We start from the raw sequence: 72,089 nt of genomic DNA, 5'->3' as shown, positions 1-72,089 counted from the left end.
CACATGGTGCAAGTGGCCAATGGTGATTCAATGAGTTGCAATATGAAGTGTCAAAGTACAGAATTGGAGTTGTCCAAGAACTACTCTTGCAAAGTTGATCTTTTGGTGATTGAGTTGGGACCAATTGACATAGTACTTGGATGTGATTGGCTGTCCACTTTGAACTCTTTTACCATGAACTTACAGAAAAGTTTCATGAGTTTTGTGCATCATGGAAGGGTTATTACATTGAATGGAATGCAAGGGTCCAAGCTCTTCATGATCAATGCTACTCAAATGAAGAAAGAGTTCAAGAAAGAGGGCTATGTTTATGTACTACAGCTTTGCAAAGAGGAAGATAATAGCAAAAAGGATTGCATCGAAAATGTGGACATGGTTAAGCTACTCAAGGATTATGAAGATGTGTTTACCATGCCAAAATCAATGCCGCCAAAGAGGAGTGTTGATCATGCTATTGATTTGGAACCAAATGCCAAACCAATCAACAAGCCTCCCTATCGTTTGTCAAAGGTTGAAAAGGAAGAGGTGGCAAAGCAAGTCAAAGAACTCATTGACATGGGATGAGTTGAACCAAGTCAATCTCCTTTTGCTTCTCCGGTGCTACTTGTGAAGAAAAAGGATGGTACTTTTCGCATGTGCATTGATTAGCGTGATTTGAATAAGATCACCATCAAAAATCGATTTCCAATACCAAGGGTGGATGATCTTTTGGATGAGTTGAAGGGTGCCACATGCTTTTCAAAGATTGATTTGCGTTCCGGATACCATCAAATAAGGATGAAAAGTGGTGATGAGTTCAAAACAACATTTCGTACAGAAAGGGGTCTTTACCAATTCATGGTTATGCCGTTTGGATTATGCAATGCACCGGCAACTTTTCAAGCATTGATGAACAAAGTGCTTCAACCTTTCCTCTACAAGTTTGTATTGGTCTTTTTCGACGACATACTTATCTATAGCAAAGATGAGGAAGTGCATTTGAAGCACGTGAAAGAGGTTTTGGAGGTCTTGAGGCAAAACAAGTTGTATGTTAAGGAGACAAAATGTACTTTCATGGCACATGAGGTGGAATATTTGGGTCACATTGTGAGCAAGGATGGCATTTGTGTGGATCCAAAGAAAGTGGAATGTATTAGGAATTGGCCGGTTCCTTCAAACACTACTCAATTGAGGGGATTTTTGGGGTTATCTTCATTCTATAGGCGCTTTATTGCCCACTATGCAGAAATTGCAGCCCCCATGACGGATAAATTGAAGAAGGAAACCTTCTTTTGGGATGCCATTGCCAACAAAAGCTTTGAAGATATGAAGAAGATGCTCACATCAGCACCTATTTTGGTATGTCCAGACTTCACAAAACCTTTCACAATAAGGGCGGATGCAAGTGGAAGAGGGATTGGTGCGGTACTTTACCAAGACCATGGAGTCATTGCTTATGAAAGTAGAAAGCTGAATGACAAAGAAAGAGAACTCCATGTGTATGAGCAAGAGATGATTGCTATACTCCATGCTATCAAGAAATGGCACCATTACTTATATGGGAGTCATTTTTATGTGAGAAGTGATCATAGGGTGCTGAAGTATTTCCTCACACAACCCAATTTGTCTCCTAAGCAAAGAAGGTGGGTAGCAACACTACAAAACTATGATTTTGAAATCACGTACACAAAGGGCAAAGAAAATGTGGTTGCCGATTCCTTGTCTCGTATGTGGGCCTGCTCATTGTATGCTATTTCTGAGGTGCATAAAGATTGGATCATGGAGATACAAGAAGAGTACTTGTTTGATGAAGAAACCTCACAAATAGTGCAGAAATTACAGCAAGGTGTATGTGAAGAGTTACCCCATTATGAGCTGAAAAATGGTCTCCTCTACTACAAAGGAAAAGTCTACTTGGTTCCTACTTCATCATTTATCAAGAAGATCATGGAAGAGATGCATTGTACTCCTATGGCTGGTCATTTGGGTGTCTACAAAACCTTTGATGCAATAAGGAAAAGTTTCTTTTGGAAGGGGATGTGGAAGAGCATTCATGCTTATGTAAGTGGGTGTCGGTCATGTCAATTGAACAAGGATCCTACACATAAACCGGGAGGTTTGCTTCAGCCATTGCCCATTCCCGAAGGCAAATGGAGTCATATATCAATGGATTTCATTACTAACCTTCCGCGCACAAAGAAAGGGTGGGACAGCTTGTATGTTGTGGTGGATAGATTGACCAAAGTGGCCCATTTCATTCCTTCCAAGGTCACATATTCAGCCCAAAATGTTGCCAAGCAATTTGTTGATGGGGTTTTCAAGTTGCATGGTATGCCGTCACAAATTGTGAGTGATCGCGATGTCAAATTCATGAGCACCTTTTGGAGAACATTGTTTGAATATATGGGAACCAAGCTTACTCCAAGCACCGCCTATCATCCCGAAACCGATGGTCAAACAGAAAGAGTAAACAAATGGGTGGAAACATATCTACGCCACTATTGTCATGATACTCAAAGCACATGGGATGATTGGTTACCTTTGGCTGAGTTTGCTTACAACTCAACATATCATGTGAGCATTGGCATGTCACCCTTTGAGGCTTTATATGGTTACAAGGTCAATTTGCCTATGTTGGTGGGTACATATGAGACTTCTAACCATAATGCCAAGGAGGAAGCTGAAAGGATACAAGCTTTGTTGCAACAATGCAAAAGTAATTTGAAGGTTGCACAAGAGAAAATGAGACAATATGCCAATGTTCATCGAAGACCATTGGAATTCAAACTGGGAGATTGGGTTCTTTTGAGAATACCAAAGTCAAGATATGCGTCTTTGAAGGGAAGCACAAACACCAAACTAGCTCATCGCTATTATGGTCCTTATCAAGTGATACGAAGAGTTGGGGAGGTTGCATATCAACTCTTACTTCCATCTACAACAAAGATTCATGATGTGTTTCATGTCTCTCACTTGAAAGGATATGTGGGTATGATCGATCAAATGGTTGATGAGTTACCTCCAATGAATGAAGAGGGAATGATTGAATACATTCCAGAAGCTATCTTGGGTACAAGGAAAAAGGTACTTCGCACTCGTACCTTGGTGGAGTATCTTGTTCAATGGAAGGGTTTACCTAAGGAAGAAGCTTCATGGCAACCTATTTCAGCATTGGAGGGATATGAAGCATTGATAGAGCAATATGGGTTGGTGTAAATTCAGCCACATGGAACATTCTTCTCCGAATTTGGGGTATTCATTTGAGGTTTCGAGGACGAAACCATTGGGGAAGGGATGGTTTGTAAGAAAGCATTATGGGCCCAAGGCCATGGACAACTAGTAAGTAGGTGTGAACTCTTGAGTGGAGTATAAATACCAATGTAAATGGGATTATGGCTCATTCATGATAATGTTATCTGTTCCAAGAATCAATGGTGAGCTTCTCCCGTGAGATGCTAAGTGGTGACTCCTTCATGAGCCACTCCCTTGGTGAGGGACTAACCCACCCCTGTTACTTTCTTGCAATGGGATGAGTCCCTGTGATGATGTTTGTAACTGGAATGACGTTAATGACTTCAGCAAATCACTATGAGATTAGTGGATTGTGCTGATATGACTGATTGCTACTGTTAACACTTGACTGATTGCTACTGTTAACACTTGACCCAGTGGATCAAGTTAAGGGATGTCAAATTAAAAATCTATATAATTGAAAATTCCCATGAAGGAGTGTTCTGATGGAAATTTGTCAAATGGACCATTATTGTGTTAAAGATATGAATGATATTATCTGAAAGAATTGCTATCTGATGATGACTTCTATATAAGGGATCTTTTCCCAAGATTCTGTTGGGTTCACCAGACTATAAGTGTAAGATTCCTCCCCAGCCTCTCAAGATGTCCAGCATCTTCCCTTGTAATCAAATCCCTCTTCAGAAATATAAAAGATCTTGTTTCTACCAGTTTTGGCCTAGAGAGAGAAAATCTTCTAGAGTGGTAATTCAGTTTTTAAATATTTTTGGATAGAAAAATATCTCATCTTATTGAATAAGCTCCCCTGAAACAAAAGTTCAAAAAGATTTTCAGAAGGTGCATTAGAAATTAAGTATAATCTGTTCAAGAGGCATTATCCTGGGAAATCCCCCAAAAATGAGTAAATACTCACATAAGATGAAGAGTTGATTAAGGACAAGGTTAATAGTTAAAAAAGAGAGATATTCAGAAGTAACGATGCATTTTTGACACCTCAGTATGGGGGAATTCCCCTCATGAAGGAGGCACCTATTTCACATGCTTGAATGAGTTTTAAACTCCCAAATAATGAGATATTTTTATCTCTCCTCTCTCCTGTTTCAGCTAGATCCAAAAAGTGAGCAAAACTGATCCAAAAATGGTCAAAAATTGACCAAACTGATCTGGAAAATTCTAGAATCACTTGGCTTGGCTAGAAGCTCACTTTTCCTATAAATAGAAGCCTTCCCCTTTGTTGAAACTAAATAGTGTTTTGCACTGTTACCCTGCCTCTCCCAAGTGCCAAAAATTATGAATTTACTCATAAGTCATTAGTTTTTGACCTTCCCTCTTCTAAAAGATTGGTGGCCACTCTTGTTTCAAACAAGAGTAGAACCCTCAAACAATCAACAAGCCAAAGGAAAGCTCTCAAATTATCCATGTAAGTTGGATATTCTTCTCTTTTCTATTTCTTTTATGGTTTTTTATGATTTTTGTCTTCTCTAAATTGAATGGATGTTATGCCTCATTGAAAAAAGGCATTCCCCTCTCTTCTTTAGTAAATCCAACCATTCTTTATCCTAGATGATTGATTATTGGATAAAATCAAGTTTTTCATAATGTTCTCTTAAATAAGTAGAAAATGTTTACATTAGAATGACTTAAATACTCTTGGTGAACTTCTAATTAATTTTAGTGAGCTTAAAATTAAAAAATGGTCAGCCATACAAAGGAGGTTATGGCAATTTTTTTTGACAATTTATGAAATAAATTTCATCTTTTATTAATCAAAAAGAGTAATCCCAATTGTTAGAGTATTCTAAAAGTGTCATTTTCATTCATGCATAGATAGATGCATATTGATTAATTTTTATAAAAGAATGATTTTCAATAGAATTAAATTCTATGAAAGATACTTATTGATAATTTTTTTATTATGAAAGTGTTACTTTCTTCATTATGGATTTTTATGTATAAAAGTATATATATTTTGATTACAAAAGAGTTACTTTCATCATATTGATTTTTATGCATAAAAGTATGCATAAAAGAATATTTTTTATTATAAAAGTGTTTTTTATCATTATTAATTTCTATGCATAAAAGAATATTTTTTTTAATTATAAAAGTGTTACTTTTATCATTATTGATTTTTATGCATAAAAGTATGCATAAAAGAATATTCTTCTAATTATAAAAGTGTTACTTTTATCATTATTGATTTCTATGCATAAAAGTATGCATAAAGAATAATGTTTTATTATAAAAGTGTTGCTTTTATCATAAATGATTTTTATGCATAAACATATGCATAAAAGATATATTTTTTATATTAAAAGTGTGATTTTCATCATAAATGATTTTTATGCATAAAAGATATTTTTTTATAGTAAAAGTGTGATTTTCATCATAAATGATTTTTATGCATAAACATATGCATAAAAGATAAATTTTTATATTAAAAGTGCGATTTTCATCATAAATGATTTTTATGCATAAACATATGCATAAAAGAAATTCTTTTATATTAAAAGAGTGATTTTCATCATAAATGATTTATATGCATAAAAGAAATTCTTTCATGATAAAAGAGTGATTTTCAACATAAATGATTTTTATGAGGATAAAAGTGTGACTTTCATCAGAATTGGATTTTATGCATAATTAGATGTATATAGAATCTTTATAAATAAATAAGGGTTCTCCTTAATCCTCTATTTAATTTTTGTAAAAATTAAAAAAATAAATAAGTAGATAATCTGTGAGAAGAAATGCTACCGTTTCATATTCACTAAGATGGTAATGAGAAAATTCAATTAAACTATTAAAGTCGGAGATCAAGAGAAATGATTATTTTATTCCTCATAAGAAATTCATGTTTTAGAAATCTGTAAGCAAATATTCGTCGAACGAAATTTAGAAAAAGAGAAATTGAAATAGTACCTTTCGGAAAAGATAGTTTAGGAAGAACCTTTCCAGACCCAAACTCTAATTCCGACTATTGACCAAGACCTAATTCCTCCGTCAATTTCAATCAATGACGATGTGTCCAGTTCAGGAAAAATGTACCCAAATCTCCCATCGAATCTGAAACTAAGTTAAGACTTTTGATTTTGATCTGAGGATCAAGTTAACATAATTCGAGGAATTCTGTTTGGAATTCAGACCTGGATCTAGAAGTATTAGGATACAAATTTAAGATTATTCATGGTTTTCAAATAAAATCAAAATTGAAAACTTGCATAGAAACCTTGTTTTCTTAAAGGACTGTCTTACGCCAGAATGCTGGAGGGAGCATTTGGCATATATGTTTATCTAAGGAAAGTTTGGTTGCAACAGCTGGCGGGGAGTGTTCGAGGGACAGCTTACACGGCAAAAACCTGCCTAGGTCTTGACCAGCCCGGAAATGGTGTGCTTCCGGTACGATGGGCGAGGGCAAAGGCTTGGTGATATTCCTCGATTTTGCTCTCCTGCTTTAGCTCTAAGAATTCATTCATTTGGATTTCCAAAAATCCAGGGGGACAAAATCTCTTTCTCAAATAGGTTTTTAGGTCATTCTAGGACTGAGTATTTCTATCCAGACGGTTGGTGTCACAGTGGTTCCTCCATGCTACCCTGGCTGTTTCCACTATTTTCAGCCTGGCAAGAGCCATTTTGCTCCGCTCATTGTAGCCTGTGACGTCAAAATATTCTTCCATGGCTTCCACCCATTTCTCCACAGCCTCGCCTAGGTTCTCTCCTTCTCCTTTGAAGGGTCCTGGCTGAGTCCTATGAAGAGCCTTGCGAACATCAGGGTCAAGCTCGTCACCTTCAGAGAGAGGGTCTGGCTGACGGCCATGGTTTCCTCGTCTCATGATTCTGCCAAAAATTTATATATTATTAAAATTTTATTTTGATATCATCCACAAGATCCTAAGACTTAAGAGGTTCGGAAAACAATTTCTTAAACAAGATAATTATCTTATTAGAGATCTATGACATATGTCCGATAACAGATTTTTCTTTATCAGATCATCCGTAAACAATCACTTATACAACAGGGAATTTTTTTCTCCAGAAAACATTTCTATATTTATATAAAAGTTGCAATATATATATAGAGCAGCTCGGCTCCAGAATCACCACCTCAGTCGTAATCGCATAAAGAAGCAAAATTGTGAAGAAGACATACCATGGTACACACAATTCATTACACAAAGAGGTGCTCTAATTCTATTTATCGGGATAAAGCGGCTAAGAAGTCTAAAAAATTGGCATGAAGTTCTGAAGTTCCTTGGTGAATGATCACAGAGTAGAACGTGCTGAACAAGCCCTAGTCTTATCAGAATCATGGCCAAGGAAATATTTTGCCTGAGCCTCTGATGCTGACTGGTACTGATGTTAATACACCGTCCTCCACAGAACCACATATACTGACATCGCTCAAGAGGATCAGGAAAGTAAAGACTCTCAAAATGGCGAGCGAGTCTCACTCTGCTCATTTGGGTCGTAGCAGAGTTGATGAGGTGATCAAATGCAAAAGCTATCATGTCCTGACTCTAAGAGAGTCCAGGAATCCCAGATAGGTTCGGGGTGTCCATCTATAAATTTCCAATTCAATTTATAAGTTTCCAATTTTTGAAGTTCATTCACATAATATTAACAAGTGAAAAACATTTCTTTCCAAGTTTTCTATTAAAAATTTAGGCAATTTTTGCTCTGATACCAACTGTAAGATCCCTTTGCCCCTCCACACACCGGACTCCCAGTAGCTGACAGCGGAAGCATCCCCCTCATGCGTGGGGCAGGGTTTCTCACTCGGGGCCTCGCCCACGAATGTCCGAGCACGAGACTAGGCTGGTGGTCACTCCGAAAACCAAAACCGGGAAAATTTCCCATGCCCGGAAAGCGGGGACGATTCCACCTTTTTTGAATTTTCTTAAATTTTTCTAATGAGATCAATTCTAAACTATCCTTCACCTGAATAAAACACATAGAAGGAAACTATCACTGATATAATTTGACTGGAATCGGTAGAACCAAACAAGTACTCACCCACCCATAATTGAAATGCCTTTCTTAACTTTAGCTTTAGAATATAGATACGCACACACTCCTCTTTAAAACTTGAATAAATAAAAATAATCCATTGACAAAAGGCAGTTCTCATTCATTCATTTCCCCTAGATGCTTGCGTAAGCTAGTCTTAGAATAGAAATGAGGGAAACCTATGCAAGTTGAATTGGCCAATGGGAAGATTCTTTTCACTCACCATGAGACATATCTTATCCAGTTAAATCTAGATGGTAATGTAACCGACTGTCAGTTCAAAATCTTACCTCTGGGAGTTTTTGACAGGATCCTTGGAATGGATTGGCTCCACAAAAAACAAGCTGACATACACTGTCATAATGGAACCATTTCCTTCCATGACCTTCACGAGAACAAAGTTCAAGGAACTGGAGTTTTCGGATCCCCAGACCTTCAGTTAGAAAAAGCTTCTAGGTTTCTAAAAGGACTTAGAAAGAAGCAGCAAATTTATGTTGTCAAAATGAACCCAGTAGAGTCAAAGCTTAAGGCTAAAGAACCAGAATGGTTAAGTGAATTTGATGATCTATTCCCAGCAGAACTAACTGAAATGCCTCCAATTCGAAAAGTAGATCATGTGATTGAATTGACCCCCGGAGCTCAGCCAGTAGCCCTGCGCACGTACAAATTGCCAGTTCTTGAAGCCATTGAACTCAAGGAACAACTTAGACAGCTGTTAGAACAAGGGTTTGTAAGACCCAGTGTTTCACCTTGGGGTGCGCCAGCTCTCTTTCAGAAAAAGAAAGATGGAACGCTTAGACTCTGTGTGGACTACAAAGGTCTAAATCAGCTGACAATTAAGAATAAGTATCCTATCCCAAGAATTGATGAGCTTCTGGACAGGCTAAATGGAGCCCAGATCTTCACAAAGATAGATCTCAAATCCGGGTATTACCAAATCAGGATCAATGATCAAGATATACCGAAAACAGCCATCAATACTCGCTATGGGCATTATGAATTAACTGTCATGCCGTTCGGATTAACTAATGCCCCAGCTACATTTAATCGCCTAATGTAGGACATCCTCAGAGAATACTTGGATGATTTTGTTCTAGTTTTCTTTGATGACATTCTGATTTACTCAAAGAATGCAGCTGACCATGAGACTCATGTCCGAAAAGTTCTTGAGATTCTAAGGAAGCACCAACTCTTTGCCAAAAAGAGCAAATGCACTTTCTCTACCGACCATGTTGAATACTTGGGCTTTTTGGTATCCAAAGATGAAATTTCTCCAGATTTCGCAAAAGTCCAGGCAGTCATAGATTGGCCTGATTCAAAGACAGTGAAAGAAGTCAGAGGATTCTTGGGATTGACTGGTTGGTATAGAATTTTTATACCAAAGTATGCTCTCATAGGTTTCCCCCTGACTAACCTTCTCAAAAAGAATACCCCATTTCAGTGGTCTGCTAGGTGCCAGAGTGCTTTTGATAAGCTGAAGACCGCCTTGGTAACTAGTCCCATTCTGAAGCTACCAGATTTCTCTCTACCCTTTGAGGTAGTAACTGATGCAAGTGGTTTTGCCTTGGGAGGTGCACTCATGCAGGAAGGTCATGCAGTGGCCTATGAATCCCGAAAGCTCAGAACGCATGAGAGGAATTATGCTGTCCACGACCTGGAATTACTTTCAGTAGTCTGATGAGGGAACCAAGGATCAAATTATGAATGAAGCCCATGACAGCCTTATAGCAAGACATCTAGGTTTCATCAAAACCTACATGTCTGTAAAGAAAAGCTTCTTTTGGCATGGTCTGAAAAAGGATGTACTTAATCATGTACATCAATGTCTGACATGCCAGAAAGTCAAGGCTGAAAGAGTAAAAATGCCTCTTTCAGAAGAAGAAGGATTGAAGCCTTAGATTATGTATTAACTAAAGGAGACATAACTGATTAAAAAATAAACCGTGGATGATGACGATGCTGAGGAGATTTCAAATGCTACACGAGCATAGGAGCAAGAAAGTCTGCAAAAATGATGTTAAAGCATTGCCTGATATGTCTCTTAAAAAAAAAGCAACTTGACGAGTGAAGTAGACTGCCCTCTTCCCCAGACAGCCTGGAGGTGTGTGCTTCTCTAGCGTACATCCATTGGACATCCCCCAAATGAAGTGGGAATGTATCAGTATGGACTTTATTACTGGATTACCTTCAGTGCAATCAGGTTACAACTCCATTTTCGTGGTAGTTGACAGACTAACCAAAGTTACCCATCTGATCCCAGTAAAAGAAACCTACACTGCAGTGGATGTGGCCAGAGTGTTCCTCAAAGAAATCTTCAGATTGTATGGCCTACCCAGGAGAATAGTAAGTGATCGAGATCCCAAATTTACTTCAAGGTTCTCGACTGCATTTTTCGAAGCAGTGGGAACTTTCTTGGATCTCAGCACAGCTTATCACCCTGAGACCGATGGTCAAACTGAAAGGGTAAACCAAATAATCGAAGATATACTTCGGTCATGCTGTGGAGGCAGGGAACCCAAGAAGTGGCTAAGCTATCTACACCTAGTCGAGTTCGCCTACAATGCTTCTTATCACTAAAGTATCGGGATGAGCCCTTTTAAAGCTCTGTATGGACAAGATTGCTTAACTCCATTAACTTGGTCTGACCCATTGATTAGGGTCGAGATGTCTAGACAGATGTTTGATGACATGGAGCAGTAGACGCAGGCAATTCGTAAAGATATAAAAGCTGCCCAGGATAGACAAAAGCAATATGCAGATAAGAAGAGGACAGACAGAGAATTCAAAGAAGCAGATATGGTCTTCATTCGAGTATGGCCCAAAAGAAGTTCTTTATCTCTTGGGAAGTACAAGAAGTTATCCCCCAGATATTGTGGGCCATATCTGATTACAAAGAAAGTAGGTGACTTAGCCTACGAGCTTCTTCTACCTCCTCATCTCAAAGTTCATAATGTATTTTATGTAAGCCTTCTAAAGAAATATGTGCCAAGCCCAAATCATGTGCTTGATGATGAAATCCTAACCTCTTCAACCCAAGGGCAGATGGAACTCCAACCTGAAGAAATTCTTGATGTTTGAGAAAAGATTCTCAGGAACAGAATTCTCTGAGAATTATTGGTAAAATGAAAGTCTATCCTTTTGAAGATGCCACCTGGGAGAATGAAGCCGATCTGTTGTTGCGGGATTACCCCCAGTTTGCGAGATGAGGGCATCTCGCATTTTTCAAGTGGGAGAGAATGTAAGATTCCTCCCTAGCCTCTTAAGATGTCCAGCATCTTCCCCTGTAATCAAATCCCTCTTCAAAAATATAAAAGATCTTGTTTCTACCAGTTTTAGCCTAGAGAGAGAAAATCTTTTAGAGAGTGGTAATTCAATTTTTAAATATTTTTGGATAGAAAAATATCTCATCTTATTAAAATAAGTTTCCCTGAAACAGAAGTTCAAAAAGATTTTCAGAAGGTGCATTAGAAATTAAGTATAATCTGTTCAAGAGGCATTATCCTGGGAGTCAAGATTTTTTCAAAATTTTAAATTAAGGTTCCTATGGCCCAATAAGATTCATCCAAATCTAGGGAGGAGATAAATGAAGAAATAAAAGGAAAATCCCCCAAAAATGAGTAAATACTCACATAAGATGAAGAGTTGACTAAGGACAAGGTTAATAGTTAAAAAAGAGAGATATTTAGAAGTAATGATGCATTTTTGACACCTCAGTATGGGGGAATTTCCCTCATGAAGGAGGTGCCTATTTCACATGCTTGAATGAGTTTTAAACTCCCAAATAATGAGATATTTTTATCTCTCCTCTCTCCTGTTTCAGCTAGATCCAAAAAGTGAGCAAAACTGATCCAAAAATGGTCAAAAATTGACCAAACTGATCTGGAAAATTCTAGAATCACTTGGCTTGGTTAGAAGCTCACTTTTTCCTATAAATATAAGCCTTCCCCTTTCTTGAAACTAAATAGTGTTTTTCACTGTTACCCTGCCTCTTCCAAGTGCTAAAAACTATGAATTTTACTCATAATTCATTAGTTTTTGACCTTCCCTCTTCTAAAAGATTGGTGGCCACTCTTATTTCAAACAAGAGTAGAACCCTTAAACCATCAAGCCAAAGGAAAGCTCTCAAATTATCCATGTAAGTTGGATATTCTTCTCTTTTCTATTTCTTTTATGGTTTTTTTATGATTTTTGTCTTCTCTAAATTGAATGGATGTTATGCCTCATTGAAAAAAGGCATTCCCCTCTCTTCTTTAGTAAATCCAACCATTCTTTATCCTAGATGATTGATTATTGGATAAAATCAAGTTTTTCATAATGTTCTCTTAAATAAGTAGAAAATGTTTACATTAGAATGACTTAAATACTCTTGGTGAACTTCTAATTAATTTTAGTGAGCTAAAAATTGAAAAATGGTCAGCCATACAAAGGAGGTTATGGCAAAATTTTTTGACAATTTATGAAATAAATTTCATCTTTTATTAATCAAAAAGAGTAATCCCCATCGTTAGAGTATTCTAAAAGTGTCATTTTCATTCATGCATAGATAGATGCATATTGATTAATTTTTATAAAAGAATGATTTTCAATAGAATTAAATTCTATGAAAGATACTTATTGATAATTTTTTATTATGAAAGTGTTACTTTCTTCATTATGGATTTTTATGCATAAAAGTATATATTTTTTTATTACAAAAGAGTTACTTTCATCATATTGATTTTTATGCATAAAAGTATGCATAAAAGAATATTTTTTATTATAAAAGTGTTTTTTTATTGTTATTAATTTCTATGCATAAAAGTATGCATAAAAGAATATTTTTTTAATTATAAAAGTGTTACTTTTATCATTATTGATTTCTATGCATAGAATTATGCATAAAAGAATATTTTTTTAATTATAAAAGTGTTACTTTTATCATTATTTATTTCTATGCATAAAAGTATGCATAAAGAATATTTTTTTATTATAAACATATGCATAAAAGATATTTTTTAATTAAAAGTGTGATTTTCATCATAAATGATTTTTATGCATAAACATATGCATAAGAGATATTTTTTTATAGTAAAAGTGTGATTTTCATCATAAATGATTTTTATGCATAAACATATGCATAAGAGATATTTTTTATATTAAAAGTGTGATTTTCATCATAAATGATTTTTATGCATAAACATATGCATAAAATAAATTCTTTTATATTAAAAGAGCAATTTTCATCATAAATGATTTATATGCATAAAAGAAATTATTTCATGATAAAAGAGTGATTTTCAACATAAATGATATTTATGATGATAAAAGTGTGACTCTCATCAGAATTGGATTTTATGCATAATTAGATGCATATAGAATCTTTATAAATTAAATAAGGGTTTTCCTTAATCCTCTGTTTAATTTTTACAAAAATTGGAAAAATGAATAAGTAGATAATCTGTGAGAAGAAATGCTACCGTTTCATATTCACTAAGATGGTAATGAGAAAATTTAATTAAACTATCAAAGTCCGAGATCGAGATAAACGATTATTTTATTCCTCATCATAAGAAACTCATGTTTTAGAAATCTGTAAGCAAATATTCGTCGAACAAAATTTAGAAAAGGAGAAATTAAAATAGTATCTTTCGAGAAAGATAGTTTAGGAAGAACCTTTCCAGACCCAAACTCTGATTCAGACTATTGACCAAGACCTAATTCCTCCGTCAATTTTAATCAATGACGATGTGCCCAGTTCAGGAAAAATGTACTCAAATCCCCCACCAAATTTGAAACTAAGTTAAGACTTTTGATTTTGATCTGAGGATCAAGTTAACAGAATTCGAGGAATTTTGTTTGGAATTTAGACCTGGATCTAGAAGTATTGGGATACGGATTTAAGATTATTCATGGTTTTCAAACAAAATCAAAAGTGAAAACTTGCATAGAAACCCTGTTTTCTTAAAGGACTATCTTACGCCAGAATGCTGGAGGGAGCATTTGGGAAGTTTGGTTGCAACAGCTAGCGGGGAGTGTTCGAGGGACAGCTCACGTGGCAAAAACCTGTCCAGGTCTCGACCATTTACCTATTTTCAATTAATTTCAATTGCAAATTGAAAAGTTTTTTTTGAATTTTTGTTTCAGGGGAAACTATTTTAGACACTAGGAGGATTTTTATATCCAAAAATATCTGAAGAGAATTAAAAAAGGTGGAATCGTCCCCGCTTTCCGAGCATGGGAAATTTTCCCGGTTTCGATTTTCGGAGTGACCACCAGCCTAGTCTCGTGCCCGGACATTCGTGGGCGAGGTCCCGAGTGAGAAACCCTGCCCCACGCCGCATGAGGGGGCGGCTTCCGTTGTCAGCTACCGGGAGTCCCGGTGCGCGGAGGAGGCAGAGGGATCTTACAATAAGGAACCCCAAAATCAGTTGTATCTTAAGGGAGAGAGTTGTCCTCTAATTTTGCGAGATGAGGACATCTCGTGTTTTTTAAGTGGGGTAGGATGTAAGATTCCTACCTCCAGCTTTTGAGGTGTGCAGGTGTAATAACCTCCTGATCTTATAATTATTCCCCTCTCAGAAATAAAAGAAAGATCTTGTTTTACCCTATTTTGGCATGGAGAGAGAAAATGTCTAGAGGGAGGTATGAATTGAAGAATAAAAGAAAAATCCCCAAAAATGAGTAAATGCCCACATAAGATGAAGAGTTGACTGAGTATAAGGTTTATTAGTTAAAAATTAAGAGATATTTAGAGGAAATGATGCATTTTGACACCTCAGTGTGGGGATCTCCCCTCATGAAGGAGGCACCTATTTCACATGTGTGGAGGAGTTTTAAACTAAAAAATAATGAGATATTTTTATCTCTCTTGTTTCAACTAAATCCAAAAAGTAAGCTAAACTGACCAAAGAATGGTCAAAAATTGACCAAACTGATTTGGAAAATTCTAGAATCAGTTTGCTTAATTAGAGGCTCACTTTTTCCTATAAATAGAAGCCTCCCCCTTTGTAAAAGCTTAATGGTGTTTATGCACTGTTACTCTGCTCTTTTGTCCTGAGCCATTTACATTGAAATTTTTGATAATTCAATTATTTTTGGCCTAATCCTCTCCAAAGAGAATTGGTGGCCACTCTTGATTCAAACAAGAGTAGAACCCTCAATCCCTCAAGCCAAAGGAAAGCTTACAACTCCATGTAAGCTAATTTTTCTAACTTGTTTAATTTTTAAATCTATGGTTTTCTTGATTTTCATGTTTTTCTGTTGATTGAATTAAATTCTAATGTTATGCCTTTGAGGAAAAGGCCACCCCCTTCTCTTCTTTACATTCTAGCCTTTCTTTACATTCTAGCCTTTCTTAATCCTAGAAAGATTAACAAAAAGATTAATTAAACTTTTCTTATTGTTTACTCTCTTGAATTCTGAAAATTGAGTAGATTAGAGTCCTATACATCTAGATTGGGTTACTTTAAGTTGAAAGTAGAATGATAAAAATGAGAAATGGTCAACCATACAAAAGAGGTTATGGCAAAATTTTTCAGAATTTTGTGGAAAAGAAAGTTTGTTTTTATATTATTCCAAAAGAGTAATTTCCACCATTTGTGCATTCTAAAAGAAATATTCTAATTACTCCATGTACATATTCACCTATGAATATGCATAAATATCACTTATATTAATTATTAAATTTAATTTCTATGCATAGAAAGATGCATAATGGATATTTTATTATTATTTTTTTATTATAAAAGTGTTATTTTCATTAAATTTAATTTCTATGCATTGAAAGATGCATAAAGAAAATTTTATTATAAAAGCGTTATTCTTGTAAATTTTGATTTTTACGCATAGAAAGATGCATAAAGGATTTATTTTTATTTCAAAAGTGTTATTCTCATTAAAATTGATTTTTATGCATAGAAAGATGCATAAAGGATTTATTTTTATTTCAAAAGTGTTATTCCCATTAAAATTGATTTTTGTGCATAGAAAGATGCTTAAAGAATTTATTTTTATTTCATAAGTGTTATACTCATTAAACATGATTTTTATGCATAGAAAGATGCATAAAGGATTTTTTTTAAATTTCAAAAGTGTTATTCATATTAAAATTGATTTTTATGCATAGAAAGATGCATAAAGGATTTATTTTTATTTCAAAAGTGTTATTCCCGTTAAAATTGATTTTTATGCATAAAGGATTTATTTTTATTTCAAAAGTGTTATTCTCATTAAACTTGATTTTTATGCATAGAAAGATGCATAAAGGAATTATTTTTATTTCAAAAGTGTTATTCCCATTAAAATTGATTTTTATTTCAAAAGTGTGAATGGATGTGATGATCATGGTGTTCTTGTTGTTGGATCTCTCTTCAAGCTAAATCAAAGGTATTGTTTCTCTCTCTTTTCCAATCCTATCTATTATTCTCTCCTCTCCAATCTTTCTCTATTTCATCCATGCAAAAAATAAAAGTTTTTCTTTTCATCTACATGCTTATTGAATAAAAAGAAATCATATGCATGCATTTGAAATAAAAAGAAAGTTATGGTAGACTCACCTCCATGTATGTCCTTGCTCCGTTGGTTCTTCTCTACACACTTTTCTTAATCAGTAATCTTTTGTTTCCTTAAGACTACTAAGATTTAGGGTTTTTTAAGTTAATCTCACCTATTTTTTTTCATATTTGTTACCTTGGTAATGCATATTAATATGAGGGCTATGCAAGTAAAGTTTTTTTTTTTTGCTTTTCTTATGCTTGCAGATTGGATACCAGCCTTAAGATCAACTTCAACAAGAATTCAACTTCTCTTTACCTTATTTTACTTATTAATGGTGTACCCTTGGTGCTTGGGAGATCTTTTTCTTAATGCATGCATTTAATTTTATATGCATAAGGTTTATGCATGAGCTTATGCATAAGTCTTACATGCATAAGCTTTAGGCCATATGCGTATGCCTAAAGCTTTGTGTATGCATAAAGCTTACATGCATAAGCATTTAGGTGGTGTGTATGCATAGGCCTTATGATTTAGGCATATGCATATGCCTAAAGCTTAATGTGTATGCAAAAGGTTTAGGCTTATGTGCACAAGCCTTATGCATGTGCTTTAGGCTTATGCATAAGCCTAAAGCTTATGCATGAGCCTTGTGCATAAGCCTAAAGTATACATCTCATGCATATGCCTTATGCTTTAGGCATATACATATGCTTAACATTTAGGCATATGAATAAGCCTTATACCTTAGGTATATGCATGTCTTTATGCATAAGGTTTAGGATTATATATAAGCCTAAAGCATAAGGCTCATGCATAAGCTTATTACATCTCTAATTAATGCTAATCTGAGGCTCATGCATAAGCTTTATGCCTTATAAGCTCTTATACATAAGGCTTGCACATAAGCTCTTTTTTACGAGCCTAAACCATAAGCCTTATGCATGATCCTACAGCTCTTGTGAATAAGGCTCATGCATGAGCTCCATGCATAAGCCTTATGCCTCATAAGCTCTTATGCATAAGGCTTATGTTTAAGCCTTACACTTTAGGCATATAAAGATTATGCGTAAGCCTTTATGGATAAGGTTAAGGCTTATGCATAATCTTTAGGCTTATGCACAAGCCTTATGCATGAGCTTTGGGCTTATGCATAAGCCTAAAACATATGGTTTATGCATATGTGCATGCACAAGGTTTATGGATAAGTTTTATAAAGAGAATGTGGGGGAGAGGGAGAGCTTCAAACCAAACACACACACACGAGAGAGAGCAAGACACAAGAGAGAGATGGATAGCTGAATTTTCTTCTATATTCTTCTTCTCTACTCAACCAACATAACATAAAGATAAGAGTACACACTATATGGGTTAGTACTCAGCTAACATACAAGGGTCGGTCCATAATGTGAACCCGACCAAATGAGCTGGCGCTATAACTAGGCCAGTCTCTAGTAATCCAAAATAGATGTCAAACAGCCTGTCATCCCACTGGCCGCATATCACTCATAATCTCACCCAACCATGCCAGTGGTGTAGATGCAGAAGCTATCACCCAGGTGGGTTATCAATGTCCAACGGCGTAGCACTAGTGGAGCTCGATATCTCAACACTCTCTCTCCCTCGAGCTCAACTCCACACATTGCACTCCAAGTAAGCTCCTAAACCTATGGAGCTTCTCTGTGCCTAATGCCTTCGTGAAGATGTCAGCTATCGGATCCTCTATGGTGCTGACATATACTAGATCTACATCTCCTTCTAGAACCTTCTCTCTCACAAAGTGATAATGCACCTCAATGTGCTTCATTCTAGCATGATATACTGGGTTACTGGCCAATTGTATGCTACTCATGTTGTTACAATATATGACAACTGCCCTATCCATGGGCTCTCCCATGTCACCAAGTAGCTTTTGAAACCAAGCTACCTTACAAGCTGCCATAGCAGCACCCCTGTACTCTGCCTCTATACTCGACAAGGCAACTGTTGGCTACTTCTTACTGCTCCAACTCACAACAATAGCACTCCCAAATGAGAACATAAAACCACTAGTAGATCTCCTATCTGCAATACTACTACCAGCCCAATGAGCATCTGTGTACCCATGCAATTGTATCTCTGTACTAGTCTCATAGAAAAGTCCATAATCAACTGTGGACTTTATGTACCTGAGGATCTGTCTAGTCGCATCCAAGTGTGGCTTCTTAGGGGCCTGCATAAACTGACTCACAAGTCCAATAGCGCTCAAGTCTGGCCTTGTAATGGAGATCAAACTACCTAATATGCGCCTATATGTAGTGGGGTCCTCCAAAAGCTTACCTGTATCTGCGAAAAGCTTTGTGTTCTGCTCCAATGGCACTGAAATAGGCTTACAGCTTGCATACCATACTTGGACAACATGTCCAAGCCATACTGCCTCTACAATAGCAAAATGCCATGAGGTGATCTCACCACCTCTATGCCCAAGAAATACTGCAACTCACCCAAATCCTTCATCTCAAACTTTTACTTCAAAAGCATCCTGACATCATGTATGTCTGCATCACTATCACTAGTGATAATCAAGTCATCCCACATAGATGACTAATAGCATGATCCCTCTATCTGTCTTTTCACACATAGTGAAAAATTTGCATTGGATATCTAAAATCCAATGGTAACAAGATACTCCCCAATCTTGTTTGACCATGCTCTGGGTGCCTGCTTCAAGCCATACAAGGCTTTGTGTAACCTGCACACAAAATCTGGATGTGCATCACTCTCATAACCTAGTGGCTACATCATGTACACTTCTTCTTGCAAATCACCATGCAAGAAAGCATTCTTTACAACATCCATTTGATATAAAGACAAACCCTTCGCTGCAGCCATAGCAATGACAGCTCTCACGGTTGCCATTCTTGCAAAACTAGGCTGAATGTCTCCTCATAGTCTATGCCATAAGTCTACGCATAGCCCTTGGCAACCAATCTTGCCTTGTACCTGCTCACTGAACCATCAGCATTGTGCTTGACTTTATACACCCACTTACATCCAATTGCCTTATTTTCCTTAGGCAAAGGCACTAACTCCCATGTTGCATTTGCATCCAATGTTGCCATCTCCTCATCCATGGCATCTTCCCATTTCTTATTTCCAATTGCCTACTCAAAGCAAGTGGGCTCAACCTCCTATATTGCTTTTACCATATAAGCATAATGATGGGTTGTATATCCATCATATCTCAACCTATCAAACAGGGTATCTAACCCTCGTAGGCCTGTATACTTATTTTTGAAGTCTTCCACAAAACATCCTTGAGGATTTAACCTCACTTGTTGCAGACCATGATCAATCATTTGTCCACCAACAGAAACCAGGTTCTTTGTAATATTTGGAACATGAAGTACATAAACCAAGTACTTCATTTTGCCATCCTGCATAGACAATGGCACTTTACCAACATGCGCAATGGGATGCGCAATATCATCACCTGTTTCTACATAACCTAGTTTGTCCATTTTTTGCATATCTCTAAACCACTCAGCATGACTGGTCATGTGGTTAGAGGCGCCAGAATCCACATACTATATATCTTGAGATCCTGACACATCCCCTATTATGGAACTAAGCATGTGTTGCATCACAAACATCTGCTCACTTCTGTCACCGCCTCCATGTTTGCTAGATGAGTTGCCTTGCTGCAACTTCCCACTTTTAATGTCATTCTGCTTTTTGTAGCAGTCCTTTACCGTGTGTCCTGGTTTGCCATAGTAATAGCACTATATGCTATTTGCATTTTGATTTCTTTGCCAACCACCTCGGCCTCTTTGGCTCCCCCTACCTCTAGACTTGCCTCTTCCACTCGTGTATGATTGCTGCTGTGAATCATTGGACTGTTGTTGTGCAGAATTATGATTTCCTTATCGGCCACCACCACCTTGGCCTCGACCACTGCCTCTACCTCTACTTCTACCTGAATTAGAGTAGAAGGCATGTTCCGAGATGTGTTCTTGCTTTGTGAAGAAGAATCTCTACCTAAAGCCTTTTCTTCTACGATCAGCATAGATATCAAGTCCCGAAAGTTGGGAATATTGTCCCCCCCCCCTAACTGCAATGGAGGTCTTGAATGGCTTGTACTCTTTGCCAAGCCCATTCAGATAGGCACTCACCAAATCATTATCCTCCATTGATACATTGATAGAACCAAGGGATTCAACAATGCCCTTGATCTTTAAGGCATATTCATTGATGGACATGCTTTTCTTTTCCACAGTATGCAACTCTTGCTTTAACTGCAACTTCCTTGCCTTTGTGTTAGTCTGGAACATTGGAACCAGATTTTTCCATGCGACTGCTAGAGTGTTTGCATCCTGTATGTGTCCTATCATAGTGTCTATGACACTAATTGAAAGCCAGTACATGACTTTTCTGATTCCAATCCTTGAATGCCTTTATATCTACAGGAGTGGCATTCTCCTCAAATAACTTTGGAGGCTCCTCATTGTCTCCTTCTACATTCCCAAAATTCTTTACCTATTAGGAAATTGGTCATTCTAAACTTCCAGGGATGGAAGTTATTCTTATCCACCAGCTTCTCACTAACAATCTGATTAATTTCGTCATACATGTTTTCCTGCTGCAGTAATCAAATAACTTGCAAACTAACAACTTCTGTATGCAACCTGTAATACAGCAGTATCTCCTGTAACTGCTACAACAACGGTACTTCAGCACAACCTGTGTGTCACCAAATGTGACCAGAGTACATGAACATACACCCACTATCAACAATACATGTGCAAACCCTGTCTCCACTTCCAAAATGCACTGCTGCACTGCAATAACCATATTTCGAGTAGAAACAGTTCTCTACCAAAACTTCCAAAAAACTATCGAAAATACCTTGTAGTGACAAAACGGGGCCCGTAATGCCCCGAAACACGAATCTGGCTAAAAAACTTTGCTTAATAGGACAATATATCTACCTTGTAGCTCCGGTCCCGCCACTATAACTATGCTAGTCTCTAATAATCCAAAATGGCTGTCACATAGCCTGTCATCCCACTGGCCGCATATCACCCATAATCTCACCAACCATGCCAGTGGTGTAGATGCGGAAGCTATCACCTAGGCGGGTCATCAACTTCTGCCATAGCACTAGTTGAGCTCGATATCTCAACATTTTAGTCTTATGCATAAGCCTAAAGCATAAGGCTTATGTATAAGGCTTATTAACTCTCACATAAGGCTCATGTATAAGCCTTATTACCTCTATAATGCATACTAATATGAGGCTCATGCATAAGCTGCCTCAGAAGATCTTATGCATAAGGCTTTTGCATTGTGTAAAAGCTCTTATGCATAAGCCTAAATGCCTCATAATCTTATGCATGAGGCTCATGCATAAGCTTTAGGCTCACATGATTTAAGTTCATGCATAAAAGTTATGCATATGCTTATGCTCATAGGCTTATGTATATGGCTCATGCATAAAAGTTATGCATATGCTTATGCTCATAGGCTTATGTATATGGCTCATGCATAAGATTTAGGCTTATGCATAAGCCTTAAGCATAAGTCTTAAGCATAAGGCATAAGAAAGCTGAAAGCATAAGGCATAATCTGTAAGATCCCCCTGTTCCCACCGAGCAACAGATTCGAGCTACTAGCAGCGGAAGTAGCACTTCTCGGGTGGGACAGGGGTCCCACATTCGGGGCCTCGCCCACGGATATCCGGACAAGAGACTAATCCGATGGTTGTTTCAAAACCGAAACCGGAAAAACTTCCTTTACATGGAAAACACGGGCGATTCCACCAAGAAAAAAAACTTTTTACTCTAACGTAGTCAAGATCATTTTTGATCAAGCTGATCCACTTGCATCTTCAAGATACTTGATCAGATCATGGAAGAAACTTGCACTTGGATCATTGGGATAAACGCTTTTTTCCCCATTCAAGAGGCACAGCCGGTGATTCCTATCCATAGAACAATTACTGTCCGAGATTTACTTTATCTATCGTAATAACAAAAGTTGAGTCTCGATTTACGGATCCATTAGTCCAGCCTAACCCCATCCAATCCCATGGGTTAGCCAACCCCAACCACTGTAGTGATGGGATCCAATTAAGAATTTGGTTAGGTTTTGTCCCGGGTACCAAGGAAAAGAGTTCCAAGGCCCCCTAGCCGGATGTTCATGCAAAAATAAAACTAGTCACACCACTCACACACCCACCAATATGAAATTACCTTTTCACAGATTCAACCAGTTTAAAACAATCCTTTAATAAAACCATAGTATCACTGATCACAATCTTCCAATTTATCCGGTTGATTCTTAATTTTCCCATCATTCCTTCATTAGAGTATCTATGGCATCATTGGCAACTAGGACGCTCACCACCTGTCCACACAGGGGCCGTTTCCTAATTCCTAGCCCATAATACTCGGCAATATAATCACTTATCAAGATGGACTCTCGTTGAAGATCAGCAAGATCAACCAATAGATCCATATAAAGAGCCATGGACTCATCCATTGAAGACCAGCAAGGTCAATCAACCAGATCCATGTCCGATTTCAGAAAACAACTCCTACTCTTGTTCCAATATCTTCCTCGACGCACGCGTGGGTATCCTAGGCGACCCAGAGCCCGAGCACCGTATGGTCAGCACCCTCTAGGATCCTTCGCAAGTGACCTAGCGCTTCACTCATAGGCCGCTTCCTTGGCCTCTCATCCACCAACCGGAAGCTCACCATTTTAATCGCACTGAGGCTGGTCAAGACCTCGGCCGACCTTGCTACGCGAGACGTCCTTCATTGACTCTCCGTCAGCAGTTGCAACTTTATCAGTTAGGTCTCCACGACTTTAATTACAAGATGGTCAAAATGCTCCCCCAGCATTCTTGACATAAAACAATCATTTACAAACAGCATTTACAAACAGTTTACAATACAGTTTCTATTTTAACTTTCATTTTTCCACATTATCCCTCATCAATCCACATTACTTATTCCATATTCCATTTATATGTATACTCATCCATACATCCACATCTACATCCATACATCTATTTTCAGATCCACATCTACATGCACATTCATGCATCCAGATCCATACATCCACATCTACATGCACATTCATATCCATACATCCACATCTATATGCGTACATTCACATCTACATGCATACATCCACATCTCTATGCATACACATCCACATCCACATTCACATTCACCTCCATACATCTACATCTACATGCATACATCCACCTCCACATGCATACATCCACATCTCTATGCATACATCCACATCCACATTCACATTCACCTCCATACATCTACATCTACATGCATACATCCACCTCCACATTCACATCCACATCTATACATCTACATCTACATGCATACATCCACCTCCACCTCCACATCCACATCCACATCTACATCTACATGCATACATCCACCTCCACATCCACATCTACATCTACATGCATACATCCACATCTCCATTCACATCTACATCTATACATCTACATCTACATGCATCCATCGACATCTCCATTTACATCCTCATCTATACATCTACTTCTACATGCATACATCCACATCTTCATGCATACATCCACCTCCACCTCCACATCCACATCTATACATCTACATCTACATGCATACATCCACCTCCACATTCACATCCACATCTATACATCTACATCTACATGCATACATCCACCTCCACATCCATATCTACATCTATACATCTACATCTACATGCATACATCTATACATCTACATCTATATGCATACATCCACATCTCCATTCACATCTACATCTATACATCTACATCTACATGCATCCATCCACCGCCACATCCACATTCACATCTATACATCTACATCTACATGCATACATCCACATCTCCATTCACATCTACATCTATACATCTACATCTACATGCATACATCCACCTCCACATCTACATCCACATCTACATCTACATGCATACATCCACCTCCACATCCACATCTACATCTATACATCTACATCTACATGCATCCATCGACATCTCCATTTACATCCTCATCTATACATCTACTTCTACTTGCAGACATCCACATCTCCATGCATACATCCACCTCCACATTCACACTCACATCCATACCTCTACATCTACATGCAAACATCCACATCTCCATGCATAATAAAATTCTTTTAATTAATCTAGGATGATAGTTCCTAGAATATGGTAGGAAGTCCTCTTTTTATGTTTTGAATGAAATTATTTTATGCGTAATTTCTATAAAAATTTTGCCATAGCTCCGCTACTATGACTGATAAATCTCAATTTTTTCTAAGGGATAAGGCTTATCATTAAGGAAATAATTAGAATGGTCTCTAATTGGATCATCAATCCATAATGGATTGAATCATCAATATACATAAACTAAAAGCATAGAAAAAAGCCATTAATTTGGCCTCAAGCATAGCTTAATCTTGGATTAAGGAAAAGCCTTATGAAAAGCTTCATTTGGATTGAAAAGGGTCATGAGTATGACCATTTCTTAAGTGAGAGAGAGAAAGACCATTAGAATTAAATATAAGTAGAATTTTATGTAATTCTTTACTATCATTAATTAACTTCAATAGCATTTCAAAAACCATATCAATTAAGCTTCTCAAGCTTGAGAGGGGTTGAGAAGAGAGAATCATTGAGAAATTATAGAAAAGATCAAAATTCACTATACTTATCTTATAATTTGCGTGATTCTTTGATCACGGTAGAGGCCCCCAACCAATCAATTGGTTTAGTATGTTGATGGAGCCACCAATGGGGATTGAAGATAGAGAGAAGTATCAAAAACTAGTGAATTATTAAAGAATTCACAGTTCTTGGCTTAGGTAGAGTAGAGTAACAATGCATAAGACACTATATCTTTTTCAACAAGGGAAGGCTTCTATTTATAGGAAAAATTGAGCTCCTAACCAAACAAACTGATTCTAGAATTTTCCAAGTCAGTTTGGTTGAATTTGGACTAGATTTGGACCTAGTTTGGTTACTTTTTTATTCGATTTGGTTCCATTTTGATTTGGTTTGGTTCAAGAGATATGAGAGATAAAAATATCACATTATTTTTGAGTTTAAAACTCATTCAAGCATGTGAAATATGCACCTCCTTTAAAGAACTCCCCTTCCTTACATATGTGTCAAAATTTTATTGCTCATAGTTTTTTTACTAATAAACCTTGTACATTTTCAACTCTTTATCTTATGTGAAATATGCACCTTCTTTAAAGAACTCCCCTTCCTTACATATGTGTCAAAATTTTATTGCTCATAGTTTTTTACTAATAAACCTTGTACATTTTCAACTCTTCATCTTATGTGAAATTTGCACCTTCTTTAAAGAACTCTCCTTCCTTACATATGTGTCAAAATTTTATTGCTCATCCTTGTACATTTTCAACTCTTCATCTTATGTGAGCATTTACTCAGTTTTGGATACCCAAAATACCTCATATTTTTAATATTGTTCATAGTTTTTTACTAATAAACCTTGTACATTTTCAACTCTTCATCTTATGTGAGCATTTACTCATTTTTCGGTATCTTCTTTTACAATCTGGATTTATCTCCTCCCTACACATGGATTGATGCTATTGGCCTATAGGAACCTTAATTGGACCATAATCCAAAAATTTCTGAAAATCTAGACCCTTAGACAGGTTCTTTATACCTATTTCCAATTAGTTCCAATTGCACATTGGAAAATTCTTTTTGAATTTCTGTTTCAGGGGAACTTATTTTAATAAGATGAGTTATTTTTCTATCAAAAAATATTCATAATCTGAATATTCTCTCTCTAGAATAATTTTCTCTCTCTAGGCTAAAACAGTTAGAAACAAGGTCTTTATATTTCTGAAGAGGGATTGATTACAAGGGAAGATACTAGACATCAAAAAGGGGTTAGAGGAGGAATCTTACATTCTACCCCACTTAAAAAATGCGAGATGTCCTCATCTCGCAAACTGGGATAATTTCGCAAGATGCACGAATATGAGACTTAGAGAAAAATTTTAATCAAGATTAACCACCAAGAAAAGTCTTAAAGAAAGTAAGATAAGAACAAGATTTAAACTTTATTCATTCTCGGAACTTATACAGTAAAGATAGAAGAACTTTTTACACTTCCATAAGCCCGTCCATCATATGGTCACAAAAGCAGCACTCACAAGCTGCACAAGTATAGGGTAACTCATCTATGGGAATGATTCTACTGGTTATTGTCGCACCTATCTCAGTGGTATGAGGTGATCTAACAAAAGGACCTCTGAGAGGCAAGCCAAAAACGGGATAAAGGCATATCTTCTCATGAGGAAGAAAACACGCCAGTAAGAAGACCTGCTCAGAAAACCCAAGATGCCTTGATCTCATGACGCAGTAGTATCGGGGACCCAAACCCAAAGCTTCAATAACCATGGCCAAGCGGACATTGTTACGAAAGTGCTGCTGACCCCAGGGTGTTACCCTAGTTATGTTTTGATAGGTCCGCCATTTAGTCTGAGCTACAGAAGTTCCTAGGTGAGGAAAAAGTGAGCGCTCATACTGTTCTATAAAGTCTTTCTTCACAAACTCTCTTACGTCTTGAAGGTGAGAAATCATCATGGATAAAACTAATTCCTGTTGCCAAGCCATGAAGGAGATTAAGAAAGAAAGGAGATTGATGGAAGTAAGATTATTGTGAGCGACAAGTAAAAGTTACGACTTATATAAAGGAAGGAGCTAGCGTAACCTAGAAGCCAACAGTAACTTGCACTGAAGTTTTACCATCTTTCCATGATTTGTGTTTGACACATTTTTCTATAGAAGGCATTAAGAATTTTGAGATGAGGAGATAAAAGAAGCTTGTAGGCTAAGTCACCTACTTTTATTGAATTCAGATATAAGGGTCACAATATCTGGGGAATAACTTCTTATACTCCCCAAGAGATAAAGAACTTCTTTTGGGCCGTACTCGAATGAAAACCAAAACCTTGGTATCCAAAACACCGATTCTCACTTCTGAACTCATTGTTCTAAATCCTTAAAACAGGCGTGACTCCTGAGAAGTATTCTAGGGAAAGGTCTTCCTTTTTTAAACAGAATCTTTCTTTTATTTTAGAGAGGGAATAATTATAAGATTAAAAAGGGAGATTCTTACTCCTGTATACCTCGAAGGCTGGGGAGGAATCTTACATTCTACCCTACTTAAAAAAGTGCGAGATGTCCTCATCTCGCAAGGTAGAGGACAACTCTTTTTCTTAAGATCCAATTTTATTCTGGGGTTCCTTATATTCTGGTCAACCCAACAGAATACTGGGATAAATATCCCTTATATAGAACTCCTAATTGGATCATCAATCCATAATGGATTGAATCATCAATATACATAAACTAAAAGCATAGAAAAAAGCCATTAATTTGGCCTCAAGCATAGCTTAATCTTAGATTAAGGAAAAGCCTTATGAAAAGCTTCATTTGGATTGAAAAGGGTCATGAGTATGACCATTTCTTAAGTGAGAGAGAGAAAGACCATTAGAATTAAATATAATAGCACAAAAGTGATTACAGTAAGCTAATCAAGATTAGCTACTAATCATGTACACAAATCTCTCCATGCTTCTCTCCCATAGATTACTCTTTGAATCTCTCCACACTCCACTATTCTCTCCCATGATTCTATCTTTCCTAGATACAAGATGGGCTGATTGGCATTGTGTTTGAACACTTGCAAAAGTAGAGATTCTCTAGTAAATGACATCCTACTGAGCGAGTGAATATAAATAACCTTTGATCAAGCCTAGAACATATGCCCCATTATCCTCTAAGGCTAAATACATGAATATTTTGATGCATATTTCAACACTCTCCCTCAACAAAATATTCATGGCAATGATGATTTTATGATGGCAATGCTAGATTAGGATCTCCAAGTTAGGTTTATGATGCTAGTTATGATGACGTCTTTGGTTTTACAATGCTAATTACAATGACCATGCTGGTATGACCATGGGAGTGGCTAGTTATGCTTACAATGCATACATTTATGCTCAAAATATGGGAGGAGCCAATAGGTAGGGGATGGTCCTTGTTGATCTATAAGGCCCAATTGTCTTCAACACAGCTGGCCTCACATGAGACCTCTTCTTGCTTTTTAACAATAATACAATGCAAATATCTTCTTCCATATTTAAGTTAATCCTTCTAAGCTGTGTGATTAGGCTTCTCATCAAATTTAAGTGAGATGCAAGAGGCTCTCCCCTATTTAAGTGAGATGCAAGAGGCTCTCCCCTATTTAACTTAAGTTAAAAGAATTGAATTAGAAGGTTAATCTCTTAGCTTTAGCGCACCAAACAATGTATACAACTCTTCCCAAGCTTCATTTGAAGTGCTTCTTCCATCTATGTGATGGATAAATTGATCACTCAAGCCCAAAGCTATAATGGCAATAGCCTTTTTATCCTTACTAACCCATAATGCTTCCCCCTCCCTGGTAGTAGGGGTTTTCTCCTTTCCATTGGCAATGCTCAACAACCCCTTTCTCCTTTCCATTGGCAATGCTCCACAACCCCTTTCTCATTAATGTAAATTTGATCTTAGTCTACCATGCATTAAAGCTTGTTCCTCCAAATTTATCTATCTTGGTGGCCATTAGGGAATGTCTTACCTTAGAGAGGAAGTGTCTAGTCCCTTAACATTTATGTATAAGAAAATAAATGTAAAGATTAATCCCAAATGGTTTAAGTAATGAGCCCTCACAAAATTAGATATGCATGAGAATAGATGTGGAACAAGATGTGATTCTAACAACTGATTCAGACAGCTAACTCAGACAACTGAGTTTGAGAGTTGACTTAGACAGCTAATTCAGATAGCTGACAATACCTGACACCGAGAGTCTTACAGCTGATTCAAGCTAGCAGATGTAGTCAACTAAGTTAGAGAGCTGACTCAGACAACTGATTCATACAATTGATAGCACAACTGACTCAGAGAGCTGACTCAGAGAGTTGAATCTAAGAGTCTTACTCTGACAACCAATTCAGCCGCCAGTGGATGCAGATAGCTGACTCCGAGAGCTGATTTAGCTAACTCTGACAGATGATTTAAACACCTTATTTCAAACATCTAATTCAGATAGTCGATTCATCGTTTTGATTCTGCATTCAGATTTCGTCAGTTGATTTAGTAAACCTAGCCAAAGAAGTAAACCCGGCCAAGTTAGTAAACTTGGCCAAGAAATATAACAAGTGTGGCAACAGGTGGTGACAACTGCATTGGCAGATGTCAGCACTGTCAACATAGCAGATGTTAACAGCAAGTACATGCAATAGCACAGTAAAAAAATGCCAAAAATTGCAATAAGAAAGAAAAAATAACAACAATTAACTAGAGATTGCTCTGATACCATTGTTAAAACCCTAAGATCTCTCTAGATAATTGTTATGCATAAACATGCATAAATAAGGCATAAACTCATCCACCCGACCACCCTCGAGCCCAAGGGATGCATACATGAATTATAATGAAGTACATCATACCTTTACCTTGATTTTTCATACCATCAAGAGGTATAACTCCAATCCAATAGCATGTAGATATTGGATTGGAGTTATAGTGTGAAATGGTAGGTGAGTAGGTATAATCCTCTATACAAGAGAACATCATATCATAACGTAGCTATAGTGTGAAATGGTAGGTGAGTAGATATAATCCTCTATACAAGAGAACATCATATCATAACCTAGCCTCAAGATAACATAGCCTTAGCCTCAAGATAACATCAAGAGACCATAGCCTAGGCCTCCCTTGAGTGTGCCCCATGCCCCTATTATATAGGAGGGCCCTCAAGTGACTCTTGACTCTCCATCTCCCATATGTGACCCTTGGATGCATGACCCTAACCTTAACCCTTAAGGTTAGTCCTAACCCATGTGTGACCCTTGGATGCATGACCCTAACCTTAACCCTTAAGGTTAGTCCTAACCCATGCTCCACTAGAGCTTGTTCTCCCATGCTCCCATGCTCACAAGCCTAATGTGGGTTAGCCTCCTAGTATATGTACACATAATGTGCATATAACATACAGTCACTACATAGAGTGTTGAGTACGGGCAGAATAAGGTGTTGGGTGTACGGGCAAAATGAGGGTGCTGGGGGGGTTTATATAGAGACACGTATAGGTGCAAGGAAAGGAAGAGCAAAGGTGCAAAGGATGGTGTATGGTGAAAGTACATCGGCTTGTGGCTTGCATGATCCTGGGAAAACGGATGGTACCCATACGCGGGCAAAAGCTGTGGTGCGCATGTACCTTCCAGGTCAGTCTTCCAGGTCAGTGGTGGCAGCATGGGCGTCCACATGGCAGCCAGTGGAGACCGTACGTTGGGGTGGCCAGTCTTTGGTCCTTACACGGCCATTGTATGGGTGCCCAGGTATATGAGCAACATCTTTTTAAAGCGGGGAGCCCTTTTTTTGGGGAGTCGGCCTCGATATGCATGCCAGAGCACCCAGTGGGTGAGAAAAGTTCATAGAGGACACCCAGATGTGCATTTATTAAGGTTTAAAGTTTATTGTATTTTAAGTGAAGATAACTAAAAATTTACGTATAGGCTTGATCCAATGTATGTTTTGGATGCTGTAAAATGCTATACTAGGTAAAATCGTACGCAGATTCTAAATTTGGGCTCAAAATTTTAAGATTCTAAGTAGAAATAGCTCATTTATTAAAATTGTTAATTTTTACACCACAAAAGACCTTAAATTCATCTATTAAAGGGAAATGTATTATTATTGAAGATGGGCATGTTACAACCACCTACCGGCATGGTGATCCTTTGTGGACTCAAGCCCCTTGCATTAACATGGTTGAGGAAATATAGAAGCTTGTTCACAATGCCAAACACTATTGATTGGATAGATATTTAGGAAGCGTAGAGCTACAATGAGACAACTGAGTATTCAAAGCCTTAGTATCACGTGGGGTAGAGTCTGCTAAGGACACCATGTTGCCTAGATGGATAGCTATGTAGGTGCAAGTCTTGACACCTATGCCAAGTTCACGACATCCATGCTAAAACATTATTTACAAGGCACAAAAAATTTACAAATTAACACTAATCACTACAACTCACTCTTGGAGCGTGTGACCCTTTGTTGTGAACTAAAATCCAAGGCACGTCTTCTTCGAGAATTCTTGAGAGAGGATGATCCAGTTTGTGGCACTACATGTGATAGACCAGCCCATGGTTAGTGTGTATTGTATCAAGCAACAATTTAAAGAGGGCCTAGGCTACTACAAGAAGCATATTACCTGGTCTTTTCTTTTTTATTGAGCATTGTTCCCTTTGACTGATCCTCTCTCATTGGCTCTTTCCTTACATTCTTTGATCTTATTCCTATGTATGGAACCCTTGATTGTGAAGGAATAAGCCGCTCCACTTCAAGGGTTTTTGGGGAGAGTGGAGAGGGATATGGCACTACATAGGAATAAGATCAAGGGTTATTCCAATTGATTTATCTAATTTAGGTTGCTTATCTTGACAACTACACGAGTCATATCTTTCTATAAGGTTGGGAAAGCATCCTGCATATGCAACCACTTTCGCTCCTTTATAAAATGTCTCAAATGTAGTGGGGAATGCAAAGCCATAAAATCTTCCAAGAGTTTTTTTTCCCATTTAAGCACGAAACCCCAATACACCTCTTTCTTCATGTATGTGTGAAAGTAGTTTGCATCACTTATTTGGGCATACAAATCCTCTGTACCATAGTAAACCTTCTCTATAGCCTTCCCCATACCTTTCTTCATCACGTCTTGCCCTTGCCCTTAAGCACAAAATCTTCTTTCTTGGGAGTCACCGAGAGACAAATAATCTCTTTCTTACCATCCACATAAACTCATATTAGCTACATGAAAAGGACGTTCACATGGAATGTAAGTACCTTATTCGAATGAGCATCTCGACACGGAGCACAATATTTGGATCTTATTCTTTGATATAGGTGATTCAATATTTGTATTCCAATCGAATGAGTATAGGATCTCGAAGAATCCATTACCATTTGTGGGATTGGAAATGGGTGCCATCTTATATGCATGATCCCTAAACTACATCTCCACAATTCTTTGTGCTTTGGAGTATGCATGCACATAATTGTCTTGTGGCATATGGTCCTTGTTGAGATGAGATATCTTACCCTACGGTGCCTCAATGAACTCCTCTTACATGTAACTCACAATGTTTAAAATCTCTAATACAAAGGAAAACAAACACACTCACCCACAAAAAAGATAAGCGTAGACCTCGAATACCTTCCATACTATGCTAGAACAATAGTAGGTGTTATAATGTGTCATTAATTTTATTCTCCAAGGACATCTCAATCTCCACCCACTTTCTTCTTTTCTCAACCCACTTAATAGTAGTGAAGCTTTGTTAGCTTGGCCAAACTTTTGGAAATGAAAAACCTCATGGCTGAGTGAGGCCTCAATGTGTGCCCTTGTGAGCCTACAAACCAAATACAACGTAAATGGCATTAAATGATAAAACATATATATGATAGGCCATGTAGAGAGTGACAATGAACTAATACAAGTCCGAGTCTATGCACATCAAAAGGGTTTGCATTCATTATAAAAAGGGCTCTGATGAGCCCCTTGAGTGTCAGTGCTAGTGCTGATGTTACAGAGCCCTTTTTTGCATAAAAGGGTTTAGGGCGACGGACACAAAAAAAACTCTAGTTCTTGATAGGCGTCATGTCCTCTACCTCTGAGTTTTGAAAGCTTACTATGAAGAGACCTAAATTATCATTTCTAAAATCATCACATGAATAGCACCTTGTAATTGTACATTGCATTAAATTGTAGTTGCCATCATTATTTCTAAAAATAACTTAATAATGATTATAAGGATTTGAAATAATAAAAAATCTTTTGGAATCAATTTTACAAGTTGGAAGAGCCACCTTCTTAAATATGGCAATGAATTATGGGACTAGGACCTCAACAAATTTTGGGACTAGAACCTCCTCTCACTAACAAATAGTAAACTAGTATTACTTGTATGGAAACCTTCCACCCCTTTTGTAGTTTTCTAGCATTCAAACTCTCTCTAATACATCACATTGCTATCTTCTTTCTTCTTAAGTATATTTGTTGAATGCCTTCCTCCCCTAGTTTATAGAGTTGTAAATCACAAAGTTGATTATCTGAACCAAGAGCAATGGAGGTAGAGGCAATCATTTGATGGGTTGCAGATGATGTATCAACTACCTTGTCTTCTCAAAGCATACATCTCAAGTAGGAAAAAATTCTTGTAAGTCATCAATATTTGGAAAAGTTTCATCATCCATTGTATGCCATATTGTATGCCATGGATAGCTTCAATGTTGCGATATACATTGAAAGTGAGTCATCATCACTCCACATGGTCAGAATTCCTTCTAAAGTGGATATTGAAGGTAATCTTCATTACGTCATTCACTCAAGATTATCATTGACATATATTGTGTGCCTTAAAAGAGCTCAAGTTAGGGATGCTTGCAATACAATAATCAACTTTGAGAGCCCTCCAAGACCTTCCTCCAATATGCCTTATGCAACCATAATAAACCATCACTCCAATTGGGAGTTGTAGACTTGGATTTTGATGGCAATGGGGAAGCGGCATCATACCTTATATAATTGACGAGTAGAGGAGCAATATACTTAAGGCGCATATTTCCAACATTGTGAATAGGATTTGTCAAAGAGTTTCCACGGCAATATAATGGGGACCTTCTCATGAAATTCCCACCTACCTTTGGAAAGATTAAAACAACAAATGGGATGGAACAAAAACTTGATGGGAATTTGTGGAAAAGACCAATGACTTCTAATATGTCACTCAATTATATAGTTAGGGTGAGATGTTGTGTGGGGTCCTTGGAATGCCACACGCTAGACTGCCCATAATACCTAAACAATAACAGGTCAACATCATGGTTTTTAGAGGATCTCTTCAAAATAAGTGTGATTGGAAATGATTTGAGGAGGAAAAGAACAAGATAGTATGCCACTTTTGTCAGAGGCTTGCTCACTATGTTGCCACTTGCAACTATCAAATTTACTATATTATATCTCCTTTTGATACAATGACATGCCTAATGGTACACATTGGTGAGCACAATCACCATGTGCAACCAAGCACTTCTAAAAGGGAAATGGAAAATACTAGGCAACTAGTCTTTTCCATTTGTTAGTTGCCACTTGCAACTATCAAATTTACTATATTATACCTCTTTCTGATACAATGACACAACTAATGGTACACATTGGTGAGCACAATCACCATGTGTAACCAAGCACTTCTAAAAGGGAAATGGAAAAGACTAGGCAACAAGTTGTAGATGTGTTGAAGGTTGATAAGAATGTTGGACCAAGGAAGATACAAATGAATGTGGCAAAAGAGTTACTGATGAGCTCTACAGTGAAAGAGGAGTCTGAAGATTATGACACTACTAAAATGGTTGGGAATGCTAAGCTAACCAATTTCTTGGAACTAATCCCTTTGGTGGGGATGCTCACCTAACCAATTTCTCGGATAATATATATCTTGCCCATTACTCCTTGATCTTTGAGCTTATTATTAGTTTATTTTAGTTTTCCATCTGTGACTACGTCTTACATTCATGTAGGTGGAAAAAAGTCCACTGCACTCTTAGAACAAATTTGGCAGAGCATATGTGTAAGATCCCTGTCCCCACCGCGCAACGGATTCGGATGCTAGCAGCGGAAGTAGCACATCTTGTGAGGGGCAGGGTCCCACACTCGGGGCCTCGCCCACGGATATCTGAACAAGAGACTAATCCATCGGTTTATCCAAAACCAAACCCGGAAAAACTTCCTTTACCCGAAAAGCACGGGCGATTCCACCAGGATAACCTTTACTCTAACGTAGTCAAGACCATTACTGATCAAGCTGATCCCACTGCACCTATAAGATACTCGGTCTGATCAAGGAAGTAACTTGCACCTTTTTCATTGGGATCAACGCTTTTTTCCCCATCAAGAGGCACAACCGTTGATTCCTATCCATAGAACAATTACTATTCGGGATTTACTTTATCTATCGTAATAACAAAAATTGAGTCTCGATTTACGGATCCATCAGTCCAGCCTAACCCCATCCAGTCCCATGGGTTAGCCAGCCACCCAACCACTGTAGTGATGGGATCCAATTAGAAATTTGATTAGGTTTTGTCCCGGGTACTAGGGAAAAGAGTTCCCAAGCCCTCTAGCCGGAAGTTCATGCAAAAATAAAACTAGTCACACCACTTACACACCCAATATGAGTTTTAAAACAATCCATTAATGAAACCATAGTATCACTGATCACAATCTTCCAAATTATCCGGTTGATTCTTAATTTCCCATCATTCCTTCATCAGAGTATCTATGGCATCATTGGCAACCAGAACACTCAACACCTGTCCACTCACGGGCCTTTTCAATAGTTCCTAGCCCATAATACTCGGCAATATAATCACTTATAAAAATCAAGATGGACTCTCGTTGAAGATCAGCAAGATCAACCAATAGATCCATATAAAGAGCCATGGACTCATCCATTGAAGACCAGCAAGGTCAATCAACCAGATCCATATAAAGAGCCATGGACTCATCCATTGAAGACCAGCAAGGTCAATCAACCAGATCCATGCCCGGTTTCAGAAAACAACTCTTACTCCTTGTTCCAATATCTTCCTCGACGCACGTGTAGGTATCCTAGGCGGCCCAGAGCACCACAAGTGGTATAATGTCGAGCCTCCTTATGCGTCCCACGAAAGAGAATGCAATTATTGATGCATGCATGTATGTGATCATAATCCAATCCTCCAAGAGATGTCACATAGCGTCTCACTATGTCTCTTGAGGTGGGTAGTCTATTCTCCTTTGGAAGCATGTTTGATAATAGCCTGCATCCAATATAATCAATTAGCCCTAAATCCTAAACCCTAAATCCTAAACCCTTAACCACTAATTCAAATTTGCAAGTTAGAATGCTTACTTCAATAATGCGTCAAGACTTGCATTGCTCCATCCATAAACTGTTTGTATATTGAGTAGTTTAAGTGAAGCACGTAAAATAGAGAATGTGCACCCTTCAAAAACCGGTGTCGATGAAGCCTTGTAAAGATACTCTTGTTCCATATCATCGTTGTCCATACCTTTGGGATCATCCCTAAAAAGATACCGCACCATATTATCAAACACTTCCTCTTCCACAACTTCGTGGGGTGCAGGGCTATTGTCATCCCTTTCCCACTCATCTCTGAAAAAAGATCCCGAAGCTCCAGCATCATCTCGTCGATGCTTTGCGTGCTCTCGCCACGCGCATAGGGCACCATGTTAGGGTGTGGTACTACATCCTGCTTTAATTAGAGTATATATATTACAACTCCATTAATTTGGACACCATGAGTAATTTGAATACTATCAATTTACATCTACTCACCTCTAAACCTGTTTGATTCCATTCTCTATACATGGAGATGTGATTCAAGGTAATTCGACGCGCTCGTACATTGCATCCTTGACATCGATTACACATACACTTGATCCTTTGTCCTAACCACACATCGTGATTACGATGACGCATTGTCTCATCCTCACCAGAACTGCTTGAGGAGGTTGATGACATCCTATGTACAAAAGAGCAAACACATAATCATAATCAATTTTTAATGAAAGTATAAAAAGTCTCTATATCCTGTGTTAATCGTGTGTAATAGCGCGTCTCACTGTTTTAAATTGCGTGTAACAGCACGTCTAGATGTGTAAAATCGCGTGTATGAACGCGGCTGTTTATTATACATGTGAATATACACGCGCTCCTATACACGCAATCACCTGTCTTCTATACCTAACACATAACCCGCCGCCTTCTCCAAAAACCATTTTCAAACTCCATCTTTCCTCTCCTTCGTTGTTTGCCACCAAATCTTTCCTCTTCCAACAGAGAACTAAAGCCAAGTGCAAGGAGCAGACATGGGTGCAAGGAGTAGACACGGGTGAAGGAAACCAGCCAAAAAGAAGACTCACTTTTCTAGAGGTGAGTCAGTTTGTCCTTTGTCCTTTCTCTTTCCTTCCATTTGTTTATGCGATTGTCTCTTTTCCTTATGCGATTGTCTCCGTCCTTCTCTGGTCGTGCCTGCTTTAGTATTTTTGTGAACGATAGTGACAGTCTGGGCTTTCTTTATAAGAAAGATTTGTCGATGGTCTGTCATTTTTGAAAAAGTTTTTGCACAGGCCACGTGTACGAGCGCGTGTATGTCTACGTGTACCCTGTTTGTACAGATTGTTCACGCGCAGATACACGCATTTTTGGACTTGTTTTTACACGCGACTGTGTTTGTCCTTAAAGTTCACCCATGCTTGCATGTCTTGCTTGTCGATCTAGCTCAAGAGGGAGATGATCCCATCTGCATATGGCTTACCTTCACAAAATCATATGTGCTAGCTTGCATGTTGTCATCATGGGAAATCATCAAGCATGTATAGGAACAACCTTGATCAAGATGTTGCATAAAGTTTGTGCTTTCAATCTTCATCTTTGTGCTTTGATACATAGAGTGATTCCCTTCATGGGGCGACTGTGCTTTGATATATAGAGTGTTTCTCGGCATCGCCATCCCCTTTATCGCCTCTCATAGTAGCTCTTATCGCCATCCCCTTCATGGATCCTTCATGTATATACTTTCATTTTTGCAGATTCTTCATGGATCCAGGTTCTTCATCCGATCCATTTGCGTATGGCACTTGGATGATGGAGATGCTAAATCATTTTGGGTGCCATCCTGGTCTAGTTGAGTTTACAGAGTACATGTATGCCCATCCCCCTCCTGGATTCCCTGGTATGGTTACCCCACCCCCGAGTATCCATGTCACTCCACTGCCGTTTATGCCTGCGAGTCCGGCGAGATGGCATGCAGCTTCCCCGCTTCCACGCCCACCGAGGAGACATAACCCGTCCCAAACACACTCATGCACACCCTCCCAGGCACCGTCATGTCAGGGCTCACAGCCACCATCACGTACTCCCTCACAACCACCACAGTCACGTACACAATCCCCCAGTCGTGACTCCACCCGCGGTACAGACCCGCGGTACAGAGGAGAGCAAACGCCGCAGTATAGGAAGAGTGGGAGTGGAGGATGGGGTGGGTGCTTTGGTGGGGGAGGTAGTAGGGCACGCGAGTGAGAGAGGAGATAGAGGGAGAAGAGTTAGAGGAGACAGTGAGGATGAGGAGGAGGTGAGAGAGGTGGAGGGAGTGATTTACTATGATGTGACAGATAGGGGCGGGGTAGTGATGGATGCGAGGGGGAAAGAGGTAATGGAGTACATGCGTGGGGTAGTTTCAAACTTGTACAGAAATTATTTTATTAAATTTAAAGATCAAAATAATCGATTAGTTGGGGAGGTGATAAATGCTATACATAGTGCTGTACATAGTCGGTACCCCAATCCCCCACATGCGACATTCTCGGATGTATGGGGAAGGATGCGAATAAGGGAGATCTTAAGTAATAAAAGATCTCACCTTAAGAAACTCGCGTACGATGATGGACTAAATGTAGCTGCGGGTGGCTATCCTGCCGAGAAACCTGCCACTATGCACAAACTCGAGTGGAAGGAGGCAAAGAAACGAGCAGAGGGTGGCGTGAAGAGCAGGCATCATGTGGAGGCATGACGGATCCAGATGGAGACCATTGGATCTTCGCATTTCGGATCTGGCGGCATCAAGTCATGGGAGGCAGAGTTTGTAAAGTATCTTGCCACTTTATTTGATTGTTTACTTAATTCATTGATTCTATGATTGTTTTAATCTTACAAATTGTGTTGATTATGATACAGCGACAGGTTATGGGGAGGAAGCCCACAGTCCACGATACTGGGTATGCTCACCGGCATAGTAGACGTGACACGTGGGCCCTCTTCAGAGTCGAGGGACGTATTACGGACGCGCAGTTTGAGAGGGCCATGAGACCATACGGTCGACAGGTACTTGAAAACTCTAAACGAATGATTTTGGTTTATTGAACTACATATATATATACTTATATACGATATATTACTTGAACAGGCACAAGCTACTGCTACACCTACTGATGCTCCTGCCCTACACCCACTGATGATCCACCCACCGCCACCACTGCTCCTGCTGGACGTGAGCACTACTCATCGGACATGTATACCGATGTGAGCTCATCTGATCATGGAGGGAGCAGCGGGCCATCATCTGGGTCTGAGTAGTACTCAGACTTATAGTATCACATTCCATATTGAGGATGTGGTTGTGTATATATTTTTGTAACTGAAGCCATGGGCTTTTTTAGACAAACCAATTTGATTTTGTATATATTTGTTTATAATTGAAGCCATGGCCTACTTCGACATATGGACTCCCTTGTATATATGTGTACACATAAAATTTTGATAGTAATATTGAATCGTGAATTGATAGTATTGCATTCATGTTTGTCTTGAATTGTGTATTGACAATGTATGCATTCATGTCGTTCTTGAATCGTGTAATGACAATGCACTAAATCTTCCTCGTGGATGGTGCAATGCATCCAAAAAAATCCAGAGAGTGCTATTGGGTGCTGGAATGCTGGAACAGCATTCAGGTACCAAATAGCACTCTCTGGATTTTTTTTTTTGCTCTCTGTTCACGTGTATAGATGCGTCAACTCTGTAAAAGTCACGTGTATATATGCGGATACTCTTTGAAATGCGCATGTACAAGTGCAGCTAAACTGACAAAACACGTGTATAAGCCCTCGTATCAACGCGTCTGACTGCTTCTATACACACGCTTTTACACGCATGTCTCTAGCCGTGATGATACACGTGCTAATACACGGGCCCGCTACTTTTTTCCACAAGTCATTTTCCGCGCCTAGGAGCGTGGATATGAGCCCGATCCCTTGTAGTGATCGATGCACCCATCTCCTACTCCACCTCTCATCGCTACTTAGGTAGTGGCAGTACAAGTGGTTCACATAGTCATTCTAGTGTAGGTAGTGGGAGGGCACCTTGGCTGTTTTGGATCAGGTAATAAGCGATTGCCATCACCTAGAGGTGATGACAAGCCCAAGGATGGTAATATTTATTATTCCTTGGTGGGCGATGAATGGTGGCCCTTTTATGGATGGTATGGGGAGGAGGTTTTACTATACCTTCATCTAGTGGTGAATCAAACATACAAGAATGCGCTCAAATCATGGGGTGAATAGAGAGAGAGAGACTTTGCCTACATTGTCCAATGCATGCATGAGATTTTTCTAGTCCCCTTGGCATGTCATGTTTTGGAGTAGAGACCGGATCATAAGGATATTGAGTAGTTGTTATATAAATCGTATTCAAATACATGTGATTTCTTGTGTGTTTGCTAAATATGTGTCATGTTTTCTATGCATTTGATTTCATGTGCTACATGTTAGTTTTTATAGAATATGACAGTTGGTTGCACCCCAAGAGGATGTGTGAACATGTATCGCAAAGATCATTCTGAAGCCAAAACTTAGGGGTACTAGCTTAAATAAGAGGGAGTGGTGACCAATGATGACATCTAGAGAGCCCGACGTAACTATGTAGTGGGTAGTTGATCTCAAATATACTTAGCCACGAGGTCTGTCATCTTGGTAAGAATGTGAAGGATAGTCCAAAAGACTTTCTTTGACATGGGCTTCGTGTGCGAATTTCACCTTGGCTTTGGTAAAAGGCCATGGTTCACCCTAGTATGGCCATGTGTAGCCATTTTTACCTGAGAACGAGGGGGCCAACTCGATTGGCACTTTCTTTGAAGATTTATATGAGCATGTTTTAACACGAAAATTGTATAACTTTTCATTATGTAATGTAGGAGGAGAATGAAAGTGTTCAGGATGAAGGTGAAGGTGAAGGTGATGGTGGCACGAATGAGGAGGATGGTGATCACATTTGAAGATAATCTTAGATTACCAAGATTATCTTAATTTTCTTGTTTTTCATTACATTCTATTTTGAAACAACATTTTGACCTTATACATGCTTCCTTTATTTGCAATGTGAACATCTTGGTTTTTTGGGCTTATGTATAAGTGATATGTGAAACTTGATGTGGACTCTCAATATATGTTTACCTTTTTAATGAAGCTTTTTCATGTAAATGTACTTTAAGCATTTCATAATATCTTTTCATGCATGTGCTAGTTCTCATCTATGTATGCATGTTCATATATGTGCATGCATGTTTTCCACACGTACATTTCTATCTACATATGCACATTTCCACACTACGTATGCATGTTCCTATCTATATACGCATGTTTCCATGTTTCAACTATGCATGCACATTCCCTGCTAAGAGCAAGAGAGATGGTATAGTTGTTTGCAAGAGAAAGTTGGGAACAAAGGCTTGTGTTCTGCTTATCTAACATGCATTAACTTGTTAACCTCTTGCTTGTTTACAAATACAAAAATATACATTTTTTTAAAGGTCTAAGAGAGAGACCCATGGCACATTATTGCATGGAGTCATGCCCACCCAAAATCCATTCGATATATCCCCCAAAATCCCTTGCTATGTACAACCACATTTCTTAATAAGATATCGAATGCTTTAATCATTAAGATTCCCCTCACTTAAAAGGTGTTCCAACGTGTTCACCATATGCCTTCCTAATCTCCTATCAAATGATTATGCCTTCCTAATCTCCTATCAAATGATTATTTAAAAGAATGAGGATCTAGAAATCTCTCACAGAAAGCATGCTTGACAAATGTTGCGACTTCTCCTCTCTCATGCTCTCATCATACATGAATCGATACACTCTCGGTCTCTCAAATAGGCATGGGTCTCTCAAACAGATGTGTGAGCTCAGTCTCTCAAACAAGCATGGGAGCTCGAACCGGAAATTTCTTCTCCTCTTCCATACTCTTGCGGTCTCTCTTGAACAGTGATTTCTTCTCCTCTTCTATACTCTTTCGTTCTCTCTTAAACACGTGGTTTCTTCTCTTGTTCCATACTCTTCTTCAGTCTCTCTTGCACACGTGATTTCTTTTCTTCTTCCCCATACTCTCTCTCGAACAGGCGTGGAAGCACACATTGTCTTGCTTGCTTGTGTACATGGACTCGAGGTCTAGTACTGTCGGACCCCTCTCCGGCTCTCTTCAGTTTAACTTCAAGCAGTAGGTCTCTACATGCCATATCGAAGCTATTTTGCAATGGGTCTTTGCATGTCATATCATAGACTCTCTCTCTCTGTATAGCTCCTCCATGCATGCAATATCAGAACCCTCTGTAGAGGCAAGAGGAACTCCTCTCACTGGCTCTTTCTCTCTATCTACATGAGCAAGTATTTGTGTTAGCTCTCTCTCTATCTTGCAACATAGAAGATGCCGAACAGATGGTGGAATGCGAGTTGGTCTAGAGATATTGCAAGAAGGGATGAGATGTTAGCATTGGCCACAAGAAAAAAGAGAAAAAAGGATCAACACTAGACTATGTGTAGTGCATCTTTCAATTTGAGGAATGCATCTCTTTCAACATTAGTCCATTTAAATATGGCCTTCTTATTTGTCAAATCATGCAAAGAAAAAGCAACCAATGCAAAGTGCTAAATGAACCCGTGGTAGTAAGAGCATAGCCTAAGAAAAATACGGATCTCATGCACTGATCTCAATTCAAGCCAATTCCAACTTTGCAAGATTCATCCGCACTCTATCTTTGGACACAATATGTCCAAGATAGTATACCTCTGACAAGAAGAACTCAGTCTTCTTTACATCTATGAAGAGTTTATGCTTACGGAGTTCTTCAAAAAACAATAGTCAAATGAGCTCTTTGCTCTTCTTTGGTCTTCGGGAAAGCTAGGATATCATTAAAGAAGATACCTATAAATTTCGTGTACGCACAATCTATTGAATGTAACTTTGGGACATTCATAAGACCAAAAGGAATAACAAGATACTCATAAAGCCTAAATGGTGTCATAAAAATGTTGTCCTTGATTCCAACTAAAGCCATCTTAAGTGGCACTTTCCCAACATGAATAATCTTCTTTATATGTAAAATAGTTGTTTGTTTGCAACTAATGGCTCTACTTCTCGAAAAAAATAGTGCTTCTATATGACTGCATATTCAAGAGATTCGCTTCCATAGGCATTTTTAAAAATACACCAGAAAAATTTCTATGGAAAGAAAAATTCCCATCCTCAATCTCCAAGTCTGTGAGAAAAAAAAAGCGTACTTTTTAGTCACTCTGTTTCTCTTATCCCTGCACGCGCACTCATCTTTGTTAATCTCGAAGCCTATGTGGTGCCTTTCCAACCTAATCAACTTGATGAAGGTCCCATTGTGCTCTTTGTCCTTGGGGCCTCTCATTGGCGGGAGGCTATGGATGCTAAGTACCAATCTTTGCTTCTTAACAATATCTAGAGACTTTGTGATTTGCCCTCTCATCGTAAGCCCATTTCTTGCAAATGGTTATTGAAAAAAAAAATCCGTTCCAATTGGTCACTCTCAAGGCATGCTTGGTGGCCTGTGTTTTCTCTCAAACCAAGGTTTGGATTATGATGAGTCCATCTCTCCACTTCTTTGCATGCCCTCTCTGAGGTTGCTAGTGGCCTTGGCTGCGCATTTTGTTTGTTATTCAACACATATACACCATGCAGAGAACACTAAGATGACAATGAGCATATAGAGATTACATAGATTCCATTCCATCATGGTGATGCATCAACAAGAGACAACGAAAGGCAAACGTCATGACTCGCCAACGTGCACATAAGCTTCACACACTTAGATTTTTCAAAATTTTACAACCTTAGAACAATCGACAACTATTAATCAATGATTTTCTTTTTTTATAATCTATCTATTGCAAGTATACATAGGTACTTTTTATTCCAATTAGCTATTTTTGCATATTTCACTTTTAGTTGTTAATGCTCACATATTGAGCTAAGTCACAACACAAAGGAATTATTTATGTGAGCTCATTTTATTAGTGAACTACTTTCCGATTTCAAGAAATTTTAACTTTGTTTACTATTGTAAGCCTAATCGCATGTGCCATTTATATTTTAGACTGTGCTCGCAACTTACCAATCGACCAGTCCTTTTTGCTTTTTTGTTGGGAAATTCTTCCATATCAAGGTGTAAAAAACCCCATGACCTCTACAAGTCCATTGCACCCTTTCGTTTGATGGATGGAGGCCCCGTGGTGGCCGTCAGATCCGATCGACGTTCATGAAGGAGGCCACGCGAGCAGTTCGATGCTTTCATGTGGCTGTTGCCATGCGCGCCTCTCCATCACCTCGCCGCCTGCATCATGCCCTGTTTTGGTCGTCTCTTTTATAATGATTTTGCCACCTCCGTGAGGAGGTCGTCGCAGGCTTTCGGCCAAAATTTGTCGAGAATAATACAACCAGGCAGTATATGGGAGGATATTCAAATTGTTAATTTGCTGCGGTGCAGGATTGCACGCGTGAGGGGGAATTAACGACGTCCGTGACAGATCAGAAATTATCATACTGTGACCGCAAGATGAGGGATCAAACAGAGAGGAAAAAGTCCTTTTCTTCTACTTCGCCATCTAATTACATTAACGAAGAAGGACCATCAAATGGCACAAGCGACGAGCTGTTGGACTACGTTGCGTTTCTGGAGAACGAGCTGGACAGCGTGAAGCTGCAGAACAACGCTTCTCAGAGCAAGCACCAGGAGGAGAAGAGCCGGCTGAAGGAGCGGCTGGAGGCCGCGCTGGACAAGATGGACGAGGCCGAGCGAGAATTGCAGTCGCAAAAGGAGTCCGGGGCCCAAACTCAAACGGCAGTTGAACGGCTCAAAGATGAATTCAACAAGACTGAGCGCTTGCTTCAAGAGGAGCGCAGAAGAGAGAAGGTCCTCTTTCATATTATTAATCTAGATTTCTCTGATATTCTCGCTCTGTTTATGCATCCTAAATTGTGCACGATGAGTGCAGAATCTCGAAGATAGAATTCAAAAGCTAGAGCTGGAGTTGGAGATGAAGAATGATCTGATTAACCATAGAAGAAGGAGGGATGAAAGAGCAAGGAAACAACTCGAGAAGGAAAATGAGATCCTAAAGAAGAAGGCCACCCTTGGATGGATGCTTGGATGTCTTTCTGGTGACACCATACGACTCAATATATATATTCAATTTCTTAACATTAACATATGATAAGATGAAGGTGGCAAACAAGAAGGGAAATGCGTATGATGTACGATTGATTTACGTTGATGCAACCAAGTCCATAACGTTAGTTTCGCTTATGACAAATGGGCATTACGCGAATTAATCAATCCTTCTTTTATTATGAATCGATGAGAAGCTTAGGCGGTTGCATGGTCATGATATGTTATGCTTTGGTCTGTAGAGGTTTACTTGCAGTCAGAGCCAGAAGGCGCTGCAGCCCCTCTTTTGAAGATGGTAAGAAACATACAGAGAGAGTTGGAGAGAGAGAACGTGGTGTTAAGCTACAGCAATGAGCCGCCACGAATTCAGTTGGAGTATGTGGAGAGGGAGATCCGCCGTCTCATTGACTGTGCCAGCTTGACCGAGAGTGAAGCAGAGCCCTCCAAATGCCCGGATCAATCGCTCGCAAAGGTTAAGTCTAATTTTTGGTGCATCTTCCTTGCATGTGCATTTTTGCACCTACATAATGAATTAGGGTACCCACCATATTATTGACGTTTTGTGTTCATGAACTGCTAGCAGTCTGCATCCTCTAGTCAAAGGTCTCTGCCGGAAGAGGCCGGTGCAAGCTTTATTGCAAAGATCGGGAGTGAAAGTGACGACCAAGATGTTAAATCTCTTGCCAAAGTTGTAGCATGTAAACCACGAGGCTACTCACCAAAGCCAAGGTCTCATTTGTGATCAATATATATTCCTTTCTGCAGACAAATTACATGAATTGATTCCAAAATTCTTGAAAATGGTTGTGTAAGTTGTGTGCTTTTATTGTGTAAGATTGTGTGCATTTACTGTGTAGTGCATTTTTTTGGGAGGTTTTAGGCTACGGGTAGAAGGTGATATGGAGTCTTGGATAAAATGAAAACATTGAGACGTTGTTTTGTGATTGCGTGATAGGACGCATGAGCAGGAGGATGGATCACCCACTGCACGCTACATTATAAACTGCTTTAGCGGAGAAGCAACCAGCGATGCGGAGATTGAAAACGGGGCAGGCGATGATGCTGACGACGTGGGTGGAGACGAGGTGGGCCGCAATGATCATAAGAGCTGCAGCCCGCAGGCACAGATAGAGATGTTCGAGGCCAACCCGCAGGCCGACGTGGAGCACACGCGGCTGACGGGCAGCACGTGGGCGGAGGTGAAGGTAATGAACAGGCGAGGAGCCGAGAGGGCAGAGATGTTGCACTGCCAGAGTGACATCAAGAAGATGCTCTCCAGCCTGGAGGCCAGCATGGAGTACCTGCTGCAGCAACAGCAACAGCAGCAGGCGCAGGTACACGTGCAGGCGCAGCAGGAGCAGGTCAAGAAAACCATCAACAACAACATCGAAAGCAACAGCAGCAGTGCCGTCAGACCCAAGAGCAGAGCAGGCAAACTAGCCGCTGCCGCCGCCAACCATCAAACTAAGCATCCCGGCTACCCTTCCACTACAACCAAACATAACGTCCCTATTATAGCACCACCACCACCACCGTCATCATCATTATCTAAGCTTAAGTCTCGGCAACAACGTTAGCCTTTCAGCTACAACCTGATGCATTCTCACTTGCGATCCGCTCTACAGTAGGCTTTCCGGCTTCTTCTTGCAAAATGCATTGTTAAAATTTGCTTTCTTGGACTTAGGGGGTAACATTGGCTCATTCTCAAGGGCATCAATTGAACCAACTCAAAAATATTCATTTTGAATGAGTAACTTATTCGATTGTTTGTTCATTATAAATATAATATTCTAACATGGCAGTGATGAATGCCAACCTTCATATCGACTAGTGCTACATCCAATGCCAACGTGCCGGCATCAATTACTATATAGCATTTAAGTCTTAATATCTAGAAATTAAATAATAATATAATTGAAAGCTTATGATTCATATTGTAACCACTAGGAGGAAGCCCATCATGAGGGCCCCTACTCTCAATTGGTCTCACGACATTCCTTTTGGAGCTTGAGGTACAATGACTTGCTCCCATTTTTGTGAACCCATCTCATAGAGATGGAATGCGTAAGTGGTGGGTGATGGCTCCTTGGATAGAAGCTCATAATGCTGATCATAGTGTTGAGGGGGTTGAAAGCCATTCTGATTGAAAGAATATCATGCAAGGACTAGCAAAAGTAGAAGTAAGAAGATGGAGAGGGTAGGGTGATTTAGAGCAGTAGTTATTGTTTGTGCAAGGAATTCAAGCTCTTAAATCCCACGATTGGTGCCAACCATTACCTCATCCTTCTATTGTTAGAGCTACACTAGACATCCAAACCTTTTGCCAAAAGGGAAGTAAGCTTAGAAAGAAGTGTCCATATTCCACATGATGAGCAAGTGTCCAATTTAGGATTTATTTGTAGTGCAATGGAAAAATATGCCCTTTGTAGAAAAGTTGGCATCCATTAGCATTACCCTCTACTAGGTTTAGCAAGTGTAGAGTTTTTCTTATTGGATTTAAAGTCTTTTGAGTTGGAAGTTAATCTCCTACTTCTGGCAACATACAATCTCTTTTCATCTGAACTTGATGTTAATTATAAGAGGAAGAGTTGACTAGTTCGAGATAAATAGAGGGGAGAGAGAGAGAGAGAGAGAGAGAGAGAGAGAGAGAGAGTTGGCAAGTTCGAGAGTAAGAGAGATTTAGAGAGTTAAAGAGAGAGACTTAGAGGGAGTTAGAAAGAGAGAGAGAGTCAGAGAGAAAGAGAGATTTGGCCAGTTCAAGAGAAATAGAGAGAGTAAGAGAGTTAAAGAGAGAAAGACTTAGAGGGAGTTAGAAATAAAGACTAAAAGAGAGAGAGAGAGAGAGAGAGAGAGAGAGAGAGAGAGAGAGAGAGAGAGAGAGAGAGAGAGAGAGAGAGGTAAAGAGAAGATGTCATTGGTGATCTCATTATTGGTGAAGGTCTGGATGTGGAAGCGTATGGTGGTGATTTTTTATAAAACCATGTGAATAGGCCAATTATGTTTTTTCAAACACCTTTGGTGTGAACACACCCTTAAGAGATGGCTAAGGTTTTAAAGCCTTTTCTATGATTTTCAACCACATAGAAAAAGAGATAATGCCTTGGAAACATGGTGGATGATTGGCGACAACTGCTCTCTTCCTTTGACGATGATGGCGGTTCTTTTGCCAAATTTGTTCTAGGAATGCAAGCATCTTCTCATGGAATTATTTCCACCTACATGAATGTAAGACATAGCCATAGATGGAAAACTAAAATAAACTCATAATAAGATCAAAGATCAAGGAGTAATGGCAAGATATATATTACCACAGACATGAGATTTCCCCAATGTGCTATTCTCACTTCCCACCAAGAAAACCAAATGTCTAGAGCTGACACATATTCTGGCTCCTTAGTAGATCCTCCCCTCCACCAATTCCTTAATACTCTACTATGAGTGAGTGCATCCTCTTTTGTTTGGCAAGTTCTCCATGATTCACACAATGTGATGTGTTCTTGTTGTATTGCTTTCTTGATATATTTTGTAGTATATGCTGGTGTAGACTTTGTTTCCAATGAAAGATACAAGACCTTTCTTGTTCTTCCATGGGTTGCTCAGGGTCCCCATTATACACAAGCGTTACATCTCTCCAATTAACTTAGGCCTCATGAGCCACCATAAACCCATAAAAAATAGCATTTGCAAACCCACATTCCCTCATTGTATTATTTAGCATGTTCCAAAATAGTGTCTGGTTAGTTTCATCCTCCTCTTTCATTTCACAAGTTGCAATAGTTCTTGCACACTACAAATCAAATTGGATATAACAGAAGGTTAGTTTCACAATCAATAAGTCCTCCCTCATACACATCCAAGACTTAATATATAACTGGGACCCTCCTACACATCCAAGACTTAATATATAACTGGGATCATACATAACCCATGAGAGGTTCAAGTCTGCACTTCCATCTCTCCTCATTTGATTCACAAGATCCACTCTAGAGGTAGATCCCTTGGTGGACATCTTAAATAGAAAGCATCTTTCCTCTAGCATTCCTTGTCCTAGGAATCAACTACTATGGAAAAATTTATACCGTTATTGCTTTTTAAGTGCTAACAAGCTATCGTAGCCTTCTTTAACAAGCATCTTTTATCTATTCTCTTGGGTAACAATTCTCTTTAGCTTGATCGATGATTATAAAAGTAACAAATTAATATCATCAATGCATTGAAATTAAATTAAATCTTGCATTCCTTACCTTTGGTTCTCCACCAAAGGGCTTAGTTATTCCAAGAAATTGGCTAGCTCATCATTCCCAACCATTGTAGTAGTGTCATAATATTTAGACCCCTCTTTCCCACCATAGAGCTCATCCGCAACTCTTTTGCCACATTCATTTGTATCTTCCTTGGTCCACTGTCCTTATCAACCTTCAACACATCTACAACTAGTTGCCTAGTCTTTTCCATTTCCCTTTTAGAAGTTCTTGGTTGCACATGGTGATTGTGCTCACCAGTGTAACATTAGTCATGTCATTGTATCAAAAGGAGGTAGAATATAGTAGATTTGATACCTGGATGTGGCAACGCAGTGAGCATGCCTCTGACAAAAGTGGCATACTATCTTGTTCTTTTCCTCCTTAGTCATCATTCCCAAGTCACACTTCTTTTGAAGAGATCCTTTGAAAAATGTGATGTTGAACCTATTGTTGTTTGGGTAGTATGGGCAGTCTACCCTGTGGCATTTGATGGACCCCGCACAACAACTCATCCCAACTGTACATAGTTAAGTGACATATTAGAAGTCACTAGTCTTGTCCACAAATGCCCATCAAGTTTTTGTTCCATCCCACTTGTTGTTTAATCTTCCTAAAGGTAGGTGGGAATTCCATAAGAAGGTCCCCATTATATTGCCTTGGAGCCTCTTCGACACAAATCCTATTCACAACGTTAGCAATATACACCTTAAGTATATTTCTCCTCTACTGGTCAAGTATATAAGGTATGACGCTTTGAGACACCTCTTCCCCTACAACTCCCAATGGAAGTGATGGCTTATTATGGTCACATGAGGCATACTAGAGGAAGGTCTTGGAGGGCTCTTCAGGTTGATTATTATACTGCTAGCATCCCTAACTTGGGCTCTTTTAAGGTCTTGGAGGGCTCTCAAAGTTGATTATTATACTGCTAGCATCCCTAACTTGGGCTCTTTTAAGGTCTTGGAGGGCTCTCAAAGTTGATTATTGTACTGCTAGTTTGGGCTCTTTTAAGGCACACAATTTATGTCAATGATAATCTTGAGTGAATGGCATAATGAAGATTACCTTCAATATCCACATTAGAAGGAACTCTAACCATGTTGAGTGATGACTCACTTTCAATATCTATTGTAGCATTGAAGCTATCCATGGCATGCAATGTATGATATAACTTTTCTAGATATTAATGACTTGCAAGAAGTTTTCCCTACTTGAGAGGTATGCTTTGAGAAGACAAGGTAGTTGATACATCATATGCAACCCTATTGCCTCTACCTCCATTGCTCTTGGTTGAGATAGTCAACTTTATGGTTCACAACTCTAGCAAACTAGGGGAGGAAGGCATTCAACAAATATACTGAAGAAGAAAGAATATAGCAGTGTGATGAGTTAGAGAGAGATTGAATGCTAGCAAACTGCGAAAGGGGTGGAAGGTTTCCATACAAGCAATACTAGTTTACTATTTGTTAGTCAGTGTGAGGAGGTTCTAGTCCCGAAATTTGTTGACTAAGGAGGTCCTTGTCCCAAAATTCATTGCCATATTTAAGAAGGTGGCTCTACCAATTTGTAAAAATTAATTTCAAAGATTTTTTAGTACTTCAAATCCTTATAATCATTGTTTTTAGAAATAATCATGGTAAATATAATTTAATGAAATGTATAATTACATGCTAACTAATATTCATGTGATGATTTTAGAAATGATACCTTAGGGCTATTCATCACACTAAGGTTTGAAAATTCATAGGTAGAGGAGATGACGCTTGTAGAGAACTACAGGTTTGTTTGTGTCTACTACCCTAAACCCTTTTGTACATAGCAAAAAAGGCTCTGCAGCATCAATGCTAGCACTGACACTCAAGGGGCGTAGGAGGGCCCTTTTTTTGTGAATACAAGCCCTTTTTACGTGCATGGATTCAGACTTGTACTGGTTGTCACTCTCTACATGTTCACATTGTCACTCTATACTATGTTTTGCTAAAATAGGTGGTGATAGATATTGTGTTCTAGAGGGAGCATTGTTCTTGCGTTTGATTCATATGTGTAAAGGTTTGAAACGCCTACGGTTATGCAAGAAGATGCCATAAGGGTTAATGATGTTGAGGTTTTATACATGTGTAGGTGAGGTGGCATGTTAATAGGTGTCACTTGGAGATAATGCATAGAGATGCCTTTAGGGCTATCATGTTTGTTTGTACCGCTACAAAAAAGAGTTTCTAGTTCAACAACACGTTTGTTTTTGCTCCGGTGGACTATAGGTACAATTGTTTATGAGCCTCCCTTTTTTTTTTTTTTTTGGTTGTTGTTGCTATACACGCCTTAGAGGCCTTCTTGTGTTGTGAAGGGAAAATGGCCATCATGACCGGTAGCTTCACAAAGAAAAAAGAGCCACTTGAGCATCAGCCTCAAGCAGCTCAATAAAGCTCTTTTTTCTTTGAAAGGGTAGTGACAGGTCGCTTCATAAAGAAAAAAGGAGCTCTATTGAGCCGCTTGAGAATCATCGTTGACGCTCAAGAGTCTCAACAGAGCTCCTTTTTTCTTTGTGAAGCTATGGGTCTCACGACCGTAAAAGATGCTCAACAGAGCTCCTTTTTTCTTTGTGAAGCTATCAGTCACGACCATAAAAGATGTGTCCAGCTTGCATGGTGTGTGTGCTCTTCACAACAAACAACGGGATAAAAGGAGGGAGAAGCCGTGCCCTTCACAACACACAAAGGTCATGCATGGTGTGCCCTTCACAGTAAACGAAGGAAGGTGAAGCCATACCCACCACAAGTGGAGAGCGGAAGGTTGAGTTCCTACAAGCGGGGTGTGGATACCGTGCCTGCTTCAGTTTTAATAATATAAAGTCAAAGGACTTGGCCGCTTCGCTTGCATTCACATAAGAAGGGCTCTAATGAGCCCCTTGACTCTCTGCCTAATGCTCAAGGGCCTCAGCGGAGCCTCTTTTTTTTTTTTGAATGCAAGCGGCCACGAATTTAACCAAACAATAAACCCCAAAAAAAAAAAAGCGTAGGTGCAGGGGTATAGAAGAAAGAGAAGCCAAACGTTTTCCGTTGATAAGAAGAGTTCTTTGTCCTATTTATGTATAAAAAATGGATGTGAAAACCACATGTGATTGTATATATGGGGTGAAGGCACGTGCTCCTGATGTCAACATGAGCAAGTGAATGTCGTAAAGGGGATGCTTGTATTTTGTGTCTAGTTTTCCCTACCTGAGATGTAAGGGTGACCCATTGTCCATGAGGGTGGTCAAGGCCTCAAGAAGATTTGACTTTCATAGAACATATGCTAACTCTACTCAAGCCAAGTCTAGTTTTCCCCTTACTTATAAAGAAGCACTCTCTTTGACCACTCCGCACAATGTACCAAAGGAGGAAGAATTACTACTATTATAGAGCCATGAGGGGTACATGGAAACATAACTCATGTTTGAAACTTAAGTTCAAGGGGAGATTGAAGGGGCTCATGTACACACAGCCCATGTGTCTAAAACTCATATTCAAGTGATGGAGTCCTATTCTAAGGATACACAAGGAGGAACCAAAAAAAGTGACTCACCTTCTAGTCCTTGGGAAGGAGATTCAAGTTGGGTCATTGCAGGACACTCTTGTGAAGTTCTACATGAAGCGTGGCATAGATCTTCCCCCATACCTCTTTATCGACTCATCCCAAATGAGGCTATTCAAACTACTTCAAGTCAAGTGGCATCTCTACGCTCAAGTTTTGACTCCAAAGGGAACGTGTCCTTAAGTGCTCCATTTTGTGTGTCCATGTAGAGGCCATGAGAAGATTGTCTATATATTACTCTAGAGGATCGTGAAGAATGGGGAACGACACGAAATGCAATCTCAGATAAGTTTGATGATAAACTTGATAATGAGTGGATTGACCTTAGGGGAAAGAAGTTTCTTATATGAGATGGGAACAATAGGTTAAAGGCCTAGTATGCAGGTTTCCTAGGAAGGTAAATGATAATAAATTTTACTTTTTTGGAAAGTGATAGTTTGATTAATGACTACTTATATTGGTGATTGTTGATGAGTACATCTTATACCCATTATGTATCAAGACACATCCATGTTGAGTGTCTATTTCTTCAACTGGAGCATCAACATGAAGGAGAGTTATTGCTAGCTTTAAAGGCTACCAATGAGTAATATATAATTAACCTACCTTATTCTCTAATTGGTCAATGTTTTTCATACATGTTACAAGTTCTCTGAGTGGCCTATCATTTATATGTTTTATCGTTTAATGATGTTTATGTTATATCTAGTTTGTAGGCTCACAAGGGCACACATTAAGGTTTCATTCATCAACCATGAGGCTTTTCTTTTCCAAAAGCTTGGCCAGGCTAACAAAGCTTCACTATTAAGTGGGTTGAGCAAAGAAGAAAGAAAGTGGGTGGAGATTGAGATGGCCTTGAAGAATAGAAGTAATGACACATGGTACATTGCACTTGATGTTGTTCTAGCATAGCTAGTATGGAAGGTATTCGAGGTCTACGCTATCTTTCTTATGGGTGCATGTGTTTGTTTTCCTTTGTATTACAAATTTTAATAAACAATGTGGGTTACATGTAGGAGGAGTTCATCAATGAGGCACTGCAAAGTAGGATATCTCATCTCAACAAGGACCATATGCCACAAGATGATTATGTGCATGCATACTCCAAAGCACTAAGAATTGTGGAGATGTAGTTTAGGGATCGGGCATATAAGATGGCACCTATTGCCAATCTTGAAAATGGTAATGGATTCTTCCAGATCCTATACTCATTCGATTGGAATGAAAAGAAAGAAGAACCTATACTCATTCGATTGGAATGCAAAGATTGAAGCACCTTTTTCCAATCTCGAAAATGGTAATGGATTCTTCTAGATCCTATAATCATTCGATTGGAATGGCAATGGATACTTATAGATCTTATACTCATTTGATTGGAATGCAAATATTGAAGCACCTATATCAAAGGATAAGCTCCAAATATTGTGCTCATCCCTATGTCGAGATGCCCATTTGAATAAGGTACTTACATTCCATGTGAACCTCCTTTTCATGTAGCTAATATGAGTTTATGTGGATAGTCAGAAAGATATTATCCATCTCTTGGTAACTCCCAATAAAGAAGATTATGTGCTTAAGGACAAGGGCAAGGCGATGGACAAAGGTATAGGGAAAAAAATAGAGAAGGTGTACTATGGTATAGAGGATTTGTATGCCCAAATAAGTGATGCAAACCACTTCCGCATGCACATGAAGAAATAGGTCTATTGGGGTTTCATGCTTGAAGGAGAAAAGACACTCTTGGAAGAGTTCATGGCTTTGCAGTCCCCACAACCTAAGTTGAGTCATTTTACAAGGAGCGAAAGCAGTTGCATATGCGAGATGCTTTCCTAGACTTGTATGCGAGATGCTTTCCCAGACTTGTAGAACCTTGTGCTAGCAAAAGGTGATGCAAATGTTGCCTTCCCTTATCACAAGGTGGTGCAATCTTGAGAGTAATGAATCCATGTATCCTCCTCAATTTATAGAGAAAGGGATGAGCAATTGGGAGAGAAACATTTCTTGGTGGTTGAATTATCCTGTTGGGAATTAGCATCCATGTGAGGATACACTTAAAAAAAGTATGTTTTGTGTTTGTGCTTCTTTCTTTACATGGAATAATTGTATGAACATGTCAAGTCATTACAACATGTAGACCACAAGGATTTTAGCCAAGGAGAACAAATGTTGGATTAGGTTTTCGGAGAGAGTGGAGAGGGAGATGGCACTACATTGCAGCCTATTCCTTCATAACCAAGGGTTCCCCACTTTGCAATAAGATCAAAGAATGCAGGGAAAGAGACAATGAGAGAGGAGCAGTCAAAGGAACAATGCTCAATAAAAAACAAAAGACTAGATAATATGTATTTTTGTGATGTATATTGCATAGGTGGCTTGAATTTAGACAAATATGTTGCAACCTATGTTGTTCATTGTTAGGTTGATCTGGCTATATAGTAGCCATGTATTTTTGTGATATACTTTTATTCATAAGCTTAAAGCATGTGAGCCTAAATCGAGCCTAAATCTTATGCATGAGCCTCATGCATAAGAGCTTATGCGGCATAAAGCTTACTATGCATAGAGCTTATGCATGATCCTTACACAAAATATCATTAGGCTCATGCATAAGAGCTTTTGCACAATGTGTAAGCCTTATGCATAAGAGCTTGTGAGGCATATAAAGCTAATGCATGAGCCTCATATTAGTATGCATTAGAGAGGTAATGAGCGGTATATATGAGCCTTATGTGAGAAGTAATAAGTCTTATGCGCATAAGCCTATAACTTATGCATAAACCTTGAGCATACACATATGCATAAAGCATAAGGCTTATGCATAAACCGTATGCTTTATGCATATGTGTATGCTCAAGGTTTATGCATTAGGTTTAGGCTTATGCATAAGCCTAAAGTTCATGCATACGGCTTGTGCATAAGCCTAAATATTATGCATAATCCTAAACCTTATGTTGTTAACCCATTTCTAGGGTTAACAAGAGCTACTGGCATTATCTTGAATCAAGGAGTCAAGGTAGACACACCGACAAAAGGTCATACATTCAAGATATGAAACAATGGTGTCCAAATCTACAACTTGGATGGGCACCAGTAATGGTCCGACGAAATGTTTATGACGATTTCTACTTCAAGAGCGTGTGGTAGAAAGTTAGGATATGAAGTCCCAAGGGATGTGTGCTTCATGGATATATTATGAGAGTAGTCATTTGTAATAACATTAGGCCTCTTATGAGCCTAAAGTGCGCGGTTGGCCGCCACAGTTTAAGGGAGTGTGAACATAGTTTAAGTGAGTGTGAACACAGTTTAAGTGAGTGTGAACGCAGTTTAAGTGAGTGTGAACACTTATAGCTATGTATATAAGTGAAAATCTCTCATAATACAGACATTTCTCCCATTGTGCAATAGAGTCTTGCTCTTGCTAATCTGTCTCTAATCCATGCTAGTGAGTGTGTGTGAGTGAACTGAGGCAAGAGGAGGGACGAGTACACGTAGTGCAACATGACGGTGTGATAATGCTCGTGGGAGGCGCGGTGGAATTGGTTCTCAAGAAGTTGTGGAGATTGGAGATCTCAAGGGTTACGAGCTCAGCCATCAGAAAGATCCCAACGACAGTTGCGGTTCACCAAGTAATCTTCTTGTTGGATGTGATTCAAAGGGGTTTTGGGTGAGCCATAACAGTTTTGGCACCGCTACCGAGGAATCATTCCTTGGCTTTTTCCATAATATTTCTCCAATCTACGCATTACTATTGCCCATTGTCTTTAGTAATGGTTTACCATAAAAAAGATGTGGTTTTGATGGAGATTTGTTTGTGATTTTGTGATATATAGATCTCTTTTTTCTCTTTTGAAATAATGATTTCTTAGCTTAAATGTGTTTTTTGTAAGTTTCAATCTAGTCTTTAGTGTTTGTTAAGTGTGCACATAGAGTGTGTTAGGTTTAGTTTTCATCCATTGCATCAAACAATGCAATGGATTGCAATTTTGTGATTTTTATCTCTCTTTAGAGTTAAACATAGAGCTAGAATCATTAATGTATGCTTGATTTGAATGTTATCAAGTATTAGGGATAGCTTAATTATTTAAAAAAAATTAAAAAAATATTAAAAAACTCTTAAAATCGACTAATCTTTCTTAATTGATTGGGTTTTGTCATTAAGAGATGATTAATCTAATTCAAGAGGCAAAAAAAACTAGAAAATGTGTTTTTTGGGATCAAAATTGATATTGTTTTTTGGGATATGTGTTCCAAGAGCATCTAGATGCACCAAAACACCTAATTGTGTTCCAAGAGCATCTAGATGCACCAAAACACCTAATTGCATCAATTTCTTCATCAATTGGAGAAATTTCGCTCTCTTTTGCTTAATTTTGCATAAAGAGAAGAGACTAAAATTAAGAGTTTAATTAAGCTCTAATTATGGAATAATTTACACATTAGTTGATGCACATAGCTTAGCAATTTCATGCCCTATCCAATGATATGCTCAATGGTGTGAATTAATTAGTGATCTAGTAGTTAATTAGGACTCTTAATTAGTCCAAAAGGGGAGAAAAGATTAGTGAAATGATTAATCTTTGATTAATTCTTAAGCACTTTTTTCCATAACTCATGAAGGCTAATGAGCATTGAATGAAAAGATGCCTCTTAGTTGGCTAACAACTACTTCTGGGAGTCATTTATGAAGGGTGTAAGGGGGTGTCATAAAAGTGTTAACTTTTTATTCCCACTTACCTTTTTAGGAAAATGCCCATATCTCCCCAATTTAAAATTCAAAAAATATTCACTCCACACAAGAAAACTCGAATTTCCCTCTAGACTTTTAAAAAAAGTCCATGAAATACCTATTCCATGGTGTGAAAGATCCCTACACGTTCACGTTGTGAAAGTTCCTACGCGTAAAAGAAAAAATAAAAATCCGTGAAACCCCTTTCACACGTGTGAAACCCCTTTCACACGTGAGATATATTTCACGGCATGAAAGTTCCTTGACTTTCACAGTCATGAAAGAGTCCGCGTGAAAAAAAAATCGTGAAATACCTGTTTCATGGCATGAGACTCCCTGACTTTCACGGTCGTGAAAGTCCCCCGCATAATTTAAAAAAATAAATCCGTGAAATGCCCACTTTCACGTTGTGAACCAACTCACATCCTGCACTTTCACATCGTGAAAAATCCTGTGCGCACAAAACAAAATCATGAAAGTACTTTCACGCGCGTGATGCATTTTACGACGTGAAAGGGGCTCGCAGAGGGGGAGGGGGGAGGAAAAAGAGTATAGAAAACATCCCTATTTGGAGGCTCATATCTCCTAAACCGTGAGGCCGATGAACGCGCTCTAGTGCTCATTGAAAAGAGTGCATTGAGCTCTTCGAAATTGGTCTTGAGCGTCCGAGGGCAAAATCCATCGTTTTGGTCTTTGACCAATAGCCTCAACATTTGACCCAAAAATCGAGGCAAAAAAACGAGCCTAAATGCACTAAAAATCACCTGAAAAAGATCGTGTACCATATTTGAGCTACTTTTTGAGTGTCTTAATGACAAAATCATGAAAAAGGCAGAGAAACAAAGTTGTAGTACTCCAAAAATACTACAACTCTCTCATACAACATTTTTCCAAATTCCTTTTGGAACACATTAAACAGCGAGCTGTGAAAAAGAAAATCTTTCCAAAAAAAAATTCCATCTTGAGATTGTGATAGAAAATAGGTTTTGAGACCTTATCTACCATCTCAGACACCAGTGACTTTTTTCAAAAAAAAAAATCTCAAGGTTCACGTACGTTTAGCACCTAATCAAATTAGGACAAATAGACCCTCGTTTGACCCAAAGAAAGGTGCACCGAGCCTCCTGAGGTTGTAATGAGTTGTAAGAAAACCTAAAAAGAAAAAAAAAACAAAAACAAAAACAAACACGTGTGCTTGCTCATTAAGGAGCGATTGCAATGTCAAGATATGGCAACAATAGAGGGATTACGTGGACCCACGCCCAGACTGAACCCAATGGCTGAAATCTTTGAGCAATTCAGGTCCATGTCCCAAATGCACCTCCCAATACCATTTTCTATGCCGACAACAAGTGTGTCATCATGTTGTTTTACATCCCTTGTCATATCAATCCCTTTGGGATTTGGTCCCTTGCCTAGCACTACCACAAGACCTAAACCTTTAAAAGTGCTATAGATACCAACCCCTAAATGCCCAAACCTTGGATATATTGACTAATCTAGGAAGGGGGGTTACCCAAGGACTAAATGAGGTTCTAACCACATTAGCACCCACACACGGCCTTAGTGACTCATCCAAAAACACGGCTGTACAAATTTCCAAAATCATGGGCAAGTATAATGGAAGGATCCTATTCAATTCATGCAAATGTTTGAACAGAGATGTGAAGCCTTTGGAAATCCAAACTGCCCCACCAAGATACATGTGTTGAACCTTTGCTTAGTGGGAAAGTCTAGTTCGATCATTCATCACATTGATGCCTACAGTTAAGACAAACTTCAGGACCTTGAAAAGAGCCTTTATCCACAGCTTTTCAAGATAAGGTGATTGGTGGAGTGTAGCAAGATAACTCTATGCGATTGAGGGAAAACAAAACGAAACCATTAGAGATTTTATCCTTCATCAGATAAAGATCTTGGACTCACAATGTGAGCCATGGGAGAAACTAAACAATGTTCAATTGAAGAGATATTTCATGATGGGCATAAACAAAAACAGCTTACACAACTTGATCATTGTATCCAATCCGAAAACATTTGATCAATGTTGTAAAGAAGCAATACGTTTAGATGACAACATGATGGAGGATGATCATGATATGAGATGTTCTTCATCTAAACCAAGTGAACAAAGGCTAAAGAAAAATTGATCTCACGGAATTGTCATTCCTTGAATTCTACACAACCTTGCTTAAAAGCTTTGAACTGGAATCTCCAAGAGAGGATGAGCTCCCTCAAAACTAAACTCTCCAAGAGAGGATGAGCTCCCTCAAAACTAAACATCCTTAATGCCTCTCAAAGTGATGGTAAAATGTCGTGTGTTCATTGCCATCACTACGTCCATCCCAACCCCCACCAATGTGTGTAGCCTAGGCCTATCTTTCTATACTGCATACATTGCAAAACCTTGGGTCATGACACATCTCAATGTCCTAATTCACCTATAGCTACATCAACACTACAACCATCCTTGCCTTAAATAGAAACAGTCCAAAGGGTAGAAACTGCTCAAGAGGCAGTTAAGCAAACACTTTAGCGTTTCTATTGTCATGGACCACACAAAGTGGTAGACTGCACAGTTTGGAATACTTCCATGCCTACATTCCACCGACACTAACACACTTTAAAATGGGTAGAAGAGCATGTTTTAAAACAGAAACCAAAAGAGGATGCAAAACCTTCTAGGTCCAAGAAAAACAAGGGCCAACAAACTATCAAAACCAAGGTTAAAATAAAGGACAAGAAAAAGGAGCCTATGGAGGACCTAACCCCAAAAGAGCCAAAAACTACACATGATGTGGAAGCATCCACCTCAAAGGCTACCCTTGAAACCACAAAACCCACATGTGCGACACATGATACAAAAGACCAAAAGAAAGATTATAATGAAAACCTGACGATCCAAGGAAAGTCAGAAGATGAAACAAGTTCTAGTACGTCACTTAATGAGGACAAAACAAGTTCTGATTCGTCACTAGAGGTGCACCTCACAATCCAATCAAGAAACTAGAACTCGCCTAACCACCCCAATTTAAAAATCCTAATCACATGACATATGAGGAACGCAAAAGGCAAGCTTAGGAGAGCACGCTTAGCATTGTGGAGTGTCATACATGATCACTGGTTATGATTGAACCTCATAATAACAAACACAAAAAAGCAACCAAAATACAAAAACCGAAGGAGTATCGCTTCCCCTTTCAAGAGAAAGGCATACTCTCTAAAACAAAAATGAATTCATCAAGCCAACAAGAGTCCTTAGAGGCAGATTGCATGAATGATGCAATTAAAAAAACACGTGAGGAACTTGATAAATCCCTTACGAAATTTAAGCAATCTCTCAAATCCTCATTTGGAGGAGTGCTCTTCTCTCATAAGTGAAGCTAGCATAGCTCCAGCCCTTGCACCTTTAAAGGCTAACCATGTGAGCTATGCCAAGATCTCCAGATCTACATAGAATACGCATGTAAGGATTCACAAGTTTCCAAACAGACCTCAATTAAATTTATCCAAGAACCGAGTGTGCCATTGTACACATAGGGCACTTTTGAAAAAGCCGAGAGCCATGAAAGTGAATGGGAAAATGCAAATGATATGGGAATTGAAATTGAATGGATACGTGAACATCCATGGTTCCACTTGAAGATTCTATCATGGTATGGTTAGATTTCCCAATTGGGCAATGATGTTAAGCGTAAACGCACATTGATTAGCCCTCGAGCAAGTCATAACATCATAACAATAGATACTTTGGTGTCATTACTATAACCTAAAATCATCCCTAAAGATAATGGTCTTGCAAGAGGTGCCAATGGACAAAACATTGAAGTTCCAGGTTACTTTAGCCATGCTACTCAAACAATCGGTGAAAATGTGGAATTTAGATTCCATGTTACCCCAAATCCCCTTGAGTATGATGTCATATTGGGTGGCACTTGGGTGAATGACTTGTGGTATTCAATTGACGAATCCATGAAAACAGTCACCTTGAATACTCTTGCAGGCATTATGAAATTGCTCCTACAAAAGGAAGAGACCTTGGAAGAGCTGGAACTCATAAAATATCTTACTCAGAATATCCCAAGAGTTATAGTTGGATTTGTTGAACTTTACAATAAAATCACCACAGCCCAAGCACAACTTTATCCACACAACGAGAGCACAATAATCTCATGACCCTCGAGTTATGGGATTTATTAGGTTATGAGATTATTATGAATATAGAATCCAACCCCCTTACTTGCAAGTTGTTTGTGATTATGTGTTGGAAGCAAATGTGATCTTGGGGCATAAATGGACTATTACTGCCCAAGCAACATTGTGCTTTGCTAGCGATAGGGTCATCATTATGATCTCAAAATGACACAAAATTGACAATACCATACTACAAAAAAGAGGATCCAACCCTAATGGATTTCTATGATGCTGAATGCGAAAAGCTTTAAGAGTCTTCCTCGTAAGCCCCTCTACACAAAGACCTACCATTTGCATCAATGACCAACTCCAACAAAGCATGTAACCCTTCAACTCCATCCTCACCAAAACAATAAAGTCCAATGCCAAAACCTTGCAATCAACAGCTATTGCTAAAGAAGTCCCCAAGTGCAACCATATATCTCTAAAAAGGAACTTAAAGGATGAGCCTCAACCTTGACAACTCCTCATTGACCAACCTCACCAAGGGAGAAAGTTGTATGCTCAAAAGCCTCAACATTAGCAGCCATACCACTCCACAAGAGACTCAAGCCTCATCGTCGTCAATGCCCATGAGTATTAAATCCGCAACCTCAGTGCCAACCAATGTGAAGGAGGGCCCAAAACATTCCACTTCATCGAAAAAGAAAACTCTTCCATGACAGCCAAGATCAAGGTATCTTAATGGTATCAAAATGTGGGTAGAAAAGTAGCTACTTGTAGCTCAAGGCTACAAAGTCTACAAAGTTACCAATCCAATTTAGGTGCCTCGATCATCAAAGCCTCTTCCTTAATGTAAAACTCAAAGGCCAAAACAAAATAAAGTGCTCAGATCAAGGTATCTTAATGGTATCAAAATGTGGATAGAAAAGTAGCTACTTGTAGCTCAAGGCTACAAAGTCTATGAAGTTACCAATCTAATTTAGGTGCCTCGATCATCAAAGCTTCTTCCTTAATGTAAAACTCAAAGGCCAAAACAAAATAAAGTGCTCCATAATGTCGTCCACAAAAGCCTATGAGTTCCTCAAAGAACTCCAGCCACTCAACAATTGTGGGTACCAAAAAGCTTGCTACAAGCTCAAGGGTACTACCAAGGTAATACTAAAGCTTAGATTCCGAAGCACATCAAGAAGTCACCTATGCCTACACAAGAAAAGAAACATGAGCACCAAAAGCATTAGACAACAATTCATAATGTTTATCAAAGATGGGTGCCTGTGAACGTGCTTCAAGAACTAGGATATTATGATGGAAATCCCATCATGTGGTTGCTAAGATTGAACAAAGTGAAGAAAGCCTCACCACTGACTTCAATTCCAACTTCACCTAAGGTTCGACAAGAATGGAGGCCAAAGCAATACCCAACAAGCCACTCAACCCATCTCGTGCATTCAACACATATACAAGCGCTTGCGTGTTCAGTGAACACTAATGGAAACCAACCATAAGTTGTGCCTACTGTCTCGATAACACTTGAGCCACAAATTCAAGAATCAATCCCCACGTTTGTAATGGAGACTTTTGGGCGCATCAAGGACAAACTCACAATGCTCTTTTCACCCCTCTGGATGAGAAGCATGAATGTCGAAGCTATGCGGCAGACATAAGAACCTATTCTCTCAAAAAGGAGAGTAGCCTCCACCACAAGAACCTGTTGCTTGTTGCAAGGTGGTAACCAAATACCCCAAAAAGAAAAAGACAAAAACACAAGGGAGTCACAAAAATGGCCTACGTAAAAATGATATAATATCACAAGAACCTCCCAACGATCTTCAAATAGCTAATACATTTTTGTTAAGCTTATAGCTTACTATTCTTTTGGCTAAGTTAGTGTAGCAGGTACTCCATGAGTACATATCCACACTCATACACTAGAGGACATTTGCACCAAAGCCTCATCATCGTCGCGACAACTTTCCAGGCACATCTCTGGATGGGGGGGGCATGGTGGCCGAAAGCCTGGTCAATGGTACGACCCATCACTTGGAATTTTCTTTCAAAATTGCAAACCTCTCTAAACAAAGCTAGAATCTTCACAACACATTGAACTCTAATCCTTACTGAATATATCTATATTAGCCTCGTAAGTCAACGTAATTCTTTTATGCTTTGCCAAGTAGTGGATACTTCAACAAGTAGCAGTTATTTCAAACAATACTTATATATACATAAAAGCATAAAAAATACATGGGAAGAAGCATGCAGGAACAAGTCCTACTCAACAACATTTGACAAAAATCCTGCCACAAAAGGGACATCATCGAAGGCCAAATTATTCAAGGGATTAATGTCGCTAATGAATCAGATCAAGAATTGAGAATCACAATCTCATTTTGATGATTTTGTCTACATTTCTCTGGATCCTTCCTTCTCTTCTCCCCCATTATTAACATTGCTTAGTTTCCCAATTAACATAAAAATATATATAACTCTACTTATGATTGCCCAAAAAAAATGTAAGAAAAAAATATACCCATAAAAAATTTACTCACAAGAATATAAAATGAAATCACTAACTAAAAATCCACACCCCTATTAGGAATGCTCACTAATCACTTACGTTCTCATTTAATAACTAGTCTTTTTCATTTCTTCTAGAGGAACAACAACCATTGAACATCACTCAATATCAAATGCCATAAACAAAGCTTGTTAGTTCTCCCTACATAAAGGTCTTCAATGCAATCACAAGGACGCAATCGGCATCAAGAAGGGAAAAATGTTAACCCATTTCTAGGGTCAACAAGAGCTATTACCATTATCTTACATCAAGTCAAGGTAGACACACCAAAAGGTCATACATTCAAGATATGAAGTAATGGTATCCAAATGTACAACTTGGACGGGTTCTTGTAATGGTCCGACGGAATACTTATGGTAATTTTCACTTTAAGAGCATGTGGTAGCAAGTTAGGATGAAGTCCCAAGTGATGTACTTCATGGATATATTATGAGAATAGTCATTGTAATAGCATTAGGCCTCTTATGAGCCTAAAGTTCCCAATTGGCCACACAGTTTAAGTGAGCGTGAACACTAATGGCCATGTATATAAGTTAAAATCTCTCATAATACAAAGAACTCTCCAATTGTGCAATAGAGTCTTGCTGTTTTTGCTAATCTCTCTTTAATCCATGCTAGTGAGTGTGTGTGAGTGGTGAGGTGAGAAGAGGAACGAGTACATGTAGTGCGCAATGCGGCGGTGTGACAACACTCATGGGAGGCGCGGTGGAATTACTTCTTCTCAAGGAGCTATGGAGCTTGGAGACCTCAAGGGTTACAAGCTTGGCCATCAAAAAGATCCCAATGACAATTGTGGTTCGCCAGGTGATCTTCTTATTGGATGTGTTCTGAAGGGGGTTTGCGTGAGCCATAACATATGTATAAAGGCTTATGCATAATCTTTAAGCATCTGCCACTCCCAAGCACCAAGGGTGTACCATTAAGGATTTATAAAAAAACAAGTGCTCTTATCTCAAAGAAGAGAAAGTGAATTCTTGTTGAAGTTGATCTTAAGATCGGTATCCAATCTACAAGCATAAGCAAAGCACAAAAAACCAAAAAAAAACTTTGCATGGATAGCCCTCATATTAATGTGCATTAGCAAGGTAATAAATGTGGAAAAAAATAGGTGAGATTAACTTACAAAACCCTAAATCTTAATCTCAAAGAAACAAAAGATAAGTGATTAAGAAAAGTGTGTGAAGGACCAATGGAGCAAGGATACACATGGAGGTGATTCTACCATAACTTTCCTTTTCTTTTGAATGTATTCATATGATTTCTTTTCATTCAATAAGCATGTACATGGAATAGATGAAAAAGAAAAACTTTTTATTTTTTGCATGGATGAAATAGAGAGATATTGTAGAGGAGAGAATAATAGATAGGAATTGGAAAAGAGAGAGAAAACAATACCTTTGATTTAGCTTGAAGAGAGCTCCAACAAGAACACCATGAACACCACTCTTGAGGGAAGGGGGCAATAGCACTATGAGCAAGATTGAGGCATGAGAAGCATGTTTGTGGGAGAGGAAGGAGATAAAGAGGAGAGGATGGACAAGGCTATGTTAATCTCATCTCACTCTCTATTACTTCAGGTTTGGGGAAGAGAGAAGAATTGGGGCAACCTCCATCGGTACATGGCTAGCCGACAAATAGATTGAATGACTATATTTTTAGAATCCATGTCTAATTTTATGTAATTTTGTAAGTGCCCCACTAGATATGATACTTCACTTTCATTATCCGAGGATGACACACCACCTGTGAGGAGTCAGCATGAGTGGCTGAGTCAAAAGATTCTATGTCCATGTGAGAGATACAAGGGAAGAATCATGCATTTATGGCAAATCACAATAATGCATGTGTAGGAGTATGGTTGATTCAAAGAAATAAGGCGTCCAAATTCTTCGGTGAGTATATATGTTAATTTTTTCTCTCTTATATGCATTTAATTGAAGTGTTTATATTCTTGTTTAACTATTTTAGGATAAGAATGCGGAGTAGACACATCACAAAATGAGGGATTCAATGCCTCATTACTATATAACGAGTAGACAATTACATAGAGAATGTAGAGATCTCCATGAGAGAATTGGTGTGAATGAGGTCATGAGCTGGTATCCTATGCACAATTAAGAAATGTCTCCATCAATGCCACATGAAGTTGAGGAGGATTTTTCCATGGATGAGATGGTTGATGACTTCTTTGAGAAATAAGGAGAGGAGGAGGCCAAAACCACATGGGACAAAGCAGCATTACAATACAAGCAGAAGTACTCCACTACATGAGGGGTGTACATACTTAACCCTTCGTGCAACCTTAGAGCTACTAAACTTGAAAACGATGTATGGTTGGAGCAATGCTAGTGTTACAAGCCTCTTTTAGTGAGTGCTCATGTTTTGTTGTTTGCTATATATTCTACACTTTCTAATCTCCAAAATTAAGCTATGTATTTTCTAATATTAAGAGAGTGCTGATGGCACTTGGCATGGATTAGGAACACATACATGCATGTGTCAATGGTTGTAAACTATTTAGGGGTGTTCATAAATATTCAACCCAATGGAGTGTGGTGAGTCTTGTTACTCAAGTGATTTGCAAAGTATGGTGGTTCCTCGTCGAAAGGTACTAAGGTATTTTCCCATCATACCCTGCATTTAACACACTATTCTGAGAAGCAAGTATATTACCAAGCTCATGACATGGCGGCATGTTCACAATCCACCAGTGGATTCCCATGGATTCACCAACATGGCAACATATAGAAGAGAAGTGGTCAGAATTCAAGGAGGAGCCATGTCACTTATGGGTTGGATTGGAGATGGATGGATTCAATCCATTTGGTCTCAACATCATGGAGCACATGGCCAGCACATGGCTAGTGGTAGTAGCTATAGTAAACTACAATCTCTCTCCATGTAAGTCAATAAAGAAGGGTCATGTGGTTTTGTTACAAGGTAAAGGTACCTTGTTTTGTCTAGTGTCTCGAAAAAAGAGACCATACTTTTTGGACACACGATGTGGATAGGTTATCTTGTACAAGATATTTGGAGAGCTCAGTGATGATTGACACACATCCACCCAAACCTATCTTTATCCATCTCGTACGAGATCTCAAACGCATCCACATAGGATCCGATGTGATATCTCGTGTCACAGTAGTCTATTAGGTAGGGTGTTTGTGGTTGGGGGTTGTTCACATGGAGCCTAGCTACTCCATTAGATGCCTTATAGGCGATATAGAGGCAAAGCTTATAGGTGTGCATGCTAGTGTAGTAGACCATCCGTCTACATTACACCTTGTCGTAGACTTAGAGTCTTTGTTGGCATCCCTATGTAGCCCTTAGCCATATCTCTTTCTTAGGTGAGTGGTTAGCTAGCCAACAACATTCCCATCACACACATGGTTTGACTTACTAGGAGGTGAGGTATTAGAGATTTTGTCCTAGACCTTTTTTTGGAACCATAGGGGACATTGGGTAGGGTCTACAAGGCTGCTTTGTGATCTCTTGATGCTCCCACCCTCAGATGGCAGCACATATCTATAGAATATATGTTTCTATTTATGGGAGGATGCTAAAGAACATGCAAATCTCACAATACATTGCACAATAGCAGCTATGTGCAGTTTGTGTTAGGTTGCGATGTTGATTAAGGAGCCATCAACTTGGTGATGGTGCTAACAAGGGTCGTCTATAGGATCTGGCTAGGCGACATAGCATAGATTTTGTGTGGTTTTGACTAATCCGCAGTTTGTCCCCCTCTCTACTATCTAGGCTCTTAGTTCTTAGGCAGGGATAGATGTTGAAGCAAGCTACTAGCATATAGCATGGGGTGCAGATCTGCTCATGCTCATAGCCTATAGTGATCAAGGTTGTATCCTCTAATTCTCTTATACTCTAGTAATATGCATAGGTGAATGTGTTGTGTTTCAGGTACAATTATTACTTTTTTTTGTATATAGGCACTCCCTGGCACTATTTGTTGATGCATTGTATGAGCATACTGAAAGACTGGCAAAAGTGCTTCAGAATGCTAGAGCCGAGGTGGAGATGCAACAGAAGAGATAGGCTCTTTAATGAGGATACCAAGCCATTTTTATGGGCAGATTCATCACATTGCATATGCTCATGGTGTGCACACTTATCCTTTTGTTACACTTTATCCTTGACCCACGGATATCTCAAGGCGACGCCTATTTGCAGAGCATGCTCTAGAGATATTCGAGAGGGTACAAGTGCACTGTTCTTGGTCATACTTGCCCCAATGTGACTAGTGTATGTGTTCTAGGGCACATGTTCCACCTAGCTTGCATCACTATGTGATTGGTGCACACCATGATATGCCCTCTATGTAGACATATCGTTGATGTGGCCATATATAGGGTTTTAGGGATGGATGATCTTTATGCATAGCAAAGATCAACCTTGCTTATCACACTACACATGAGGACCTTAAGATATTTACACATGAGGAGGGTTGGGATCTTAGCAACCTTCTACAGGACTTCCACGAGCCTATTGTTCTAGAGTGGACTGAGGAGGACATGGTTAGGAGTAGCGATCCCTTTAGGAGGTTAAGAGAGAGGGATATGGTGCTAGCACTTCTTTGGCACTAGATTGATTATGTACGCAATGTGGAGGAGCAAACATGGGCCCAATGGTAGAGGCATGTATGGGCAGACTTCACTTTGTGCAGATAGCAACATGACCACAGACATGGACCCAATTATAGAGGCATGTATAGGCTGAATTCACTTTGTGCAGATAGCAACATGACCGCATGCTACTAGTACATGAGAGAGGTAGAGGTGACTAGAGCTATAGTCGACATTCTTGTTGATCAAGTTTCTCCTCCACCTTCGATCATGGAGCAGCAGGAAGTATTGTAGATCGTGTCAGAGATGACCCTCATCTAGATGCTCAAATATTTGTAGTAGAGGATGTGCCAGCCTCTTCTTCATCACATCTGATGTCGACAGTGACTATCACCCCCATTAGGACTAAACTCTGAGTAGTTGGGTTAGTCCTACTTTTTGTACTCGTCGAGATGTGTTTAGTAGTCATCCTTTGTTCTCATTTTTTATTATATATTTAGTAGTCGTGATTTGTAATCTTTTATGATGAAGCATATGGGGGTCCCCCCCCCACTTGTTTGCAAATTTGGTCAATATCAAACGATGTTTGATATGTAAGTAGTGCGCACAGTGTGCATTTTTCAAATCTCCTAGTTCTAAAAAGGCCTTGGAAAATCTCGCTCTTACCCATGTCATTGTATCCAAACATCATCTTGTTAGTGATAAAACTTTGTAAACATGAGGGGATGGTCCCCCCCCCACATGCTTGCAATGTTTGGTCAACATCGAATGATGTTTAATATGTCACGTAACGCACAGTGCATATTTTCAAGTCTTCTAGTACTCAAGAGGCCTTGAAAAAACCCATTCTTCCAAATGCCATCATACCCAAATGTCATTCATTTTGGTGATGATGAAACTTTGTAAACATATAGGAGTGGTCCCCCTCCACATGCTTGCAAAGCCTGGTCAACATCAAACAATGTTTGATATGTCAATAGAGCACAATTTACATTTTCCAAGTCTCCTTATGCTCGAGGCCTTGAAAAAAGGCCTTGAAAAGACCCACTCTTCCCCATGTCATCATACCTAAACATTGTCTGTTGGCTCACAAATGCTCCAAAATTCTCTCATGGACATCCACTGAAAGCCAAAAAATGTATGAAGATCCACATTTTTTACTATGCACTTGATCAAGCATGAGCCTGATCATAAGAACTAGATGAGAGTATTGAAATGCCTCTAACTTCCATCGCCACATTCCTAGAACTCAAGACTCCCCAACTGATGTTCAATCTGCTCATAGAACTAGCCTACCATAATCATGTTATGGGCATCAAAAGAAAACCCATGATCCTTCATCGTTTCATAGTCAAGGATACACTTTAGCCTACTGCAACTCGTGGGATATTAGTCTACCCCCTCGCTATTTCCCTCATTGATAATTACAACAAATACATCACCCTCATATAGCAAATCTATCAGCTTGTCATAGTTGTCCATGAACACAAGACCAATGTGCTCTCATCATCGGACAATACTAGATGTGAAAGATGCTCATGAGAGAGAACTATTTGTATGTACATCCTCTTGAGGGACAATCTAACAATCACCATCCATACTGTTGAAATATACAAGTGAATAGGGTGTGTGCGGGAACAAGCCCTTGGCAAGAGGCTGTAAAAGAGAATCTGTAAATGTGAGAAAACCTGTGAAAAGGTGAGAAGAATCTACCAGGAGAGAATAAAGGGTAGCATGAGAAGATTTAGGAAGTGTGGAGATATTTTGGGAGAGGTGGAGAGAATCAAGCAAAAGAGGTGGAGTGAATCAAGGAGAAATCAGTGGGATTAGATGCTTGGATGTAAACTCTATAAATTGAGGCATTGGCCTAATGAGAATTTGCTGGTTTTTGATTATCCATGCCTACATTAAGCTATTAGTTAATTACTCACTAATCAAGTCTTAATTATTATCTAATCACTTTGTTAATGATGTTGATTCTAGTATTTGATCCACCATAGCTCATCATATTGCTGTAATTTTAACATGGTATCAGAGCCAAGCCTAGAATCCATCAATTTATGAGCTCATTATCTTGCTAATCATTTTGCTAATTAGGATTAGTAGAAATTAATATTTTTTCCTCTTTTTCAACTATTCTCTGCACCCCCACAGCTGGTGGAGGAGCTCTATCTCCTTACACACTCAACATTAGCTCCATTGCTTCTAGCCATAGATAGCCAACACCCTTGTGCTCTAGCCAGTTGAATCAACGTAGCAAACCGCCCACGCAAGCACTAGATTTTCGCTGATTAAGAAGCGCCATTTTTTTGCACTAGTAGCAAATTAGAGATCTCTA

The 72,089-nt window shown here is 38.9% G+C and overlaps 1 protein-coding gene across 1 annotated transcript; it reads left to right on the top strand.

Moving 5' to 3' along the window:
- Nucleotides 1–45,132: 45,132 nt before the first annotated feature.
- On the top strand, nucleotides 45,133–47,633 carry LOC147604420 (uncharacterized). Its single transcript, XM_086795636.1, has 5 exons — nucleotides 45,133–45,661; nucleotides 45,744–45,909; nucleotides 46,159–46,388; nucleotides 46,500–46,645; nucleotides 46,872–47,633. Exons 1-5 carry the CDS (start codon nucleotides 45,305–45,307, stop codon nucleotides 47,491–47,493), a joined length of 1,521 nt encoding a protein of 506 aa, XP_086651762.1. The 5' UTR covers nucleotides 45,133–45,304; the 3' UTR covers nucleotides 47,494–47,633.
- Nucleotides 47,634–72,089: the final 24,456 nt, after the last annotated feature.

The sequence above is a fragment of the Cibotium barometz genome, chromosome 62 (assembly GCF_041138505.1).
Source record: "Cibotium barometz isolate CiBa-2024 chromosome 62, ASM4113850v1, whole genome shotgun sequence".
Lineage (NCBI taxonomy): Eukaryota > Viridiplantae > Streptophyta > Polypodiopsida > Cyatheales > Cibotiaceae > Cibotium > Cibotium barometz.
The sequence above is the reverse complement of the archived record's forward strand: the minus strand, read 5'-3'. Positions and strand labels throughout refer to the sequence as shown.

What these genes read in the sequence shown, in the direction of transcription:
- LOC147604420 (XM_086795636.1), top strand. Translation starts at nt 45,305, where the DNA reads ATGAGGGATCAAACAGAGAGGAAAAAGTCCTTTTCTTCTACTTCGCCA. An exon ending in GATGCTTGGATGTCTTTCTG is followed by an intron (nt 45,910 to 46,158) that starts GTGACACCATAC and finishes TTTGGTCTGTAG; the next exon opens with AGGTTTACTTGCAGTCAGAG. An exon ending in CGGATCAATCGCTCGCAAAG is followed by an intron (nt 46,389 to 46,499) that starts GTTAAGTCTAAT and finishes AACTGCTAGCAG; the next exon opens with TCTGCATCCTCTAGTCAAAG.